A 72089-nucleotide genomic window follows, 5' to 3' on the forward strand; every position below is an offset into this window, starting at 1 on the left:
ATGGAGTCATTAGCACTTATGGTTTGTAAATGGCACCCAGAATTATTTTGCACGAAGCACAATTTCACATCATTCTGGGTTCATTTGTGTGAAAACAAGGTCCAATCAGGCTGAAACGTTACTGGAAGCTAGAATCTATTGAGTTGTAAGTGATCTGAACGTTTCATGATGATAGCGCTTTCCTACGGGGGTCAAACCATGTCCCAAAGGTCACCGGATCTGGTGTCAATTTAAAGAAGTAGTCCATTTACACATTTGTGGGCTTATAACTTGGCTTCTGAATGTCCTAGAGAGATCAGGTTTATTTTAGTGTACTCCAATCAACAGCCCCTACAACCACAAAAAGGAATGGAGTCATTAGCACTTATGGTTCTTAAATGGCACCCAGAATTATGCTGCACTAAGCACAATTTCACATGATTCTGGGTCATTTTGTGTGAAAACAAGGTACAATCCGGCTGAAACGCTACAAGAAGGTAGAATCTATTGAGTTGTAAGTGATCTGAACGTTTCAAGATGATCGCACATTCCTATAGGGGGTCAAACCATGTCCCAAAGGTCACCGGGGCAAGTGTCACTTAAAAGAAGTAGTCCAGTTACATCTTTGTGTGTGGGCTTATAACTTGGCTTCTGAATGTCCTAGCGAGATCAGGTTTGTTTTAGTGTACTCCAATCAACAGCCCCTAGAACCACAAAAAGGAATGGAGACATTAGCACTTATGGTTTTTAAATAGCACCCAGAATTATGTTGCACGAAGCACAATTTCACATCATTCTGGGTTCATTTGTGTGAAAACAAGGTCCAATCAGGCTGAAACGTTACAGGATGGTAGAATCTATTGCGTTGTAAGTGATCTGAACGTTTCATGATGATAGCACTTTCCTAAGGGGGTCAAACCATGTCCCAAAGGTCACCGGATCTGGTGTCAATTTAAAGAAGTAGTCCAGATACACATTTGTGGGCTTATAACTTGGCTTCTGAATGTCCTAGAGCGATCAGGTTTGTTTTAGTGTACTCCAATCAACAGCCCCTACAACCACAAAAAGGAATGGAGTCATTAGCACTTATGGTTTTTAAATGGCACCCAGAATTATGTTGCACGAAGCACAATTTCACATCATTCTGGGTTCATTTGTGTGAAAACAAGGTCCAATCAGGCTGAAACGTTACAGGAAGGTAGAATCTATTGAGTTGCAAGTGATCTGAACGTTTCATGATGATAGCACTTTCCTAAGGGGGTCAAACCATGTCCCAAAAGTCACCGGATCTGGTGTCAATTTAAAGAAGTAGTCCAGTTACACATTTGTGGGCTTATAACTTGGCTTCTGAATGTCCTAGAGAGATCAGGTTTGTTTAGTGTACTGCAATCAACAGCCCCTACAACCACAAAAAGGAATGGAGTCATTAGCACTTATGGTTTGTAAATGGCACCCAGAATTATGTTGCACGAAGCACAATTTCACATCATTCTGGGTCCATTTGTGTGAAAACAAGGTCCAATCAGGCTGAAACGCTACAAGAAGGTAGAATCTATTGAGTTGTAAGTGATCTGAACATTTCAAGATGATCGCACGTTCCTATAGGGGGTAAAACCATGTCCCAAAGGTCACCGGGCCTGGTGTCACTTTAAAGTAGTAGTCCAGTTACACCTTTTGGGCTTATAACTTGGCTTCTGAATGTCCTAGAGAGGTTAGTTTGTTTTAGTGTAGTCCAATCAACAGCCCCTACAACCACAAAAAGGAATGGAGTCATTAGCACTTATGGTTTTTAAATGGCACCCAGAATTATGTTGTACGAAGCACAATTTCACATCATTCTGGGTCCATTTGTGTGAAAACAAGGTCCAATCAGGCTGAAACGTTACAGGAAGGTAGAATCTATTGAGTTGTAAGTGATCTGAATGTTTCATGATGATAGCACTTTCCTAAGGGGGTCAAACCATGTCCCAAAGGTCACTGGATCTGGTGTCAATTTAAAGAAGTAGTCCAGTTACACATTTGTCGGCTTATAACTTGGCTTCTGAATGTCCTAGAGAGATCAGGTTTGTTTTAATGTACTCCAATCAACAGCCCCTACAACCACAAAAAGGAATGGAGTCATTAGCACTTATGGTTTGTAAGTGGCACCCAGAATTATGTTGCACGAAGCACAATTTCACATCATTCTGGGTCAATTTGTGTGAAAACAAGGTCCAATCCGGCTGAAACGCTACAAGAAGGTAGAATCTATTGAGTTGTAAGTGATCTGAACGTTTCAAGATGATCGCACATTCCTATAGGGGGTCAAACCATGTCCCAAAGGTCACCGGGCCAAGTGTCTCTTTAAAGAAGTAGTCCAGTTACACCTTTGTGGGCTTATAACTTGGCTTCTGAATGTCCTAGAGAGGTTAGGTTTGTTTTAGTGTACTCCAATCAACAGCCCCTACAACCACAAAAAGGAATGGAGTCATTAGCACTTATGGTTTGTAAATGGCACCCAGAATTATTTTGCACGAAGCACAATTTCACATCATTCTGGGTTCATTTGTGTGAAAACAAGGTCCAATCAGGCTGAAACGTTACTGGAAGCTAGAATCTATTGAGTTGTAAGTGATCTGAACGTTTCATGATGATAGCGCTTTCCTAAGGGGGTCAAACCATGTCCCAAAGGTCACCGGATCTGGTGTCAATTTAAAGAAGTTGTCCATTTACACATTTGTGGGCTTATAACTTGGCTTCTGAATGTCCTAGAGAGATCAGGTTTATTTTAGTGTACTCCAATCAACAGCCCCTACAACCACAAAAAGGAATGGAGTCATTAGCACTTATGGTTCTTAAATGGCACCCAGAATTATGCTGCACTAAGCATAATTTCACATGATTCTGGGTCAATTTGTGTGAAAACAAGGTCCCATCCGGCTGAAATGCTACAAGAAGGTAGAATCTATTGAGTTGTAAGTGATCTGAACGTTTCAAGATGATCGCACATTCCTATAGGGGGTCAAACCATGTCCCAAAGGTCACCGGGCCAAGTGTCACTTTAAAGAAGTAGTCCAGTTACATCTTTGTGTGTGGGCTTATAACTTGGCTTCTGAATGTCCTAGAGAGATCAGGTTTGTTTTAGTGTACTCCAATCAACAGCCCCTAGAACCACAAAAAGGAATGGAGACATTAGCACTTATGGTTTTTAAAACGCACCCAGAATTATGTTGCACGAAGCACAATTTCACATCATTCTGGGTTCATTTGTGTGAAAACAAGATCCAATCAGGCTGAAACGTTACAGGAAGGTAGAATCTATTGCGTTGTAAGTGATCTGAACGTTTCATGATGATAGCACTTTCCTAAGGGGGTCAAACCATGTCCCAAAGGTCACCGGATCTGGTGTCAATTTAAAGAAGTAGTCCAGTTACACATTTGTGGGCTTATAACTTGGCTTCTGAATGTCCTAGAGCGATCAGGTTTGTTTTAGTGTACTCCAATCAACAGCCCCTACAACCACAAAAAGGAATGGAGTCATTAGCACTTATGGTTTTTAAATGGCACCCAGAATTATGTTGCACGAAGCACAATTTCACATCATTCTGGGTTCATTTGTGTGAAAACAAGGTCCAATCAGGCTGAAACGTTACAGGAAGGTAGAATCTATTGAGTTGCAAGTGATCTGAATGTTTCATGATGATAGCACTTTCCTAAGGGGGTCAAACCATGTCCCAAAAGTCACCGGATCTGGTGTCAATTTAAAGAAGTAGTCCAGTTACACATTTGTGGGCTTATAACTTGGCTTCTGAATGTCCTAGAGAGATCAGGTTTGTTTAGTGTACTCCAATCAACAGCCCCTACAACCACAAAAAGGAATGGAGTCATTAGCACTTATGGTTTGTAAATGGCACCCAGAATTATGTTGCACAAAGCACAATTTCACATCATTCTGGGTCCATTTGTGTGAAAACAAGGTCCAATCAGGCTGAAACGCTACAAGAAGGTAGAATCTATTGAGTTGTAAGTGATCTGAACATTTCAAGATGATCGCACGTTCCTATAGGGGGTAAAACCATGTCCCAAAGGTCACCGGGCCTGGTGTCACTTTAAAGTAGTAGTCCAGTTACACCTTTTGGGCTTATAACTTGGCTTCTGAATGTCCTAGAGAGGTTAGTTTGTTTTAGTGTAGTCCAATCAACAGCCCCTAAAACCACAAAAAGGAATGGAGTCATTAGCACTTATGGTTTTTAAATGGCACCCAGAATTATGTTGCACGAAGCACAATTTCACATCATTCTGGGTTCATTTGTGTGAAAACAAGGTCCAATCAGGCTGAAACGTTACAGGAAGGTAGAATCTATTGAGTTGTAAGTGATCTGAACGTTTCATGATGATAGCACTTTCCTAAGGGGGTCAAACCATGTCCCAAAGGTCACCGGATCTGGTGTCAATTTAAAGAAGTAGTCCAGTTACACATTTGTGGGCTTATAAATTGGCTTCTGAATGTCCTAGAGAGATCAGGTTTGTTTTAGTGTACTCCAATCAACAGCCCCTACAACCACAAAAAGGAATGGAGTCATTAGCACTTATGGTTTTTAAATGGCACCCAGAATTATGTTGCACGAAGCACAATTTCACATCATTCTGGGTCCATTTGTGTGAAAACAAGGTCCAATCAGGCTGAAACGTTACAGGAAGGTAGAATCTATTGAGTTGTAAGTGATCTGAACGTTTCATGATGATAGCACTTTCCTAAGGGGGTCAAACCATGTCCCAAACGTCACTGGATCTGGTGTCAATTTAAAGAAGTAGTCCAGTTACACATTTGTGGGCTTATAACTTGGCTTCTGAATGTCCTAGAGAGATCAGGTTTGTTTTAATGTACTCCAATCAACAGCCCCTACAACCACAAAAAGGAATGGAGTCATCAGCACTTATGGTTTGTAAGTGGCACCCAGAATTATGTTGCACGAAGCACAATTTCACATCATTCTGGGTCAATTTGTGTGAAAACAAGGTCCAATCCGGCTGAAACGCTACAAGAAGGTAGAATCTATTGAGTTGTAAGCTATCTGAACGTTTCATGATGATAGCGCTTTCCTAAGGGGGTCAAACCATGTCCCAAAGGTCACCGGATCTGGTGTCAATTTAAAGAAGTAGTCCATTTACACATTTGTGGGCCTATAACTTGGCTTCTGAATGTCCTAGAGAGATCAGGTTTATTTTAGTGTACTCCAATCAACAGCCCCTACAACCACAAAAAGGAATGGAGTCATTACCACTTATGGTTCTTAAATGGCACACAGAATTATGCTGCACTAAGCACAATTTCACATGATTCTGGGTCAATTTGTGTGAAAACAAGGTCGAATCCGGCTGAAACGCTACAAGAAGGTAGAATCTATTGAGTTGTAAGTGATCTGAACGTTTCAAGATGATCGCACATTCCTATAGGGGCTCAAACCATGTCCCAAAGGTCACCGGGCCAAGTGTCAATTTAAAGAAGTAGTCCAGTTACATCTTGGTGTGTGGGCTTATAACTTGGCTTCTGAATGTCCTAGAGAGATCAGGTTTGTTTTAGTGTACTCCAATCAACAGCCCCTAGAACCACAAAAAGGAATGGAGACATTAGCACTTATGGTTTTTAAATGGCACCCAGAATTATGTTGCACGAAGCACAATTTCACATCATTCTGGGTTCATTTGTGTGAAAACAAGGTCCAATTAGGCTGAAACGTTACAGGAAGGTAGAATCTATTGCGTTGTAAGTGATCTGAACGTTTCATGATGATAGCACTTTCCTAAGGGGGTCAAACCATGTCCCAAAGGTCACCGGATCTGGTGTCAATTTAAAGAAGTAGTCCAGTTACACATTTGTGGGCTTATAACTTGGCTTCTGAATGTCCTAGAGCGAACAGGTTTGTTTTAGTGTACTCCAATCAACAGCCCCTACAACCACAAAAAGGAATGGAGTCATTAGCACTTATGGTTTTTAAATGGCACCCAGAATTTTGTTGCACGAAGCACAATTTCACATCATTCTGGGTTCATTTGTTTGAAAACAAGGTCCAATCAGGCTGAAACGTTAAAGGAAGGTAGAATCTATTGAGTTGTAAGTGATCTGAACGTTTCATGATGATAGCACTTTCCTAAGGGGGTCAAACCATGTCCCAAAGGTCACCGGATCTGGTGTCAATATAAAGAAGTAGTCCAGTTACACATTTGTGGGCTTATAACTTGGCTTCTGAATATCCTAGAGAGATCAGGTTTGTTTTAGTGTACTCCAATCAACAGCCCCTACAACCACAAAAAGGAATGGAGTCATTAGCACTTATGGTTTGTAAATGGCACCCAGAATTATGTTGCACGAAGCACAATTTCACATCATTCTGGGTCCATTTGTGTGAAAACAAGGTCCAATCAGGCTGAAACATTACAGGAAGGTAGAATCTATTAAATTGTAAGTGATCTGAACGTTTCATGATGATAGCACTTCCCTAAGGGGGTCAAACCATGTCCCAAAGGTCACCGGATCTGGTGTCTAAAGAAGTAGTCCAGTTACACATTTGTGGGCTTATAACTTGGCTTCTGAATGTCCTAGAGAGATCAGGTTTGTTTTAGTATACTCCAATCAACAGCCCCTACAACCACAAAAAGGAATGGAGTCATTAGCACTTATGGTTTTTAAATGGCACCCAGAATTATGTTGCACGAAGCACAATTTCACATCATTCTGGGTTCATTTGTGTGAAAACAAGGTCCAATCAGGCTGAAACGTTACAGGAAGGTAGAATCTATTGAGTTGTAAGTGATCTGAACGTTTCATGATGATAGCACTTTCCTAAGGGGGTCAAACCATGTCCCAAATGTCACCGGATCTGGTGTCAATTTAAAGTAGTAGTCCAGTTACACATTTGTGGGCTTATAACTTGGCTTCTGAATGTCCTGGAGAGGTCAGGTTTGTTTTAATGTACTCCAATCAACAGCCCCTACAACCACAAAAAGGAATGGAGTCATTAGCACTTATGGTTTGTAAATGGCACCCAGAATTATGTTGCACGAAGCAAAATTTCACATCATTCTGGGTTCATTTGTGTGAAAACAAGGTCCAATCAGGCAGAAACGTTACAGGAAGGTAGAATCTATTGAGTTGTAAGTGATCTGAACGTTTCATGATGATAGCACTTTCCTATAGGGGGTCAAACCATGTCCCAAAGGTCACCGGGCCTGGTGTCACTTTAAAGAAGTAGTCCAGTTACACCTTTGTGGGCTTATAACTTGGCTTCTGAATGTCCTAGAGAGATCAGGGTTGTTTTAGTGTACTCCAATCAACAGCCCCTACAACCACAAAAAGGAATGGAGTAATTTGCACTTATGGTTCTTAAATGGCACCCAGAATTATGTTGCACGAAGCACAATTTCACATCATTCTGGGTCCATTTGTGTGAAAACAAGGTCCAATCAGGCTGAAACGTTACAGGAAGGTAGAATCTATTGAGTTGTAAGTGATCTGAACGTTTCAAGATGATCGCACATTCCTATAGGGGGTAAAACCATGTCCCAAATGTCACCAGGCCTGGTGTCACTTTAAAGAAGTAGTCCAGTTACATCTTTGTAGGCTTATAACTTGGCTTCTGAATGTCCTAGAGAGATCAGGATTGTTTTAATGTACTCCAATCAACAGCCCCTACAACCACAAAAAGGAATGGAGTCATTAGCACTTATGGTTTGTAAATGGCACCCAGAATTATGTTGCACGAAGCACAATTTCACATCATTCTGGGTTCATTTGTGTGAAAACAAGGTCCAATCAGGCAGAAACGTTACAGGAAGGTAGAATCTATTGAGTTGTAAGTGATCTGAACGTTTCATGATGATAGCACTTTTCTAAGGGGGTCAAACCATGTCGCAAAGGTCACCGGATCTGGTGTCACTTTAAAGAAGTAGTCCAGTTACACATTTGTGGGCTTATAACTTGGCTTCTGAATGTCCTAGAGAGATCAGGTTTGTTTTAGTGTACTCCAATCAACAGCCCCTACAACCACAAAAAGGAATGGAGTCATTAGCACTTATGGTTTGTAAATGGCACCCAGAATTATGTTGCACGAAGCACAATTTCACATCATTCTGGGTCCATTTGTGTGAAAACAAGGTCCAATCAGGCTGAAACGTTACAAGAAGGTAGAATCTATTGAGTTGTAAGTGATCTGAACGTTTCATGATGATAGCACTTTCCTAAGGGGGTCAAACCATGTCCCAAAGGTCACCGGATCTGGTGTCAATTTAAAGTAGTCCAGTTACACATTTGTGGGCTTATAACTTGGCTTCTGAATGTCCTAGAGAGATCAGGTTTGTTTTAGTGTACTCCCATCAACAGCCCCTACAACCACAAAAAGGAATGGAGTCATTAGCACTTATGGTTTGCAAATGGCACCCAGAATTATGTTGCACGAAGCACAATTTCACTTCAATTTGGGTCCATTTGTGTGAAAACAAGGTCCAATCAGGCTGAAACGCTATAAGAAGGTAGAATCTATTGAGTTGTAAGTGATCTGAACGTTTCAAGATGATCACACATTCCTATAGGGGGTAAAACCATGTCCCAAAGGTCACCGGGCCTGGTGTCACTTTAAAGAAGTAGTCCAGTTACATCTTTGTGGGCTTATAACTTGGCTTCTGAATGTCCTAGAGAGGTTAGGTTTGTTTTAGTGTACTCCAATCAACAGCCCCTACAACCACAAAAAGGAATGGAGTCATTAGCACTTATGGTTTGTAAATGGCACCCAGAATTATGTTGCACGAAGCACAATTTCACATCATTCTGGGTTAATTTGTGTGAAAACAAGGTCCAATCAGGCTGAAACGTTACAAGAAGGTAGAATCTATTGAGTTGTAAGTGATCTGAACGTTTCATGATGATCGCACATTCCTATAGGGGGTCAAACCATGTCCCAAAGGTCACCGGGCCTGGTGTCACTTTAAAGAAGTAGTCCAGTTACACATTTGTGGGCTTATAACTTGGCTTCTGAATGTCCTGGAGAGATCAGGTTTGTTTTAGTGTACTCCAATCAACAGCCCCTACAACCACAAAAAGGAATGGAGTCATTAGCACTTATGGTTTGTAAATGGCACCCAGAATTATGTTGCACGAAGCACAATTTCACATCATTCTGGGTCCATTTGTGTGAAAACAAGGTCCAATCAGGCTGAAACGTTACAAGAAGGTAGAATCTATTGAGTTGTAAGTGATCTGAACGTTTCATGATGATAGCACTTTCCTAAGGGGGTCAAACCATGTCCCAAAGGTCACCGGATCTGGTGTCAATTTAAAGAAGTAGTACAGTTACACATTTGTGGGCTTATAACTTGGCTTCTGAATGTCCTAGAGAGATCAGGTTTGTTTTAGTGTACTCCAATCAACAGCCCCTACAACCACAAAAAGGAATGGAGTCATTAGCACTTATGGTTTGTAAATGGCACCCAGAATTATGTTGCACGAAGCACAATTTCACTTCATTCTGGGTTCATTTGTGTGAAAACAAGGTCCAATCAGGCTGAAACGTTACAAGAAGGTAGAATCTATTGAGTTGTAAGTGATCTGAACGTTTCATGATGATCGCACATTCCTATAGGGGGTCAAACCATGTCCCAAAGGTCACCGGGCCTGGTGTCACTTTAAAGAAGTAGTCCAGTTACACATTTATGGGCTTATAACTTGGCTTCTGAATGTCCTAGAGAGATCAGGTTTGTTTTAGTATACTCCAATCAACAGCCCCTACAACCACAAAAAGGAATGGAGTCATTAGCACTTATGGTTTTTAAATGGCACCCAGAATTATGTTGCACGAAGCACAATTTCACATGATTCTGGGTCCATTTGTGTGAAAACAAGGTCCAATCAGGCTGAAACGTTACAGGAAGTTAGAATCTATTGAGTTGTAAGTGATCTGAACGTTTCATGATGATAGCACTTTCCTAAGGGGATCAAACCATGTCCCAAAGGTCACCGGATCTGGTGTCAATTTAAAGTAGTCCAGTTACACATTTGTGGGCTTATAACTTGGCTTCTGAATGTCCTAGAGAGATCAGGTTTGTTTTAATGTACTCCAATCAACAGCCCCTACAACCACAAAAAGGAATGGAGTCATTAGCATTTATGGTTTGTAAATGGCACCCAGAATTATGTTGCACGAAGCACAATTTCACATCATTCTGGGTTCATTTGTGTGAAAACAAGGTCCAATCAGGCTGAAACGTTACAGGAAGGTAGAATCTATTGAGTTGTAAGTGATCTGAACGTTTCATGATGATAGCACTTTCCTAAGGGGGTCAAACCATGTCCCAAAGGTCACTGGATCTGGTGTCAATTTAAAGAAGTAGTCCAGTTACACATTTGTGGGCTTATAACTTGGCTTCTGAATGTCCTAGAGAGATCAGGTTTGTTTTAATGTACTCCAATCAACAGCCCCTACAACCACAAAAAGGAATGGAGTCATCAGCACTTATGGTTTGTAAGTGGCACCCAGAATTATGTTGCACGAAGCACAATTTCACATCATTCTGGGTCAATTTGTGTGAAAACAAGGTCCAATCCGGCTGAAACGCTACAAGAAGGTAGAATCTATTGAGTTGTAAGTGATCTGAACGTTTCATGATGATAGCGCTTTCCTAAGGGGGTCAAACCATGTCCCAAATGTCACCGGATCTGATGTCAATTTAAAGAAGTAGTCCATTTACACATTTGTGGGCCTATAACTTGGCTTCTGAATGTCCTAGAGAGATCAGGTTTATTTTAGTGTACTCCAATCAACAGCCCCTACAACCACAAAAAGGAATGGAGTCATTACCACTTATGGTTCTTAAATGGCACACAGAATTATGCTGCACTAAGCACAATTTCACATGATTCTGGGTCAATTTGTGTGAAAACAAGGTCGAATCCGGCTGAAACGCTACAAGAAGGTAGAATCTATTGAGTTGTAAGTGATCTGAACGTTTCAAGATGATCGCACATTCCTATAGGGGCTCAAACCATGTCCCAAAGGTCACCGGGCCAAGTGTCAATTTAAAGAAGTAGTCCAGTTACATCTTGGTGTGTGGGCTTATAACTTGGCTTCTGAATGTCCTAGAGAGATCAGGTTTGTTTTAGTGTACTCCAATCAACAGCCCCTAGAACCACAAAAAGGAATGGAGACATTAGCACTTATGGTTTTTAAATGGCACCCAGAATTATGTTGCACGAAGCACAATTTCACATCATTCTGGGTTCATTTGTGTGAAAACAAGGTCCAATTAGGCTGAAACGTTACAGGAAGGTAGAATCTATTGCGTTGTAAGTGATCTGAACGTTTCATGATGATAGCACTTTCCTAAGGGGGTCAAACCATGTCCCAAAGGTCACCGGATCTGGTGTCAATTTAAAGAAGTAGTCCAGTTACACATTTGTGGGCTTATAACTTGGCTTCTGAATGTCCTAGAGCGAACAGGTTTGTTTTAGTGTACTCCAATCAACAGCCCCTACAACCACAAAAAGGAATGGAGTCATTAGCACTTATGGTTTTTAAATGGCACCCAGAATTATGTTGCACGAAGCACAATTTCACATCATTCTGGGTTCATTTGTTTGAAAACAAGGTCCAATCAGGCTGAAACGTTAAAGGAAGGTAGAATCTATTGAGTTGTAAGTGATCTGAACGTTTCATGATGATAGCACTTTCCTAAGGGGGTCAAACCATGTCCCAAAGGTCACCGGATCTGGTGTCAATATAAAGAAGTAGTCCAGTTACACATTTGTGGGCTTATAACTTGGCTTCTGAATATCCTAGAGAGATCAGGTTTGTTTTAGTGTACTCCAATCAACAGCCCCTACAACCACAAAAAGGAATGGAGTCATTAGCACTTATGGTTTGTAAATGGCACCCAGAATTATGTTGCACGAAGCACAATTTCACATCATTCTGGGTCCATTTGTGTGAAAACAAGGTCCAATCAGGCTGAAACATTACAGGAAGGTAGAATCTATTAAATTGTAAGTGATCTGAACGTTTCATGATGATAGCACTTCCCTAAGGGGGTCAAACCATGTCCCAAAGGTCACCGGATCTGGTGTCTAAAGAAGTAGTCCAGTTACACATTTGTGGGCTTATAACTTGGCTTCTGAATGTCCTAGAGAGATCAGGTTTGTTTTAGTATACTCCAATCAACAGCCCCTACAACCACAAAAAGGAATGGAGTCATTAGCACTTATGGTTTTTAAATGGCACCCAGAATTATGTTGCACGAAGCACAATTTCACATCATTCTGGGTTCATTTGTGTGAAAACAAGGTGCAATCAGGCTGAAACGTTACAGGAAGGTAGAATCTATTGAGTTGTAAGTGATCTGAACGTTTCATGATGATAGCACTTTCCTAAGGGGGTCAAACCATGTCCCAAATGTCACCGGATCTGGTGTCAATTTAAAGTAGTAGTCCAGTTACACATTTGTGGGCTTATAACTTGGCTTCTGAATGTCCTGGAGAGGTCAGGTTTGTTTTAATGTACTCCAATCAACAGCCCCTACAACCACAAAAAGGAATGGAGTCATTAGCACTTATGGTTTGTAAATGGCACCCAGAATTATGTTGCACGAAGCAAAATTTCACATCATTCTGGGTTCATTTGTGTGAAAACAAGGTCCAATCAGGCAGAAACGTTACAGGAAGGTAGAATCTATTGAGTTGTAAGTGATCTGAACGTTTCATGATGATAGCACTTTCCTATAGGGGTTCAAACCATGTCCCAAAGGTCACCGGGCCTGGTGTCACTTTAAAGAAGTAGTCCAGTTACACCTTTGTGGGCTTATAACTTGGCTTCTGAATGTCCTAGAGAGATCAGGGTTGTTTTAGTGTACTCCAATCAACAGCCCCTACAACCACAAAAAGGAATGGAGTCATTAGCACTTATGGTTCTTAAATGGCACCCAGAATTATGTTGCACGAAGCACAATTTCACATCATTCTGGGTCCATTTGTGTGAAAACAAGGTCCAATCAGGCTGAAACGTTACAGGAAGGTAGAATCTATTGAGTTGTAAGTGATCTGAACGTTTCAAGATGATCGCACATTCCTATAGGGGGTAAAACCATGTCCCAAAGGTCACCAGGCCTGGTGTCACTTTAAAGAAGTAGTCCAGTTACATCTTTGTAGGCTTATAACTTGGCTTCTGAATGTCCTAGAGAGATCAGGATTGTTTTAATGTACTCCAATCAACAGCCCCTACAACCACAAAAAGGAATGGAGTCATTAGCACTTATGGTTTGTAAATGGCACCCAGAATTATGTTGCACGAAGCACAATTTCACATCATTCTGGGTTCATTTGTGTGAAAACAAGGTCCAATCAGGCAGAAACGTTACAGGAAGGTAGAATCTATTGAGTTGTAAGTGATCTGAACGTTTCATGATGATAGCACTTTCCTAAGGGGGTCAAACCATGTCGCAAAGGTCACCGGATCTGGTGTCACTTTAAAGAAGTAGTCCAGTTACACATTTGTGGGCTTATAACTTGGCTTCTGAATGTCCTAGAGAGATCAGGTTTGTTTTAGTGTACTCCAATCAACAGCCCCTACAACCACAAAAAGGAATGGAGTCATTAGCACTTATGGTTTGTAAATGGCACCCAGAATTATGTTGCACGAAGCACAATTTCACATCATTCTGGGTCCATTTGTGTGAAAACAAGGTCCAATCAGGCTGAAACGTTACAAGAAGGTAGAATCTATTGAGTTGTAAGTGATCTGAACGTTTCATGATGATAGCACTTTCCTAAGGGGGTCAAACCATGTCCCAAAGGTCACCGGATCTGGTGTCAATTTAAAGTAGTCCAGTTACACATTTGTGGGCTTATAACTTGGCTTCTGAATGTCCTAGAGAGATCAGGTTTGTTTTAGTGTACTCCAATCAACAGCCCCTACAACCACAAAAAGGAATGGAGTCATTAGCACTTATGGTTTGCAAATGGCACCCAGAATTATGTTGCACGAAGCACAATTTCACTTCATTCTGGGTCCATTTGTGTGAAAACAAGGTCCATTCAGGCTGAAACGCTATAAGAAGGTAGAATCTATTGAGTTGTAAGTGATCTGAACGTTTCAAGATGATCACACATTCCTATAGGGGGTAAAACCATGTCCCAAAGGTCACCGGGCCTGGTGTCACTTTAAAGAAGTAGTCCAGTTACATCTTTGTGGGCTTATAACTTGGCTTCTGAATGTCCTAGAGAGGTTAGGTTTGTTTTAGTGTACTCCAATCAACAGCCCCTACAACCACAAAAAGGAATGGAGTCATTAGCACTTATGGTTTGTAAATGGCACCCAGAATTATGTTGCACGAAGCACATTTTCACATCATTCTGGGTTAATTTGTGTGAAAACAAGGTCCAATCAGGCTGAAACGTTACAAGAAGGTAGAATCTATTGAGTTGTAAGTGATCTGAACGTTTCATGATGATCGCACATTCCTATAGGGGGTCAAACCATGTCCCAAAGGTCACCGGGCCTGGTGTCACTTTAAAGAAGTAGTCCAGTTACACATTTGTGGGCTTATAACTTGGCTTCTGAATGTCCTGGAGAGATCAGGTTTGTTTTAGTGTACTCCAATCAACAGCCCCTACAACCACAAAAAGGAATGGAGTCATTAGCACTTATGGTTTGTAAATGGCACCCAGAATTATGTTGCACGAAGCACAATTTCACATCATTCTGGGTCCATTTGTGTGAAAACAAGGTCCAATCAGGCTGAAACGTTACAAGAAGGTAGAATCTATTGAGTTGTAAGTGATCTGAACGTTTCATGATGATAGCACTTTCCTAAGGGGGTCAAACCATGTCCCAAAGGTCACCGGATCTGGTGTCAATTTAAAGAAGTAGTACAGTTACACATTTGTGGGCTTATAACTTGGCTTCTGAATGTCCTAGAGAGATCAGGTTTATTTTAGTGTACTCCAATCAACAGCCCCTACAACCACAAAAAGGAATGGAGTCATTAGCACTTATGGTTTGTAAATGGCACCCAGAATTATGTTGCACGAAGCACAATTTCACTTCATTCTGGGTTCATTTGTGTGAAAACAAGGTCCAATCAGGCTGAAACGTTACAAGAAGGTAGAATCTATTGAGTTGTAAGTGATCTGAACGTTTCATGATGATCGCACATTCCTATAGGGGGTCAAACCATGTCCCAAAGGTCACCGGGCCTGGTGTCACTTTAAAGAAGTAGTCAAGTTACACATTTATGGGCTTATAACTTGGCTTCTGAATGTCCTAGAGAGATCAGGTTTGTTTTAGTATACTCCAATCAACAGCCCCTACAACCACAAAAAGGAATGGAGTCATTAGCACTTATGGTTTTTAAATGGCACCCAGAATTATGTTGCACGAAGCACAATTTCACATGATTCTGGGTCCATTTGTGTGAAAACAAGGTCCAATCAGGCTGAAACGTTACAGGAAGTTAGAATCTATTGAGTTGTAAGTGATCTGAACGTTTCATGATGATAGCACTTTCCTAAGGGGATCAAACCATGTCCCAAAGGTCACCGGATCTGGTGTCAATTTAAAGAAGTAGTCCAGTTACACATTTGTGGGCTTATAACTTGGCTTCTGAATGTCCTAGAGAGATCAGGTTTGTTTTAATGTACTCCAATCAACAGCCCCTACAACCACAAAAAGGAATGGAGTCATTAGCATTTATGGTTTGTAAATGGCACCCAGAATTATGTTGCACGAAGCACAATTTCACATCATTCTGGGTTCATTTGTGTGAAAACAAGGTCCAATCAGGCTGAAACGTTACAGGAAGGTAGAATCTATTTAGTTGTAAGTGATCTGAACGTTTCATGATGATAGCGCTTTCCTAAGGGGATCAAACCATGTCCCAAAGGTCACCGGATCTGGTGTCAATTTAAAGAAGTAGTCCAGTTACACATTTGTGGGCTTATAACTTGGCTTCTGAATGTCCTAGAGAGATCAGGTTTGTTTTAGTGTACTCCAATCAACAGCCCCTACAACCACAAAAGGAATGGAGTCATTAGCCTTATGGTTTGTAAATGGCACCCAGAATTATGTTGCACGAAGCAAAATTTCACATCATTCTGGGTAAATTTTTGTGAAAACAAGGTCCAATCAGGCTGAAACATTACAAGAAGGTAGAATCTATTGAGTTGTAAGTGATCTGAACGTTTCATGATGATAGCACTTTCCTAAGGGGGTCAAACCATGTCCCAAAGGTCACCGGATCTGGTGTCAATTTAAAGAAGTAGTCCAGTTACACATTTGTGGGCTTAAAACTTGGCTTCTGAATGTCCTAGAGCGATCAGGTTTGCTTTAGTGTACTCCAATCAACAGCCCCTACAACCACAAAAAGGAATGGAGACATTAGCACTTATGATTTTTTAAATGGCACCCAGAATTATGTTGCACGAAGTACAATTTCACATCATTCTGGGTTCATTTGTGTGAAAACAAGGTCCAATCAGGCTGAAACGTTACAGGAAGGTAGAATCTACTGAGTTGTAAGTGATCTGAACGTTTCATGATGATAGCACTTTCCTAAGGGGGTCAAACCATGTCCCAAAGATCACCGGATCTGGTGTCAATTTAAAGAAGTAGTCCAGTTACACATTTGTGGGCTTATAACTTGGCTTCTGAATGTCCTAGAGAGATCAGGTTTGTTTTAGTGTACTCAATTCAACAGCCCCTACAACCACAAAAAGGAATGGAGTCATTAGCACTGATGGTTTGTAAATGGCACCCAGAATTATGTTGCACGAAGCACAATTTCACATCATTCTGGGTCCATTTGTGTGAAAACAAGGTCCAATCAGGCTGAAACGCTACAAGAAGGTAGAATCTATTGAGTTGTAAGTGATCTGAACATTTCAAGATGATCGCACATTCCTATAGGGGGTAAAACCATGTCCCAAAGGTCACCGGGCCTGGTGTCACTTTAAAGAAGTAGTCCAGTTACACCTTTGTGGGCTTATAACTTGGCTTCTGAATGTCCTAGAGAGGTTAGGTGTGTTTTAGTGTACTCCAATCAACAGCCCCTACAACCACAAAAAGGAATGGAGTCATTAGCACTTATGGTTTGTAAATGGCACCCAGAATTATGTTGCACGAAGCACAATTTCACATCATTCTGGGTCCATTTGTGTGAAAACAAGGTCCAATCAGGCTGAAACGTTACAGGAAGGTAGAATCTATTTAGTTGTAAGTGATCTGAACGTTTCATGATGATAGCACTTTCCTAAGGGGATCAAACCATGTCCCAAAGGTCACCGGATCTGGTGTCAATTTAAAGAAGTAGTCCAGTTACACATTTGTGGGCTTATAACTTGGCTTCTGAATGTCCTAGAGAGATCAGGTTTGTTTTAGTGTACTCCAATCAACAGCCCCTACAACCACAAAAGGAATGGAGTCATTAGCACTTATGGTTTGTAAATGGCACCCAGAATTATGTTGCACGAAGCACAATTTCACATCATTCTGGGTCCATTTGTGTGAAAACAAGGTTCAATCAGGCTGAAACGTTACAAGAAGGTAGAATCTATTGAGTTGTAAGTGATCTGAACGTTTCATGATGATCGCACATTCCTATAGGGGGTCAAACCATGTCCCAAAGGTCACCGGGCCTGGTGTCACTTTAAAGAAGTAGTCCAGTTACACCATTGTGGGCTTATAACTTGGCTTCTGAATGTCCTAGAGAGGTCAGGTTTGTTTTAGTGTACTCCAATCAACAGCCCCTACAACCACAAAAAGGAATGGAGTCATTAGCACTTATGGTTTGTAAATGGCACCCAGAATTATGTTGCACGAAGCACAATTTCACATCATTCTGGGTTCATTTGTGTGAAAACAAGGTCCAATCAGGCTGACACCTTACAGGAAGGTAGAATCTATTGAGTTGTAAGTGATCTGAACGTTTCATGATGATAGCACTTTCCTAAGGGGGTCTAACCATGTCCCAAAGGTCACCGGATCTGGTGTCAATTTAAAGAAGTAGTCCAGTTACTCATTTGTGGGCTTATAACTTGGCTTCTGAATGTCCTAGAGAGATCAGGTTGTTTTAGTTTACTCCAATCAACATACCCTACAACCACAAAAAGGAATGGAGTCATTAGCACTTATGGTTTTTAAATGGCACCCAGAATTATGTTGCACGAAGCACAATTTCACATCATTCTGGGTTCATTTGTGTGAAAACAAGGTCCAATCAGGCTGAAACGTTACAGGAAGGTAGAATCTATTGAGTTGTAAGTGATCCGAACGTTTCATGATGATAGCACTTTCCTAAGGGGGTCAATCCATGTCGCAAAGGTCACCGGATCTGGTGTCAATTTAAAGAAGTAGTTCAGTTACACATTTGTGGGCTTATAACTTGGCTTCTGAATGTCCTAGAGATGTCAGGTTTGTTTTAATGTACTCCAATCAACAGCCCCTACAACCACAAAAAGGAATGGAGTCATTAGCACTTATGGTATGTAAATGGCACCCAGAATTATGTTGCACGAAGCACAATTTCACATCATTCTGGGTTCATTTGTGTGAAAACAAGGTCCAATCAGGCTGAAACGTTACAGGAAGGTAGAATCTATTTAGTTGTAAGTGATCTGAACGTTTCATGATGATAGCACTTTCCTAAGGGGATCAAACCATGTCCCAAAGGTCACCGGATCTGGTGTCAATTTAAAGAAGTAGTCCAGTTACACATTTGTGGGCTTATAACTTGGCTTCTGAATGTCCTAGAGAGATCAGGTTTGTTTTAGTGTACTCCAATCAACAGCCCCTACAACCACAAAAGGAATGGAGTCATTAGCCTTATGGTTTGTAAATGGCACCCAGAATTATGTTGCACGAAGCAAAATTTCACATCATTCTGGGTCCATTTTTGTGAAAACAAGGTCCAATCAGGCTGAAACATTACAAGAAGGTAGAATCTATTGAGTTGTAAGTGATCTGAACGTTTCATGATGATAGCACTTTCCTAAGGGGGTCAAACCATGTCCCAAAGGTCACCGGATCTGGTGTCAATTTAAAGAAGTAGTCCAGTTACACATTTGTGGGCTTAAAACTTGGCTTCTGAATGTCCTAGAGCGATCAGGTTTGCTTTAGTGTACTCCAATCAACAGCCCCTACAACCACAAAAAGGAATGGAGACATTAGCACTTATGGTTTTTTAAATGGCACCCAGAATTATGTTGCACGAAGCACAATTTCACATCATTCTGGGTTCATTTGTGTGAAAACAAGGTCCAATCAGGCTGAAACGTTACAGGAAGGTAGAATCTACTGAGTTGTAAGTGATCTGAACGTTTCATGATGATAGCACTTTCCTAAGGGGGTCAAACCATGTCCCAAAGATCACCGGATCTGGTGTCAATTTAAAGAAGTAGTCCAGTTACACATTTGTGGGCTTATAACTTGGCTTCTGAATGTCCTAGAGAGATCAGGTTTGTTTTAGTGTACTCAATTCAACAGCCCCTACAACCACAAAAAGGAATGGAGTCATTAGCACTGATGGTTTGTAAATGGCACCCAGAATTATGTTGCACGAAGCACAATTTCACATCATTCTGGGTCCATTTGTGTGAAAACAAGGTCCAATCAGGCTGAAACGCTACAAGAAGGTAGAATCTATTGAGTTGTAAGTGATCTGAACATTTCAAGATGATCGCACATTCCTATAGGGGGTAAAACCATGTCCCAAAGGTCACCGGGCCTGGTGTCACTTTAAAGAAGTAGTCCAGTTACACCTTTGTGGGCTCATAACTTGGCTTCTGAATGTCCTAGAGAGGTTAGGTGTGTTTTAGTGTACTCCAATCAACAGCCCCTACAACCACAAAAAGGAATGGAGTCATTAGCACTTATGGTTTGTAAATGGCACCCAGAATTATGTTGCACGAAGCACAATTTCACATCATTCTGGGTCCATTTGTGTGAAAACAAGGTCCAATCAGGCTGAAACGTTACAGGAAGGTAGAATCTATTTAGTTGTAAGTGATCTGAACGTTTCATGATGATAGCACTTTCCTAAGGGGATCAAACCATGTCCCAAAGGTCACCGGATCTGGTGTCAATTTAAAGAAGTAGTCCAGTTACACATTTGTGGGCTTATAACTTGGCTTCTGAATGTCCTAGAGAGATCAGGTTTGTTTTAGTGTACTCCAATCAACAGCCCCTACAACCACAAAAGGAATGGAGTCATTAGCACTTATGGTTTGTAAATGGCACCCAGAATTATGTTGCACGAAGCACAATTTCACATCATTCTGGGTCCATTTGTGTGAAAACAAGGTTCAATCAGGCTGAAACGTTACAAGAAGGTAGAATCTATTGAGTTGTAAGTGATCTGAACGTTTCATGATGATCGCACATTCCTATAGGGGGTCAAACCATGTCCCAAAGGTCACCGGGCCTGGTGTCACTTTAAAGAAGTAGTCCAGTTACACCATTGTGGGCTTATAACTTGGCTTCTGAATGTCCTAGAGAGGTCAGGTTTGTTTTAGTGTACTCCAATCAACAGCCCCTACAACCACAAAAAGGAATGGAGTCATTAGCACTTATGGTTTGTAAATGGCACCCAGAATTATGTTGCACGAAGCACAATTTCACATCATTCTGGGTTCATTTGTGTGAAAACAAGGTCCAATCAGGCTGACACCTTACAGGAAGGTAGAATCTATTGAGGTGTAAGTGATCTGAACGTTTCATGATGATAGCACTTTCCTAAGGGGGTCTAACCATGTCCCAAAGGTCACCGGATCTGGTGTCAATTTAAAGAAGTAGTCCAGTTACTCATTTGTGGGCTTATAACTTGGCTTCTGAATGTCCTAGAGAGATCAGGTTGTTTTAGTTTACTCCAATCAACATACCCTACAACCACAAAAAGGAATGGAGTCATTAGCACTTATGGTTTTTAAATGGCACTTAGAATTATGTTGCACGAAGCACAATTTCACATCATTCTGGGTTCATTTGTGTGAAAACAAGGTCCAATCAGGCTGAAACGTTACAGGAAGGTAGAATCTATTGAGTTGTAAGTGATCCGAACGTTTCATGATGATAGCACTTTCCTAAGGGGGTCAATCCATGTCGCAAAGGTCACCGGATCTGGTGTCAATTTAAAGAAGTAGTTCAGTTACACATTTGTGGGCTTATAACTTGGCTTCTGAATGTCCTAGAGATGTCAGGTTTGTTTTAATGTACTCCAATCAACAGCCCCTACAACCACAAAAAGGAATGGAGTCATTAGCACTTATGGTATGTAAATGGCACCCAGAATTATGTTGCACGAAGCACAATTTCACATCATTCTGGGTTCATTTGTGTGAAAACAAGTTCCAATCAGGCTGAAACGTTACAGGAAGGTAGAATCTATTGAGTTGTAAGTGATCTGAAGGTTTCATGATGATAGCACTTTCCTAAGGGGGTCAAACCATGTCCCAAAGGTCACCGGATCTGCTGTCAATTTAAAGAAGTAGTCCAGTTACACATTTGTGGGCTTATAACTTGGCTTCTGAATGTCCTAGAGAGATCAGGTTTGTTTTAATGTACTCCAATCAAGAGACCCTACAAACACAAAAAGGAATGGAGTCATTAGCACTTATGGTTTGTAAATGGCACCCAGAATTATGTTGCACGATGCACAATTTCACATCATTCTGGGTCCATTTGTGTGAAAACAAGGTCCAATCAGGCTGAAACGCTACAAGAAGGTAGAATCTATTGAGTTGTAAGTGATCTGAACGTTTCAAGATGATCGCACATTCCTATAGGGGGTAAAACCATTTCCCAAAGGTCACCGGGCCTGGTGTCACTTTAAAGAAGTAGTCCAGTTACAGCTTTGTGGGCTTATAACATGGCTTCTGAATGTCCTAGAGAGATCAGGTTTGTTTTAATGTACTCCAATCAACAGCCCCTACAACCACAAAAAGGAATGGAGATATTAGCACTTATGGTTTGTAAATGGCACCCAGAATTATGTTGCACGAAGCACAATTTCACATCATTCTGGGTTCATTTGTGTGAAAACAAGGTCCAATCAGGCTGAAACGTTACAGGAAGGTAGAATCTACTGAGTTGTAAGTTATCTGAACGTTTCATGATGATAGCACTTTCCTAATGGGGTCAAACCATGTCCCAAAGGTCACCGGATCTGGTGTTAATTTAAAGAAGCAGTCCAGTTACACATTTGTGGGCTTATAACATGGCTTCTGAATGTCCTAGAGAGATCAGGTTTGTTTTAATGTACTCCAATCAACAGCCCCTACAACCACAAAAAGGAATGGAGATATTAGCACTTATGGTTTGTAAATGGCACCCAGAATTATGTTGCACGAAGCACAATTTCACATCATTCTGGGTTCATTTGTGTGAAAACAAGGTCCAATCAGGCTGAAACGTTACAGGAAGGTAGAATCTACTGAGGTGTAAGTGATCTGAACGTTTCATGATGATAGCACTTTCCTAATGGGGTCAAACCATGTCCCAAAGGTCACCGGAACTGGTGTCAATTTAAAGAAGTAGTCCAGTTACACATTTGTGGGCTTATAACTTGGCTTATGAATGTCCTAGAGAGATCAGGTTTGTTTTAGCATACTCCAATTAACAGCCCCCATTACCCCAAAAAGAAATGGAGTCATTAGCACTTATGGTACGCTCGGATGCGAATGAAAGTATCGACAGATAACACCGACACGAGTTGCGCGACGGCGCTGGCTGCAGTCGCTACAACACTGGATTTATTAATCAACGTAATTGTGATCTTAATGGCGTATCGAGTGTGCACCAGAAACTACAACCAGTACTACAGAAAACTGGCATGAGGGTCACGGTCTAACGTTATGTTGGTGTCTCGCATCGACCGTCGACGGCCGTTTGCCAGCGGCTGAAAATGGCACAGTTGACGAAATGGAAACGCCGACCGTCGATAGTGCACTCTCGCAAGTTCCAACCGCACCATCTCAGGAGACAGACCACAGAGTCATATTAGCGTAGGGTAGATAGAAAATGCGCAAATCGCCGCAACCGCCCATATACATATTATACGAGTTCAACATAGAGTAGAGTAAGAAGTTACTACCGATTGTATTTCCAACGTGCAAGCAGCTGGTGTGTGACACTTTACTTGAGTATCACAGAGGTTGCGATGTCCTGTGTTCCGCGAGCGCATGCAAACAAGTGAACGAACTTCTACGGACCGTACTGTTGGGGTATGAGCGAGCTGTAAAATCAATACAAGCTAGACACGCGGACTTTGCCGCGTTACTGGACACGCATATCGCCACAACAAAATCGGGTCAAGTGTTCGGGGCATCACCGCGCTCGACTATACACGTCTTGGCCTACCACGAGTACATGAGCCCACAGATCCTAAGCGAGGTCGAAGCCGTTGTGTCTACTCAACGCAAATTCAGCACAGCCGTAGCGCTAAGACAAGTCCCTCTAGACTGCTGGAAACTTTGGAAACGTGGAAGGCTGGCGTGTACGCGCTTTCTACACATCTCAACGGTATGATCGCGATACTCTCTGCCGCACAACAACTAATGGTCATGTGTTCGGAAGGTCTGATCAGGTCTGACATGACCGGTTGTCAATCGACGTCGAGCGTGCACTCACACACGGATATCCTGGCGTACATTAAAGCGACGGCGACCTCTACGCTCACGTTGATCGCCGATGTTTCGAAGGGCAATCGAGTGTGTTGGCTGACGAAAGCTATGGTGACCGACGGTCGCGTCGACTACAATGTGCCTCATTGCGACTGGAGAGGCGTATGTGATCCTTTGCAAATCGACAACACCACCGCGGTCGAGTGCGAAGTCACGGTCGGCGGCGTGTTGTCCTTACTTTGCCCCATACAATGTGACGGTCCGTGACATGGACCGGTGTGTTACGACCCGACTAACGAAACGTACCAGGTGATAACATTGCATCCGCCCATTACAGCGGAGCGAGCGTTTCGCCACACTCCCAAACCAAGGTTAATAGTTGTAGCGCACGCCCTTTCGGACCTCGGTGCACGCGAAACTCTGGTGTACGCTCACAACATCACGCTCGAGACAGCTCAAGCGTTACGCGAAACAAAGGACGTGTTCAAATCCATAGAGAATATACGGTCTTTAGCGTATGCGTATATAAAGAAGGTCGATGACATTTACAGACCCGGCGGCATGGGCACCACAGTAGAACAACAAGGTGCTCTCAAGCGCACACAGATACTGGCCGCATTATCACTCGTGATGTCTATCCTGACATGCCCGTTTCTGATTTCTATGTATATTAAATTATGACAAGAGCTACTTTAGCTGGTTACGATTACACTATGACCACGTGCCTTAGTTTCTTGCCAGTGACCTATAAATACATATACCCACTTGCGCTCACTGCCATTAAAGCGGCTGTACCCACACGTACAACACCCAAGAAAAAAAATGATCTCGCTGTATGTACTGGGTGTACTCTCAGTAGTCGCAGTTGCTCAGGCCATGGTGATACGCTCACATAACGCCTCTGAGATACGTCCCATCACACCACCTCCTAGACTACTCGCGAAGGAGTATTCAACACCCCCTTTGTACGAAGACAACCATTATAACGAGCACAGCACAACGCTTGCCGCACGCGAAGACAACATGCAGGAGACAACGCTACCACCTGTCGTGAGAACAACGGATTCGAGTGACAACGATCGCGACTATGACGAGCACATTACAACACCCTCTGTGCACGAAGACCAGGTGCAGGAGACAACGCTACCACCTGTCGTGAGAAACAAGAATTTGGTTAACAATGAACATCGTCGTGTCCCATTGTAAACGGGCGCGCCATCGCACACATCGTACATGTGTGTTAACCCACCTGTATGCGACAGACTTTGTGTGTTGCATGACATCGAGATGTATTGACGTCTGTGTCAATACAGGACTCTCTATAAGCCGGGAGCTGGACGCTAACAACCCATGCATGCGCCACACAAAAGGTATCGTACATGTGTTAACCCACCTGTATACGACAGACTTTGTGTGTTGCATGACATCGAGATGTATTGACGTCTGTGTCAATACAGGACTCTATAAGCTGGGAGCTGGACGCTAACGACCCGTGCATGCGCCACACAAAAGGTAACTCGACTAACTACAAAACGCATATTGTGATGTAGAAAGTTGGCTCGACTGTTTGAATCAGCTGCAGCTGCGGTTTACTCACGAAGTGAATCGCACGCTTGTTAGAAGTACATTCGGAGCACTTAAAAAATACATCGCTCTCATCGAGTTCCGTCTCAGCGTTCACCGGCTGATGGGCAAGAGCGTGACATGGGATCGCCAGGAACTTACTTAAGGACTATCATCTCATTTGGCATTTACTCACGGACCCAAGAAACCAGTTCCGAAAAATGGTCGAGAATTATAACTTGTCTAATAGCAACTGGAAGATATGTTGCATCATAAGCCTCTGATGGTTCACAAGGTGCACGGTCCACTCGAAATCCTAATGCTGTATTTGTAGTACATACACTAAGTCTTCTCTGTTGATGTCAGACAAGAGTTTTATTAGAGTTTTACTTTGCAACAATGGGATTCGAGCAATTGATGTGTATATTTTTAATAGTGCACAATGCTACTATTCCTAGGCTGAATGTATGACATGGCTCTTATGTATCATTATGTATCGTTTCCATTAAGTACTAATTTAAATAAAGTCCCTCTGTCCTCAGTGCTAGGTTGTGGGTTTAATACACATCATTATGATCAACCTGTTGAATATAACAATATTCCTGTAAAAGTCATTTAGTAATGAACAACCTCAGTTCTGTGAAAGAACATCATGTCTCTGATGTGTACACTGCAGGCCTGACCGGGGTTTGCACGCAAGGGCATGTGTGTGTGTGTGTGTGTGTGTGTGTGTGTGTGTGTGTGTGTGTGTGTGTGTGTGTGTGTGTGTGTGTGTGTGTGAAACAAATAAAGATAAATATAGCTAGTGTGGCCACGAGCGGTCGTGCAGGGTAGAGGCTGCACGAAAACGCCTCTAAAACAAGTGCGTGCCCACGCCCGATCCGTGGAAGCACGTAGAACTAGCAAACGTACTACTAATGACTGATAATGACTCCATTCCTTTTTGTGGTTGTAGGGGCTGTTGATTGGAGTACACTAAAATAAACCTGATCTCTCTAGGACATTCAGAAGCCAAGTTATAAGCCCACAAATGTGTAACTGGACTACTTCTTTAAATTGACACCAGATCCGGTGACCTTTGGGACATGGTTTGACCCCCTTAGGAAAGTGCTATCATCATGAAACGTTCAGATCACTTACAACTCAATAGATTCTACCTTCCTGTAACGTTTCAGCCTGATTGGACCTTGTTTTCACACAAATGGACCCAGAATCATGTGAAATTGTGCTTCGTGCAACATAATTCTGGGTGCCATTTAAAAACCATAAGTGCTAATGACTCCATTCCTTTTTGTGGTTGTAGGGGCTGTTGATTGGAGTACACTAAAACAAACCTGATCTCTCTAGGACATTCAGAAGCCACGTTATAAGCCCACAAATGTGTAACTGGACTACTTCTTTAAATTGACACCAGATCCGGTGACCTTTGGGACATGGTTTGACCCCCTTAGGAAAGTGCTATCATCATGAAACGTTCAGATCACTTACAACTCAATAGATTCTAACTTCCTGTAACGTTTCAGCCTGATTGGACCTTGTTTTCACACAAATGAACCCAGAATGATGTGAAAGTGTGCTTCGTGCAACATAATTCTGGGTGCCATTTAAAAACCATAAGTGCTAATGACTCCATTCCTCTTTGGGGTAATGGGGGCTGTTAACTGGAGTACTCTAAAACAAACCTGACCTCTCTAGGATATTCAGAAGCCAAGTTATAAGCCCACAAATGTGTAACTGGACTACTTCTTTAAAGTGACACCAGGTCCGGTGACCTTTGGGACATGGTTTGACCCCCTATAGGAATGTGCGAACATCATGAAACGTTCAGATCACTTACAACTCAATAGATTCTACTTTCTTGTAACGTTTCAGCCTGATTGGACCTTGTTTTCACACAAATGGACCCAGAATGATGTGAAATTGTGCTTCATGCAACATAATTCTGGGTGCCATTTACAAACCATAAGTGCTAAAGACTCCATTCCTTTTTGTGGTTGTAGGGGCTGTTGATTGGAGTACACTAAAACAAACCTGATCTCTCCAGGACATTCAGAAGCCAAGTTATAAGCCCACAAATGTGTAACTGGACTACTTTAAATTGACACCAGATCCGGTGACCTTTGGGACATGGTTTGACCCCCTTAGGAAAGTGCTATCATCATGAAACGTCCAGATCACTTACAACTCAATAAATTCTACCTTCCTGTAACATTTCAGCCTGATTGGACCTTGTTTTCACACAAATGAACCCAGAATGATGTGAAATTGTGCTTCGTGCAACATAATTCTGGGTGCCATTTAAAAACCATAAGTGCTAATGACTCCATTCCTTTTTGTGGTTGTAGGGGCTGTTGATTGGAGTAAACTAAAACAAACCTGATCGCTCTAGGACATTCAGAAGCCAAGTTATAAGCCCACAAATGTGTAACTGGACTACTTCTTTAAATTGACACCAGATCCGGTGACCTTTGGGACATGGTTTGACACAATTAGGAAAGTGCTATCATCATGAAACGTTCAGATCACTTACAACGCAATAGATTCTACCTTCCTGTAATGTTTCAGCCTTATTGGACCTTGTTTTCACACAAATGAACCCAGAATGATGTGAAATTGTGCTTCGTGCAACATAATTCTGGGTGCCATTTAAAAACCATAAGTCTAATGACTCCATTCCTTTTTGTGGTTGTAGGGGCTGTTGATTGGAGTATACTAAAACAAACCTGATCTCTCTAGGACATTCAGAAGCCAAGTTATAAGCCCACAAATTTGTAACTGGACTACTTCTTTAGACACCAGATCCGGTGACCTTTGGGACATGGTTTGACCCCCTTAGGAAAGTGCTATCATCATGAAACGTTCAGATCACTTACAACAATAGATTCTACCTTCCTGTAACGTTTCAGCCTGATTGGACCTTGTTTTCACACAAATGAACCCAGAATGATGTGAAATTGTGCTTCGTGCAACATAATTCTGGGTGCCATTTAAAAACCATAAGTGCTAATGTCTCCATTCCTTTTTGTGGTTCTAGGGGCTGTTGATTGGAGTATACTAAAACAAACCTGATCTCTCTAGGACATTCAGAAGCCAAGTTATAAGCCCACAAAGGTGTAACTGGACTACTTCTTTAAAGTGACACTTGGCCCGGTGACCTTTGGGACATGGTTTGACACCCTATAGGAATGTGCGATCATCTTGAAACGTTCAGATCACTTACAACTCAATAGATTCTACCTTCTTGTAGCGTTTCAGCCGGATTGGACCTTGTTTTCACACAAATTGACCCAGAATCATGTGAAATTGTGCTTAGTGCAGCATAATTCTGGGTGCCATTTAAGAACCATAAGTGCTAATGAATCCATTCCTTTTTGTGGTTGTAGGGGCTGTTGATTGGAGTACACTAAAATAAACCTGATCTCTCTAGGACATTCAGAGGCCAAGTTATAAGGCCACAAATGTGTAACTGGACTACTTCTTTAAATTGACACCAGATCCGGTGACCTTTGGGACATGGTTTGACCCCCTTAGGAAAGCGCTATCATCATGAAACGTTCAGATCACTTACAACTCAATAGATTCTAGCTTCCAGTAACGTTTCAGCCTGATTGGACCTTGTTTTCACATAAATGAACCCAGAATGATGTGAAATTGTGCTTCGTGCAAAATAATTCTGGGTGCCATTTACAAACCATAAGTGCTAATGACTCCATTCCTTTTTGTGGTTGTAGGGGCTGTTGATTGGAGTACACTAAAACAAACCTAACCTCTCTAGGACATTCAGAAGCCAAGTTATAAGCCCACAAATGTGTAACTGGACTACTTCTTTAAATTGACACCAGATCCGGTGACCTTTGGGACATGGTTTGACCCCCTTAGGAAAGACTATCATCATGAAACGTTCAGATCACTTACAACTCAATAGATTCTACCTTCTTGTAACGTTTCAGCCTGATTGGACCTTGTTTTCACACAAATGGACTCAGAATGATGTGAAATTGTGCTTCGTGCAACATAATTCTGTGTGCCATTTACAAACCATAAGTGATAATGACTCCATTCCTTTTTGTAGTTGTAGGGGCTGTTGATTGGAGTACATTAAAACAAACCTGATCTCTCTAGGACATTCAGAAGCCAAGTTATAAGCCTACAAAGATGTAACTGGACTACTTCTTTAAAGTGACACCAGGCCCGGTGACCTTTGGGACATGGTTTTACCCCCTATAGGAATGTGCGATCATCTTGAAACGTTCAGATCACTTACAACTCAATAGATTCTACCTTCCTGTAACGTTTCAGCCTGATTGGACCTTGTTTTCACACAAATGGACCCAGAATGATGTGAAATTGTGCTTCGTGCAACATAATTCTGGGTGCCATTTAAGAACCATAAGTGCTAATGACTCCATTCCTTTTTGTGGTTGTGGGGGCTGTTGATTGGAGTACACTAAAACAACCCTGATCTCTCTAGGACATTCAGAAGCCAAGTTATAAGCCCACAAAGGTGTAACTGGACTACTTCTTTAAAGTGACACCAGGCCCGGTGACCTTTGGGACATGGTTTGACCCCCTATAGGAAAGTGCTATCATCATGAAACGTTCAGATCACTTACAACTCAATAGATTCTACCTTCCTGTAACGTTTCTGCCTGATTGGACCTTGTTTTCACACAAATGAACCCAGAATGATGTGAAATTTTGCTACGTGCAACATAATTCTGGGTGCCATTTACAAACCATAAGTGCTAATGACTCCATTCCTTTTTGTGGTTGTAGGGGCTGTTGATTGGAGTACATTAAAACAAACCTGACCTCTCCAGGACATTCAGAAGCCAAGTTATAAGCCCACAAATGTGTAACTGGACTACTACTTTAAATTGACACCAGATCCGGTGACATTTGGGACATGGTTTGACCCCCTTAGGAAAGTGCTATCATCATGAAACGTTCAGATCACTTACAACTCAATAGATTCTACCTTTCTGTAACGTTTCAGCCTGATTGGACCTTGTTTTCACACAAATGAACCCAGAATGATGTGAAATTGTGCTTCGTGCAACATAATTCTGGGTGCCATTTAAAAACCATAAGTGCTAATGACTCCATTCCTTTTTGTGGTTGTAGGGGCTGTTGATTGGAGTATACTAAAACAAACCTGATCTCTCTAGGACATTCAGAAGCCAAGTTATAAGCCCACAAATGTGTAACTGGACTACTTCTTTAGACACCAGATCCGGTGACCTTTGGGACATGGTTTGACCCCCTTAGGGAAGAGCTATCATCATGAAACCTTCAGATCACTTACATTTTAATAGATTCTACCTTCCTGTAATGTTTCAGCCTGATTGGACCTTGTTTTCACACAAATGGACCCAGAATGATGTGAAATTGTGCTTCGTGCAACATAATTCTGGGTGCCATTTACAAACCATAAGTGCTAATGACTCCATTCCTTTTTGTGGTTGTAGGGGCTGTTGATTGGAGTACACTAAAACAAACCTGATCCCTCTAGGGCATTCAGAAGCCAAGTTATAAGCCCACAAATGTGTAACTGGACTACTTCTTTAAGTTGACACCAGATCCGGTGACCTTTGGGACATGGTTTGACCCCCTTAGGAAAGTGCTATCATCATGAAACGTTCAGATCACTTACAACTCAATAGATTCTACCTTCCTGTAACGTTTCAGCCTGATTGGACCTTGTTTTCACACAAATGAACCCAGAATGATGTGAAATTGTGCTTCGTGCAACATAATTCTGGGTGCCATTTAAAAACCATAAGTGCTAATGACTCCATTCCTTTTTGTGGTCGTAGGGGCTGTTGATTGGAGTACACTAAAACAAACCTGATCGCTCTAAGACATTCAGAAGCCAAGTTATAAGCCCACAAATGTGTAACTGGACTACTTCTTTAAATTGACACCAGATCCGGTGACCTTTGGGACATGGTTTGACCCCCTTAGGAAAGTGCTATCATCATGAAACGTTCAGATCACTTACAACGCAATAGATTCTACCTTCCTGTAACGTTTCAGCCTGATTGGACCTTGTTTTCACACAAATGAACCCAGAATGATGTGAAATTGTGGTTCGTGCAACATAATTCTGGGTGCCATTTAAAAACCATAAGTCAAATGACTCCATTCCTTTTTGTGGTTCTAGGGGCTGTTGATTGGAGTATACTAAAACAAACCTGATCTCTCTAGGACATTCAGAAGCCAAGTTATAAGCCCACAAATTTGTAACTGGACTACTTCTTTAGACACCAGATCCGGTGACCTTTGGGACATGGTTTGACCCCCTTAGGAAAGTGCTATCATTATGAAACGTTCAGATCACTTACAACAATAGATTCTACCTTCCTGTAACGTTTCAGCCTGATTGGACCTTGTTTTCACACAAATGAACCCAGAATGATGTGAAATTGTGCTTCGTGCAACATAATTCTGGGTGCCATTTAAAAACCATAAGTGCTAATGTCTCCATTCCTTTTTGTGGTTCTAGGGGCTGTTGATTGGAGTACACTAAAACAAACCTGATCTCTCTAGGACATTCAGAAGCCAAGTTATAAGCCCACACACAAAGATGTAACTGGACTACTTCTTTAAAGTGACACTTGGCCCGGTGACCTTTGGGACATGGTTTGACCCCCTATAGGAATGTGCGATCATCTTGAAACGTTCAGATCACTTACAACTCAATAGATTCTACCTTCTTGTAGCGTTTCAGCCGGATTGGACCTTGTTTTCACACAAATTGACCCAGAATCATGTGAAATTGTGCTTAGTGCAGCATAATTCTGGGTGCCATTTAAGAACCATAAGTGCTAATGACTCCATTCCTTTTTGTGGTTGTAGGGGCTGTTGATTGGAGTACACTAAAATAAACCTGATCTCTCTAGGACATTCAGAAGCCAAGTTATAAGCCCACAAATGTGTAACTGGACTACTTCTTTAAATTGACACCAGATCCGGTGACCTTTGGGACATGGTTTGACACCCTTAGGAAAGCGCTATCATCATGAAACGTTCAGATCACTTACAACTCAATAGATTCTAGCTTCCAGTAACGTTTCAGCCTGATTGGACCTTGTTTTCACACAAATGAACCCAGAATGATGTGAAATTGTGCTTCGTGCAAAATAATTCTGGGTGCCATTTACAAACCATAAGTCCTAATGACTCCATTCCTTTTTGTGGTTGTAGGGGCTGTTGATTGGAGTACACTAAAACAAACCTAACCTCTCTAGGACATTCAGAAGCCAAGTTATAAGCCCACAAAGGTGTAACTGGACTACTTCTTTAAAGTGACACTTGCCCGGTGACCTTTGGGACATGGTTTGACCCCCTATAGGAATGTGCGATCATCTTGAAATGTTCAGATCACTTACAACTCAATAGATTCTACCTTCTTGTAGCGTTTCAGCCGGATTGGACCTTGTTTTCACACAAATTGACCCAGAATGATGTGAAATTGTGCTTCGTGCAACATAATTCTGGGTGCCACTTACAAACCATAAGTGCTAATGACTCCATTCATTTTTGTGGTTGTAGGGGCTGTTGATTGGAGTACATTAAAACAAACCTGATCTCTCTAGGACATTCAGAAGCCAAGTTATAAGCCCACAAATGTATAACTGGACTACTTCTTTAAATTGACACCAGATCCGGTGACATTTGGGACATGGTTTGACCCCCTTAGGAAAGTGCTATCATCATGAAACGTTCAGATCACTTACAACTCAATAGATTCTACCTTTCTGTAACGTTTCAGCCTGATTGGACCTTGTTTTCACACAAATGAACCCAGAATGATGTGAAATTGTGCTTCGTGCAACATAATTCTGGGTGCCATTTAAAAACAATAAGTGCTAATGACTCCATTCCTTTTTGTGGTTGTAGGGGCTGTTGATTGGAGTATACTAAAACAAACCTGATCTCTCTAGGACATTCAGAAGCCAAGTTATAAGCCCACAAATGTGTAACTGGACTACTTCTTTAGACACCAGATCCGGTGACCTTTGGGACATGGTTTGACCCCCTTAGGGAAGAGCTATCATCATGAAACCTTCAGATCACTTACATTTTAATAGATTCTACCTTCCTGTAATGTTTCAGCCTGATTGGACCTTGTTTTCACTCAAATGGACCCAGAATGATGTGAAATTGTGCTTCGTGCAACATAATTCTGGGTGCCATTTACAAACCATAAGTGCTAATGACTCCATTCCTTTTTGTGGTTGTAGGGGCTGTTGATTGGAGTACACTAAAACAAACCTGATCTCTCTAGGGCATTCAGAAGCCAAGTTATAAGCCCACAAATGTGTAACTGGACTACTTCTTTAAATTGACACCAGATCCGGTGACCTTTGGGGCATGGTTTGAACCCCTTAGGAAAGTGCTATCATCATGAAACGTTCAGATCACTTACAACTCAATAGATTCTACCTTCCTGTAACGTTTCAGCCTGATTGGACCTTGTTTTCACACAAATGAACCCAGAATGATGTGAAATTGTGCTTCGTGCAACATTATTCTGGGTGCCATTTAAAAACCATAAGTGCTAATGACTCCATTCCTTTTTGTGGTTGTAGGGGCTGTTGATTGGAGTACACTAAAACAAACCTGATCGCTCTAGGACATTCAGAAGCCAAGTTATAAGCCCACAAATGTGTAACTGGACTACTTCTTTAAATTGACACCAGATCCGGTGACCTTTGGGACATGGTTTGACCCCCTTAGGAAAGTGCTATCATCATGAAACGTTCAGATCACTTACAACGCAATAGATTCTACCTTCCTGTAACGTTTCAGCCTGATTGGACCTTGTTTTCACACAAATGAACCCAGAATGATGTGAAATTGTGCTTCGTGCAACATAATTCTGGGTGCCATTTAAAAACCATAAGTCAAATGACTCCATTCCTTTTTGTGGTTCTAGGGGCTGTTGATTGGAGTATACTAAAACAAACCTGATCTCTCTAGGACATTCAGAAGCCAAGTTATAAGCCCACAAATTTGTAACTGGACTACTTCTTTAGACACCAGATCCGGTGACCTTTGGGACATGGTTTGACCCCCTTAGGAAAGTGCTATCATCATGAAACGTTCAGATCACTTACAACAATAGATTCTACCTTCCTGTAACGTTTCAGCCTGATTGGACCTTGTTTTCACACAAATGAACCCAGAATGATGTGAAATTGTGCTTCGTGCAACATAATTCTGGGTGCCATTTAAAAACCATAAGTGCTAATGTCTCCATTCCTTTTTGTGGTTCTAGGGGCTGTTGATTGGAGTACACTAAAACAAACCTGATCTCTCTAGGACATTCAGAAGCCAAGTTATAAGCCCACACACAAAGATGTAACTGGACTACTTCTTTAAAGTGACACTTGGCCCGGTGACCTTTGGGACATGGTTTGACCCCCTATAGGAATGTGCGATCATCTTGAAACGTTCAGATCACTTACAACTCAATAGATTCTACCTTCTTGTAGCGTTTCAGCCGGATTGGACCTTGTTTTCACACAAATTGACCCAGAATCATGTGAAATTGTGCTTCGTGCAACATAATTCTGGGTGCCATTTAAGAACAATAAGTGCTAATGACTCCATTCCTTTTTGTGGTTGTGGGGGCTGTTGATTGGAGTACACTAAAACAACCCTGATCTCTCTAGGACATTCAGAAGCCAAGTTATAAGCCCACAAAGGTGTAACTGGACTACTTCTTTAAAGTGACACCAGGCCCGGTGACCTTTGGGACATGGTTTGACCCCCTATAGGAAAGTGCTATCATCATGAAACGTTCAGATCACTTACAACTCAATAGATTCTACCTTCCTGTAACGTTTCTGCCTGATTGGACCTTGTTTTCACACAAATGAACCCAGAATGATGTGAAATTTTGCTACGTGCAACATAATTCTGGGTGCCATTTACAAACCATAAGTGCTAATGACTCCATTCCTTTTTGTGGTTGTAGGGGCTGTTGATTGGAGTACATTAAAACAAACCTGACCTCTCCAGGACATTCAGAAGCCAAGTTATAAGCCCACAAATGTGTAACTGGACTACTACTTTAAATTGACACCAGATCCGGTGACATTTGGGACATGGTTTGACCCCCTTAGGAAAGTGCTATCATCATGAAACGTTCAGATCACTTACAACTCAATAGATTCTACCTTTCTGTAACGTTTCAGCCTGATTGGACCTTGTTTTCACACAAATGAACCCAGAATGATGTGAAATTGTGCTTCGTGCAACATAATTCTGGGTGCCATTTAAAAACCATAAGTGCTAATGACTCCATTCCTTTTTGTGGTTGTAGGGGCTGTTGATTGGAGTATACTAAAACAAACCTGATCTCTCTAGGACATTCAGAAGCCAAGTTATAAGCCCACAAATGTGTAACTGGACTACTTCTTTAGACACCAGATCCGGTGACCTTTGGGACATGGTTTGACCCCCTTAGGGAAGAGCTATCATCATGAAACCTTCAGATCACTTACATTTTAATAGATTCTACCTTCCTGTAATGTTTCAGCCTGATTGGACCTTGTTTTCACACAAATGGACCCAGAATGATGTGAAATTGTGCTTCGTGCAACATAATTCTGGGTGCCATTTACAAACCATAAGTGCTAATGACTCCATTCCTTTTTGTGGTTGTAGGGGCTGTTGATTGGAGTACACTAAAACAAACCTGATCCCTCTAGGGCATTCAGAAGCCAAGTTATAAGCCCACAAATGTGTAACTGGACTACTTCTTTAAGTTGACACCAGATCCGGTGACCTTTGGGACATGGTTTGACCCCCTTAGGAAAGTGCTATCATCATGAAACGTTCAGATCACTTACAACTCAATAGATTCTACCTTCCTGTAACGTTTCAGCCTGATTGGACCTTGTTTTCACACAAATGAACCCAGAATGATGTGAAATTGTGCTTCGTGCAACATAATTCTGGGTGCCATTTAAAAACCATAAGTGCTAATGACTCCATTCCTTTTTGTGGTCGTAGGGGCTGTTGATTGGAGTACACTAAAACAAACCTGATCGCTCTAAGACATTCAGAAGCCAAGTTATAAGCCCACAAATGTGTAACTGGACTACTTCTTTAAATTGACACCAGATCCGGTGACCTTTGGGACATGGTTTGACCCCCTTAGGAAAGTGCTATCATCATGAAACGTTCAGATCACTTACAACGCAATAGATTCTACCTTCCTGTAACGTTTCAGCCTGATTGGACCTTGTTTTCACACAAATGAACCCAGAATGATGTGAAATTGTGGTTCGTGCAACATAATTCTGGGTGCCATTTAAAAACCATAAGTCAAATGACTCCATTCCTTTTTGTGGTTCTAGGGGCTGTTGATTGGAGTATACTAAAACAAACCTGATCTCTCTAGGACATTCAGAAGCCAAGTTATAAGCCCACAAATTTGTAACTGGACTACTTCTTTAGACACCAGATCCGGTGACCTTTGGGACATGGTTTGACCCCCTTAGGAAAGTGCTATCATTATGAAACGTTCAGATCACTTACAACAATAGATTCTACCTTCCTGTAACGTTTCAGCCTGATTGGACCTTGTTTTCACACAAATGAACCCAGAATGATGTGAAATTGTGCTTCGTGCAACATAATTCTGGGTGCCATTTAAAAACCATAAGTGCTAATGTCTCCATTCCTTTTTGTGGTTCTAGGGGCTGTTGATTGGAGTACACTAAAACAAACCTGATCTCTCTAGGACATTCAGAAGCCAAGTTATAAGCCCACACACAAAGATGTAACTGGACTACTTCTTTAAAGTGACACTTGGCCCGGTGACCTTTGGGACATGGTTTGACCCCCTATAGGAATGTGCGATCATCTTGAAACGTTCAGATCACTTACAACTCAATAGATTCTACCGTCTTGTAGCGTTTCAGCCGGATTGGACCTTGTTTTCACACAAATTGACCCAGAATCATGTGAAATTGTGCTTAGTGCAGCATAATTCTGGGTGCCATTTAAGAACCATAAGTGCTAATGACTCCATTCCTTTTTGTGGTTGTAGGGGCTGTTGATTGGAGTACACTAAAATAAACCTGATCTCTCTAGGACATTCAGAAGCCAAGTTATAAGCCCACAAATGTGTAACTGGACTACTTCTTTAAATTGACACCAGATCCGGTGACCTTTGGGACATGGTTTGACACCCTTAGGAAAGCGCTATCATCATGAAACGTTCAGATCACTTACAACTCAATAGATTCTAGCTTCCAGTAACGTTTCAGCCTGATTGGACCTTGTTTTCACACAAATGAACCCAGAATGATGTGAAATTGTGCTTCGTGCAAAATAATTCTGGGTGCCATTTACAAACCATAAGTCCTAATGACTCCATTCCTTTTTGTGGTTGTAGGGGCTGTTGATTGGAGTACACTAAAACAAACCTAACCTCTCTAGGACATTCAGAAGCCAAGTTATAAGCCCACAAAGGTGTAACTGGACTACTTCTTTAAAGTGACACTTGGCCCGGTGACCTTTGGGACATGGTTTGACCCCCTATAGGAATGTGCGATCATCTTGAAATGTTCAGATCACTTACAACTCAATAGATTCTACCTTCTTGTAGCGTTTCAGCCGGATTGGACCTTGTTTTCACACAAATTGACCCAGAATGATGTGAAATTGTGCTTCGTGCAACATAATTCTGGGTGCCACTTACAAACCATAAGTGCTAATGACTCCATTCATTTTTTTGGTTGTAGGGGCTGTTGATTGGAGTACATTAAAACAAACCTGATCTCTCTAGGACATTCAGAAGCCAAGTTATAAGCCCACAAATGTATAACTGGACTACTTCTTTAAATTGACACCAGATCCGGTGACATTTGGGACATGGTTTGACCCCCTTAGGAAAGTGCTATCATCATGAAACGTTCAGATCACTTACAACTCAATAGATTCTACCTTTCTGTAACGTTTCAGCCTGATTGGACCTTGTTTTCACACAAATGAACCCAGAATGATGTGAAATTGTGCTTCGTGCAACATAATTCTGGGTGCCATTTAAAAACAATAACTGCTAATGACTCCATTCCTTTTTGTGGTTGTAGGGGCTGTTGATTGGAGTATACTAAAACAAACCTGATCTCTCTAGGACATTCAGAAGCCAAGTTATAAGCCCACAAATGTGTAACTGGACTACTTCTTTAGACACCAGATCCGGTGACCTTTGGGACATGGTTTGACCCCCTTAGGGAAGAGCTATCATCATGAAACCTTCAGATCACTTACATTTTAATAGATTCTACCTTCCTGTAATGTTTCAGCCTGATTGGACCTTGTTTTCACTCAAATGGACCCAGAATGATGTGAAATTGTGCTTCGTGCAACATAATTCTGGGTGCCATTTACAAACCATAAGTGCTAATGACTCCATTCCTTTTTGTGGTTGTAGGGGCTGTTGATTGGAGTACACTAAAACAAACCTGATCTCTCTAGGGCATTCAGAAGCCAAGTTATAAGCCCACAAATGTGTAACTGGACTACTTCTTTAAATTGACACCAGATCCGGTGACCTTTGGGGCATGGTTTGAACCCCTTAGGAAAGTGCTATCATCATGAAACGTTCAGATCACTTACAACGCAATAGATTCTACCTTCCTGTAACGTTTCAGCCTGATTGGACCTTGTTTTCACACAAATGAACCCAGAATGATGTGAAATTGTGCTTCGTGCAACATAATTCTGGGTGCCATTTAAAAACCATAAGTCAAATGACTCCATTCCTTTTTGTGGTTCTAGGGGCTGTTGATTGGAGTATACTAAAACAAACCTGATCTCTCTAGGACATTCAGAAGCCAAGTTATAAGCCCACAAATTTGTAACTGGACTACTTCTTTAGACACCAGATCCGGTGACCTTTGGGACATGGTTTGACCCCCTTAGGAAAGTGCTATCATCATGAAACGTTCAGATCACTTACAACAATAGATTCTACCTTCCTGTAACGTTTCAGCCTGATTGGACCTTGTTTTCACACAAATGAACCCAGAATGATGTGAAATTGTGCTTCGTGCAACATAATTCTGGGTGCCATTTAAAAACCATAAGTGCTAATGTCTCCATTCCTTTTTGTGGTTCTAGGGGCTGTTGATTGGAGTACACTAAAACAAACCTGATCTCTCTAGGACATTCAGAAGCCAAGTTATAAGCCCACACACAAAGATGTAACTGGACTACTTCTTTAAAGTGACACTTGGCCCGGTGACCTTTGGGACATGGTTTGACCCCCTATAGGAATGTGCGATCATCTTGAAACGTTCAGATCACTTACAACTCAATAGATTCTACCTTCTTGTAGCGTTTCAGCCGGATTGGACCTTGTTTTCACACAAATTGACCCAGAATCATGTGAAATTGTGCTTAGTGCAGCATAATTCTGGGTGCCATATAAGAACCATAAGTGCTAATGACTCCATTCCTTTTTATGGTTGTAGGGGCTGTTGATTGGAGTACACTAAAATAAACCTGATCTCTCTAGGACATTCAGAAGCCAAGTTATAAGCCCACAAATGTGTAACTGGACTACTTCTTTAAATTGACACCAGATCCGGTGACCTTTGGGACATGGTTTGACACCCTTAGGAAAGCGCTATCATCATGAAACGTTCAGATCACTTACAACTCAATAGATTCTAGCTTCCAGTAACGTTTCAGCCTGATTGGACCTTGTTTTCACACAAATGAACCCAGAATGATGTGAAATTGTGCTTCGTGCAAAATAATTCTGGGTGCCATTTACAAACCATAAGTCCTAATGACTCCATTCCTTTTTGTGGTTGTAGGGGCTGTTGATTGGAGTACACTAAAACAAACCTAACCTCTCTAGGACATTCAGAAGCCAAGTTATAAGCCCACAAAGGTGTAACTGGACTACTTCTTTAAAGTGACACTTGGCCCGGTGACCTTTGGGACATGGTTTGACCCCCTATAGGAATGTGCGATCATCTTGAAACGTTCAGATCACTTACAACTCAATAGATTCTACCTTCTTGTAGCGTTTCAGCCGGATTGGACCTTGTTTTCACACAAATTGACCCAGAATGATGTGAAATTGTGCTTCATGCAACATAATTCTGGGTGCCACTTACAAACCATAAGTGCTAATGACTCCATTCATTTTTGTGGTTGTAGGGGCTGTTGATTGGAGTACATTAAAACAAACCTGATCTCTCTAGGACATTCAGAAGCCAAGTTATAAGCCCACAAATGTGTAACTGGACTACTTCTTTAAATTGACACCAGATCCAGTGACCTTTGGGACAAGGTTTGACCCCCTTAGGAAAGTGCTATCATCATGAAACGTTCAGATCACTTACAACTCAATAGATTCTACCTTCCTGTAACGTTTCAGCCTGATTGGACCTTGTTTTCACACAAATGGACCCAGAATGATGTGAAATTGTGCTTTGTGCAACATAATTCTGGGTGCCATTTAAAAACCATAAGTGCTAATGACTCCATTCCTTTTTGTGGTTGTAGGGGCTGTTGATTGGAGTACACTAAAATAAACCTGATCTCTCTAGGACATTCAGAAGCCAAGTTATAAGCCCACAAATGTGTAACTGGACTACTTCTTTAAATTGACACCAGGCCCGGTGACCTTTGGGACATGGTTTTACCCCCTATAAGAATGTGCGATCATCTTGAAACCTTCAGATCACTTACAACTCAATAGATTCTACCTTCTTGTAGCGTTTCAGCCTGATTGGACCTTGTTTTCACACAAATGGACCCAGAATGATGTGAAATTGTGCTTCGTGCAACATAATTCTGGGTGCCATTTACAAACCATAAGTGCTAATGACTCCTTTCCTTTTTGTGGTTGTAGGGGCTGTTGATTGGAGTACATTAAAACAAACCTGATCTCTCTAGGACATTCAGAAGTCAAGTTATAAGCCCACAAATGTGTAACTGGACTACTACTTTAAATTGACACCAGATCCGGTGACCTTTGGGACATGGTTTGACCCCCTATAGGAAAGTGCTATCATCATGAAACGTTCAGATCACTTACAACTCAATAGATTCTACCTTCCTGTAACGTTTCTGCCTGATTGGACCTTGTTTTCACACAAATGAACCCAGAATGATGTGAAATTTTGCTTCGTGCAACATAATTCTGGGTGCCATTTACAAACCATAAGTGCTAATGACTCCATTCCTTTTTGTGGTTGTAGGGGCTGTTGATTGGAGTACAATAAAACAAACCTGACCTCTCCAGGACATTCAGAAGCCAAGTTATAAGCCCACAAATGTGTAACTGGACTACTACTTTAAATTGACACCAGATCCGGTGACATTTGGGACATGGTTTGACCCCCTTAGGAAAGTGCTATCATCATGAAACGTTCAGATCACTTACAACTCAATAGATTCTACCTTTCTGTAACGTTTCAGCCTGATTGGACCTTGTTTTCACACAAATGAACCCAGAATGATGTGAAATTGTGCTTCGTGCAACATAATTCTGGGTGCCATTTAAAAACCATAAGTGCTAATGACTCCATTCCTTTTTGTGGTTTTAGGGGCTGTTGATTGGAGTATACTAAAACAAACCTGATCTCTCTAGGACATTCAGAAGCCAAGTTATAAGCCCACAAATGTGTAACTGGACTACTTCTTTAGACACCAGATCCGGTGACCTTTGGGACATGGTTTGACCCCCTTAGGGAAGTGCTATCATCATGAAACCTTCAGATCACTTACATTTTAATAGATTCTACCTTCCTGTAATGTTTCAGCCTGATTGGACCTTGTTTTCACACAAATGGACCCAGAATGATGTGAAATTGTGCTTCGTGCAACATAATTCTGGGTGCCATTTACAAACCATAAGTGCTAATGACTCCATTCCTTTTTGTGGTTGTAGGGGCTGTTGATTGGAGTACACTAAAACAAACCTGATCTCTCTAGGACATTCAGAAGCCAAGTTATAAGCCCACAAATGTGTAACTGGACTACTTCTTTAAATTGACACCAGATCCGGTGACCTTTGGGACATGGTTTGACCCCCTTAGGAAAGTGCTATCATCATGAAACGTTCAGATCACTTACAACTCAATAGATTCTACCTTCCTGTAACGTTTCAGCCTGATTGGACCTTGTTTTCACACAAATGAACCCAGAATGATGTGAAATTGTGCTTCGTGCAACATAATTCTGGGTGCCATTTAAAAACCATAAGTGCTAATGACTCCATTCCTTTTTGTGGTTGTAGGGGCTGTTGATTGGAGTACACTAAAACAAACCTGATCGCTCTAGGACATTCAGAAGCCAAGTTATAAGCCCACAAATGTGTAACTGGACTACTTCTTTAAATTGACACCAGATCCGGTGACCTTTGGGACATGGTTTGACCCCCTTAGGAAAGTGCTATCATCATGAAACGTTCAGATCACTTACAACAATAGATTCTACCTTCCTGTAACGTTTCAGCCTGATTGGACCTTGTTTTCACACAAATGAACCCAGAATGATGTGAAATTGTGCTTCGTGCAACATAATTCTGGGTGCCATTTAAAAACCATAAGTGCTAATGTCTCCATTCCTTTTTGTGGTTCTAGGGGCTGTTGATTGGAGTACACTAAAACAAACCTGATCTCTCTAGGACATTCAGAAGCCAAGTTATAAGCCCACACACAAAGATGTAACTGGACTACTTCTTTAAAGTGACACTTGGCCCGGTGACCTTTGGGACATGGTTTGACCCCCTATAGGAATGTGCGATCATCTTGAAACGTTCAGATCACTTACAACTCAATAGATTCTACCTTCTTGTAGCGTTTCAGCCGGATTGGACCTTGTTTTCACACAAATTGACCCAGAATCAGTGGAAATTGTGCTTAGTGCAGCATAATTCTGGGTGCCATTTAAGAACCATAAGTGCTAATGACTCCATTTCCTTTTTGTGGTTGTAGGGGCTGTTGATTGGAGTACACTAAAATAAACCTGATCTCTCTAGGACATTCAGAAGCCAAGTTATAAGCCCACAAATGTGTAACTGGACTACTTCTTTAAATTGACACCAGATCCGGTGACCTTTGGGACATGGTTTGACACCCTTAGGAAAGCGCTATCATCATGAAACGTTCAGATCACTTACAACTCAATAGATTCTAGCTTCCAGTAACGTTTCAGCCTGATTGGACCTTGTTTTCACACAAATGAACCCAGAATGATGTGAAATTGTGCTTCGTGCAACATAATTCTGGGTGCCATTTACAAACCATAAGTGCTTATGACTCCATTCCTTTTTGTGGTTGTAGGGGCTGTTGATTGGAGTACACTAAAACAAACCTGATCTCTCTAGGACATTCAGAAGCCAAGTTATAAGCCCACAAAGGTGTAACTGGACAACTTCTTTAAAGTGACACCAGGCCCGGTGACCTTTGGGACATGGTTTTACCCCCTATAAGAATGTGCGATCATCTTGAAACCTTCAGATCACTTACAACTCAATAGATTCTACCTTCTTGTATTGTTTCAGCCTGATTGGACCTTGTTTTCACACAAATGGACCCAGAATGATGTGAAATTGTGCTTCGTGCAACATAATTCTGGGTGCCATTTACAAACCATAAGTGCTAATGACTCCTTTCCTTTTTGTGGTTGTAGGGGCTGTTGATTGGAGTACATTAAAACAAACCTGATCTCTCTAGGACATTCAGAAGTCAAGTTATAAGCGCACAAATGTGTAACTGGACTACTACTTTAAATTGACACCAGATCCGGTGACCTTTGGGACATGGTTTGACCCCCTATAGGAAAGTGCTATCATCATGAAACGTTCAGATCACTTACAACTCAATAGATTCTACCTTCCTGTAACGTTTCTGCCTGATTGGACCTTGTTTTCACACAAATGAACCCAGAATGATGTGAAATTTTGCTTCGTGCAACATAATTCTGGGTGCCATTTACAAACCATAAGTGCTAATGACTCCATTCCTTTTTGTGGTTGTAGGGGCTGTTGATTGGAGTACATTAAAACAAACCTGACCTCTCCAGGACATTCAGAAGCCAAGTTATAAGCCCACAAATGTGTAACTGGACTACTACTTTAAATTGACACCAGATCCGGTGACATTTGGGACATGGTTTGACCCCCTTAGGAAAGTGCTATCATCATGAAACGTTCAGATCACTTACAACTCAATAGATTCTACCTTTCTGTAACGTTTCAGCCTGATTGGACCTTGTTTTCACACAAATGAACCCAGAATGATGTGAAATTGTGCTTCGTGCAACATAATTCTGGGTGCCATTTAAAAACCATAAGTGCTAATGACTCCATTCCTTTTTGTGGTTGTAGGGGCTGTTGATTGGAGTATACTAAAACAAACCTGATCTCTCTAGGACATTCAGAAGCCAAGTTATAAGCCCACAAATGTGTAACTGGACTACTTCTTTAGACACCAGATCCGGTGACCTTTGGGACATGGTTTGACCCCCTTAGGGAAGTGCTATCATCATGAAACCTTCAGATCACTTACATTTTAATAGATTCTACCTTCCTGTAATGTTTCAGCCTGATTGGACCTTGTTTTCACACAAATGAACCCAGAATGATGTGAAATTGTGCTTCGTGCAACATAATTCTGGGTGCCATTTAAAAACCATAAGTGCTAATGACTCCATTCCTTTTTGTGGTTGTAGGGGCTGTTGATTGGAGTACACTAAAACAAACCTGATCGCTCTAGGACATTCAGAAGCCAAGTTATAAGCCCACAAATGTGTAACTGGACTACTTCTTTAAATTGACACCAGATCCGGTGACCTTTGGGACATGGTTTGACCCCCTTAGGAAAGTGCTATCATCATGAAACGTTCAGATCACTTACAACAATAGATTCTACCTTCCTGTAACGTTTCAGCCTGATTGGACCTTGTTTTCACACAAATGAACCCAGAATGATGTGAAATTGTGCTTCGTGCAACATAATTCTGGGTGTCATTTAAAAACCATAAGTGCTAATGTCTCCATTCCTTTTTGTGGTTCTAGGGGCTGTTGATTGGAGTACACTAAAACAAACCTGATCTCTCTAGGACATTCAGAAGCCAAGTTATAAGCCCACACACAAAGATGTAACTGGACTACTTCTTTAAAGTGACACTTGGCCCGGTGACCTTTGGGACATGGTTTGACCCCCTATAGGAATGTGCGATCATCTTGAAACGTTCAGATCACTTACAACTCAATAGATTCTACCTTCTTGTAGCGTTTCAGCCGGATTGGACCTTGTTTTCACACAAATTGACCCAGAATCATGTGAAATTGTGCTTCGTGCAGCATAATTCTGGGTGCCATTTAAGAACCATAAGTGCTAATGACTCCATTTCCTTTTTGTGGTTGTAGGGGCTGTTGATTGGAGTACACTAAAATAAACCTGATCTCTCTAGGACATTCAGAAGCCAAGTTATAAGCCCACAAATGTGTAACTGGACTACTTCTTTAAATTGACACCAGATCCGGTGACCTTTGGGACATGGTTTGACCCCCTTAGGAAAGTGCTATCATCATGAAACGTTCAGATCACTTACAACTCAATAGATTCTACCTTCCTTTAACGTTTCAGCCTGATTGGACCTTGTTTTCACACAAATGAACCCAGAATGATGTGAAATTGTGCTTCGTGCAACATAATTCTGGGTGCCATTTAAAAACCATAAGTGCTAATGACTCCATTCCTTTTTGTGGTTGTAGGGGCTGTTGATTGGAGTACCCTAAAACAAACCTGATCGCTCTAGGACATTCAGAAGCCAAGTTATAAGCCCACAAATGTGTAACTGGACTACTTCTTTAAATTGACACCAGATCCGGTGACCTTTGGGACATGGTTTGACCCCCTTAGGAAAGTGCTATCATCATGAAACGTTCAGATCACTTACAACAATAGATTCTACCTTCCTGTAACGTTTCAGCCTGATTGGACCTTGTTTTCACACAAATGAACCCAGAATGATGTGAAATTGTGCTTCGTGCAACATAATTCTGGGTGCCATTTAAAAACCATAAGTGCTAATGTCTCCATTCCTTTTTGTGGTTCTAGGGGCTGTTGATTGGAGTACACTAAAACAAACCTGATCTCTCTAGGACATTCAGAAGCCAAGTTATAAGCCCACACACAAAGATGTAACTGGACTACTTCTTTAAAGTGACACTTGGCCCGGTGACCTTTGGGACATGGTTTGACCCCCTATAGGAATGTGCGATCATCTTGAAACGTTCAGATCACTTACAACTCAATAGATTCTACCTTCTTGTAGCATTTCAGCCGGATTGGACCTTGTTTTCACACAAATTGACCCAGAATCAGTGGAAATTGTGCTTAGTGCAGCATAATTCTGGGTGCCATTTAAGAACCATAAGTGCTAATGACTCCATTTCCTTTTTGTGGTTGTAGGGGCTGTTGATTGGAGTACACTAAAATAAACCTGATCTCTCTAGGACATTCAGAAGCCAAGTTATAAGCCCACAAATGTGTAACTGGACTACTTCTTTAAATTGACACCAGATCCGGTGACCTTTGGGACATGGTTTGACACCCTTAGGAAAGCGCTATCATCATGAAACGTTCAGATCACTTACAACTCAATAGATTCTAGCTTCCAGTAACGTTTCAGCCTGATTGGACCTTGTTTTCACACAAATGAACCCAGAATGATGTGAAATTGTGCTTCGTGCAACATAATTCTGGGTGCCATTTACAAACCATAAGTGCTAATGACTCCATTCCTTTTTGTGGTTGTAGGGGCTGTTGATTGGAGTACACTAAAACAAACCTGATCTCTCTAGGACATTCAGAAGCCAAGTTATAAGCCCACAAAGGTGTAACTGGACAACTTCTTTAAAGTGACACCAGGCCCGGTGACCTTTGGGACATAATTTTACCCCCTATAAGAATGTGCGATCATCTTGAAACCTTCAGATCACTTACAACTCAATAGATTCTACCTTCTTGTAGCGTTTCAGCCTGATTGGACCTTGTTTTCACACAAATGTACCCAGAATGATGTGAAATTGTGCTTCGTGCAACATAATTCTGGGTGCCATTTACAAACCATAAGTGCTAATGACTCCTTTCCTTTTTGTGGTTGTAGGGGCTGTTGATTGGAGTACATTAAAACAAACCTGATCTCTCTAGGACATTCAGAAGTCAAGTTATAAGCCCACAAATGTGTAACTGGACTACTACTTTAAATTGACACCAGATCCGGTGACCTTTGGGACATGCTTTGACCCCCTATAGGAAAGTGCTATCATCATGAAACGTTCAGATCACTTACAACTCAATAGATTCTACCTTCCTGTAACGTTTCTGCCTGATTGGACCTTGTTTTCACACAAATGAACCCAGAATGATGTGAAATTTTGCTTCGTGCAACATAATTCTGGGTGCCATTTACAAACCATAAGTGCTAATGACTCCATTCCTTTTTGTGGTTGTAGGGGCTGTTGATTGGAGTACATTAAAACAAACCTGACCTCTCCAGGACATTCAGAAGCCAAGTTATAAGCCCACAAATGTGTAACTGGACTACTACTTTAAATTGACACCAGATCCGGTGACATTTGGGACATGGTTTGACCCCCTTAGGAAAGTGCTATCATCATGAAACGTTCAGATCACTTACAACTCAATAGATTCTACCTTTCTGTAACGTTTCAGCCTGATTGGACCTTGTTTTCACACAAATGAACCCAGAATGATGTGAAATTGTGCTTCGTGCAACATAATTCTGGGTGCCATTTACAAACCATAAGTGCTAATGACTCCATTCCTTTTTGTGGTTGTAGGGGCTGTTGATTGGAGTACACTAAAACAAACCTAACCTCTCTAGGACATTCAGAAGCCAAGTTATAAGCCCACAAAGGTGTAACTGGACTACTTCTTTAAAGTGACACTTGGCCCGGTGACCTTTGGGACATGGTTTGACCCCCTATAGGAATGTGCGATCATCTTGAAAAATGTTCAGATCACTTACAACTCAATAGATTCTACCTTCTTGTAGCGTTTCAGCCGGATTGGACCTTGTTTTCACACAAATTGACCCAGAATGATGTGAAATTGTGCTTCGTGCAACATAATTCTGGGTGCCACTTACAAACCATAAGTGCTAATGACTCCATTCATTTTTGTGGTTGTAGGGGCTGTTGATTGGAGTACATTAAATAAAACCTGATCTCTCTAGGACATTCAGAAGCCAAGTTATAAGCCCACAAATGTGTAACTGGACTACTTCTTTAAATTGACACCAGATCCAGTGACCTTTGGGACATGGTTTGACCCCCTTAGGAAAGTGCTATCATCATGAAACGTTCAGATCACTTACAACTCAATAGATTCTACCTTCCTGTAACGTTTCAGCCTGATTGGACCTTGTTTTCACACAAATGGACCCAGATTGATGTGAAATTGTGCTTTGTGCAACATAATTCTGGGTGCCATTTAAAAACCATAAGTGCTAATGACTCCATTCCTTTTTGTGGTTGTAGGGGCTGTTGATTGGAGTACACTAAAATAAACCTGATCTCTCTAGGACATTCAGAAGCCAAGTTATAAGCCCACAAATGTGTAACTGGACTACTTCTTTAAATTGACACCAGATCCGGTGACCTTTGGGACATGGTTTGACCCCCTTAGGAAAGTGCTATCATCATGAAACATTCAGATCACTTACAACTCAATAGATTCTACCTTCCTGTAACGTTTCAGCCTGATTGGACCTTGTTTTCACACAAATGAACCCAGAATGATGTGAAATTGTGCTTCGTGCAACATAATTCTGGGTGCCATTTACAAACCATAAGTGCTAATGACTCCATTCCTTTTTGTGGTTGTAGGGGCTGTTGATTGGAGTACACTAAAACAAACCTGATCTCTCTAGGACATTCAGAAGCCAAGTTATAAGCCCACAAATGTGTAACTGGACAACTTCTTTAAAGTGACACCAGGCCCGGTGACCTTTGGGACATGGTTTTACCCCCTATAAGAATGTGCGATCATCTTGAAACCTTCAGATCACTTACAACTCAATAGATTCTACCTTCTTGTAGCGTTTCAGCCTGATTGGACCTTGTTTTCACACAAATGGACCCAGAATGATGTGAAATTGTGCTTCGTGCAACATAATTCTGGGTGCCATTTACAAACCATAAGTGCTAATGACTCCATTCCTTTTTGTGGTTGTAGGGGCTGTTGATTGGAGTACATTAAAACAAACCTGATCTCTCTAGGACATTCAGAAGTCAAGTTATAAGCCCACAAATGTGTAACTGGACTACTACTTTAAATTGACACCAGATCCGGTGACCTTTGGGACATGGTTTGACCCCCTATAGGAAAGTGCTATCATCATGAAACGGTCAGATCACTTACAACTCAATAGATTCTACCTTCCTGTAACGTTTCAGCCTGATTGGACCTTGTTTTCACACAAATGGACCCAGATTGATGTGAAATTGTGCTTTGTGCAACATAATTCTGGGTGCCATTTAAAAACCATAAGTGCTAATGACTCCATTCCTTTTTGTGGTTGTAGGGGCTGTTGATTGGAGTACACTAAAATAAACCTGATCTCTCTAGGACATTCAGAAGCCAAGTTATAAGCCCACAAATGTGTAACTGGACTACTTCTTTAAATTGACACCAGATCCGGTGACCTTTGTGACATGGTTTGACCCCCTTAGGAAAGTGCTATCATCATGAAACATTCAGATCACTTACAACTCAATAGATTCTACCTTCCTGTAACGTTTCAGCCTGATTGGACCTTGTTTTCACACAAATGAACCCAGAATGATGTTAAATTGTGCTTCGTGCAACATAATTCTGGGTGCCATTTACAAACCATAAGTGCTAATGACTCCATTCCTTTTTGTGGTTGTAGGGGCTGTTGATTGGAGTACACTAAAACAAACCTGATTCCTCTAGGACATTCAGAAGCCAAGTTATAAGCCCACAAAGGTGTAACTGGACAACTTCTTTAAAGTGACACCAGGCCCGGTGACCTTTGGGACATGGTTTTACCCCCTATAAGAATGTGCGATCATCTTGAAACCTTCAGATCACTTACAACTCAATAGATTCTACCTTCTTGTAGCGTTTCAGCCTGATTGGACCTTGTTTTCACACAAATGGACCCAGAATGATGTGAAATTGTGCTTCGTGCAACATAATTCTGGGTGCCATTTACAAACCATAAGTGCTAATGACTCCATTCCTTTTTGTGGTTGTAGGGGCTGTTGATTGGAGTACATTAAAACAAACCTGATCTCTCTAGGACATTCAGAAGTCAAGTTATAAGCCCACAAATGTGTAACTGGACTACTACTTTAAATTGACACCAGATCCGGTGACCTTTGGGACATGGTTTGACCCCCTATAGGAAAGTGCTATCATCATGAAACGTTCAGATCACTTACAACTCAATAGATTCTACCTTCCTGTAACGTTTCTGCCTGATTGGACCTTGTTTTCACACAAATGGACCCAGAATGATGTGAAATTGTGCTTCGTGCAACATAATTCTGGGTGCCATTTACAAACCATAAGTGCTAATGACTCCATTCCTTTTTGTGGTTGTAGGGGCTGTTGATTGGAGTACATTAAAACAAACCTGATCTCTCTAGGACATTCAGAAGTCAAGTTATAAGCCCACAAATGTGTAACTGGACTACTACTTTAAATTGACACCAGATCCGGTGACCTTTGGGACATGGTTTGACCCCCTATAGGAAAGTGCTATCATCATGAAACGTTCAGATCACTTACAACTCAATAGATTCTACCTTTCTGTAACGTTTCAGCCTGATTGGACCTTGTTTTCACACAAATGAACCCAGAATGATGTGAAATTGTGCTTCGTGCAACATAATTCTGGGTGCCATTTACAAACCATAAGTGCTAATGACTCCATTCCTTTTTGTGGTTGTAGGGGCTGTTGATTGGAGTACACTAAAACAAACCTGATCTCTCTAGGACATTCAGAAGCCAAGTTATAAGCCCACAAATGTGTAACTGGACTACTTCTTTAAATTGACACCAGATCCGGTGACCTTTGGGACATGGTTTGACCCCCTTAGGAAAGTGCTATCATCATGAAACGTTCAGATCACTTACAACTCAATAGATTCTACCTTCCTGTAACGTTTCAGCCTGATTGGACCTTGTTTTCACACAAATGAACCCAGAATGATGTGAAATTGTGCTTCGTGCAACATAATTCTGGGTGCCATTTAAAAACCATAAGTGCTAATGACTCCATTCCTTTTTGTGGTTGTAGGGGCTGTTGACTGGAGTACACTAAAACAAACCTGATCGCTCTAGGACATTCAGAAGCCAAGTTATAAGCCCACAAATGTGTAACTGGACTACTTCTTTAAATTGACACCAGATCCGGTGACCTTTGGGACATGGTTTGACCCCCTTAAGAAAGTGCTATCATCATGAAACGTTCAGATCACTTACAACAATAGATTCTACCTTCCTGTAACGTTTCAGCCTGATTGGACCTTGTTTTCACACAAATGAACCCAGAATGATGTGAAATTGTGCTTCGTGCAACATAATTCTGGGTGCCATTTAAAAACCATAAGTGCTAATGTCTCCATTCCTTTTTGTGGTTCTAGGGGCTGTTGATTGGAGTACACTAAAACAAACCTGATCTCTCTAGGACATTCAGAAGCCAAGTTATAAGCCCACACACAAAGATGTAACTGGACTACTTCTTTAAAGTGACACTTGGCCCAGTGACCTTTGGGACATGGTTTGACCCCCTATAGGAATGTGCGATCATCTTGAAACGTTCAGATCACTTACAACTCAATAGATTCTACCTTCTTGTAGCGTTTCAGCCGGATTGGACCTTGTTTTCACACAAATTGACCCAGAATCATGTGAAATTGTGCTTAGTGCAGCATAATTCTGGGTGCCATTTAAGAACCATAAGTGCTAATGACTCCATTCCTTTTTGTGGTTGTAGGGGCTGTTGATTGGAGTACACTAAAATAAACCTGATCTCTCTAGGACATTCAGAAGCCAAGTTATAAGCCCACAAATGTGTAACTGGACTACTTCTTTAAATTGACACCAGATCCGGTGACCTTTGGGACATGGTTTGACACCCTTAAGAAAGCGCTATCATCATGAAACGTTCAGATCACTTACAACTCAATAGATTCTAGCTTCCAGTAACGTTTCAGCCTGATTGGACCTTGTTTTCACACAAATGAACCCAGAATGATGTGAAATTGTGCTTCGTGCAAAATAATTCTGGGTGCCATTTACAAACCATAAGTGCTAATGACTCCATTCCTTTTTGTGGTTGTAGGGGCTGTTGATTGGAGTACACTAAAACAAACCTAACCTCTCTAGGACATTCAGAAGCCAAGTTATAAGCCCACAAAGGTGTAACTGGACTACTTCTTTAAAGTGACACTTGGCCCGGTGACCTTTGGGACATGGTTTGACCCCCTATAGGAATGTGCGATCATCTTGAAACGTTCAGATCACTTACAACTCAATAGAATCTATCTTCTTGTAGCGTTTCAGCCGGATTGGACCTTGTTTTCACACAAATTGACCCAGAATGATGTGAAATTGTGCTTCGTGCAACATAATTCTGGGTGCCACTTACAAACCATAAGTGCTAATGACTCCATTCATTTTTGTGGTTGTAGGGGCTGTTGATTGGAGTACATTAAAACAAACCTGATCTCTCTAGGACATTCAGAAGCCAAGTTATAAGCCCACAAATGTGTAACTGGACTACTTCTTTAAATTGACACCAGATCCAGTGACCTTTGGGACATGGTTTGACCCCCTTAGGAAAGTGCTATCATCATGAAACGTTCAGATCACTTACAACTCAATAGATTCTACCTTCCTGTAACGTTTCAGCCTGATTGGACCTTGTTTTCACACAAATGGACCCAGAATGATGTGAAATTGTGCTTCGTGCAACATAATTCTGGGTGCCATTTACAAACCATAAGTGCTAATGACTCCTTTCCTTTTTGTGGTTGTAGGGGCTGTTGATTGGAGTACATTAAAACAAACCTGATCTCTCTAGGACATTCAGAAGTTAAGTTATAAGCTAACAAATGTGTAACTGGACTACTACTTTAAATTGACACCAGATCCGGTGACATTTGGGACATGGTTTGACCCCCTTAGGAAAGTGCTATCATCATGAAACGTTCAGATCACTTACAACTCAATAGATTCTACCTTTCTGTAACGTTTCAGCCTGATTGGACCTTGTTTTCACACAAATGAACCCAGAATGATGTGAAATTGTGCTTCGTGCAACATAATTCTGGGTGTCCTTTAAAAACCATAAGTGCTAATGACTCCATTCCTTTTTGTGGTTGTAGGGGCTGTTGATTGGAGTATACTAAAACAAACCTGATCTCTCTAGGACATTCAGAAGCCAAGTTATAAGCCCACAAATGTGTAACTGGACTACTTCTTTAGACACCAGATCCGGTGACCTTTGGGACATAGTTTGACCCCCTTAGGGAAGTGCTATCATCATGAAACCTTCAGATCACTTACATTTTAATAGATTCTACCTTCCTGTAATGTTTCAGCCTGATTGGACCTTGTTTTCACACAAATGGACCCAGAATGATGTGAAATTGTGCTTCGTGCAACATAATTCTGGGTGCCATTTACAAACCATAAGTGCTAATGACTCCATTCCTTTTTGTGGTTGTAGGGGCTGTTGATTGGAGTACACTAAAACAAACCTGATCTCTCTAGGACATTCAGAAGCCAAGTTATAAGCCCACAAATGTGTAACTGGACTACTTCTTTAAATTGACACCAGATCCGGTGACCTTTGGGACATGGTTTGACCCCCTTAGGAAAGTGCTATCATCATGAAACGTTCAGATCACTTACAACTCAATAGATTCTACCTTCCTGTAACGTTTCAGCCTGATTGGACCTTGTTTTCACACAAATGAACCCAGAATGATGTGAAATTGTGCTTCGTGCAACATAATTCTGGGTGCCATTTACAAACCATAAGTGCTAATGACTCCTTTCCTTTTTGTGGTTGTAGGGGCTGTTGATTGGAGTACATTAAAACAAACCTGATCTCTCTAGGACATTCAGAAGTTAAGTTATAAGCTAACAAATGTGTAACTGGACTACTACTTTAAATTGACACCAGATCCGGTGACATTTGGGACATGGTTTGACCCCCTTAGGAAAGTGCTATCATCATGAAACGTTCAGATCACTTACAACTCAATAGATTCTACCTTTCTGTAACGTTTCAGCCTGATTGGACCTTGTTTTCACACAAATGAACCCAGAATGATGTGAAATTGTGCTTCGTGCAACATAATTCTGGGTGTCTTTTAAAAACCATAAGTGCTAATGACTCCATTCCTTTTTGTGGTTGTAGGGGCTGTTGATTGGAGTATACTAAAACAAACCTGATCTCTCTAGGACATTCAGAAGCCAAGTTATAAGCCCACAAATGTGTAACTGGACTACTTCTTTAGACACCAGATCCGGTGACCTTTGGGACATAGTTTGACCCCCTTAGGGAAGTGCTATCATCATGAAACCTTCAGATCACTTACATTTTAATAGATTCTACCTTCCTGTAATGTTTCAGCCTGATTGGACCTTGTTTTCACACAAATGGACCCAGAATGATGTGAAATTGTGCTTCGTGCAACATAATTCTGGGTGCCATTTACAAACCATAAGTGCTAATGACTCCATTCCTTTTTGTGGTTGTAGGGGCTGTTGATTGGAGTACACTAAAACAAACCTGATCTCTCTAGGACATTCAGAAGCCAAGTTATAAGCCCACAAATGTGTAACTGGACTACTTCTTTAAATTGACACCAGATCCGGTGACCTTTGGGACATGGTTTGACCCCCTTAGGAAAGTGCTATCATCATGAAACGTTCAGATCACTTACAACTCAATAGATTCTACCTTCCTGTAACGTTTCAGCCTGATTGGACCTTGTTTTCACACAAATGAACCCAGAATGATGTGAAATTGTGCTTCGTGCAACATAATTCTGGGTGCCATTTAAAAACCATAAGTGCTAATGACTCCATTCCTTTTTGTGGTTGTAGGGGCTGTTGATTGGAGTACACTAAAACAAACCTGATCGCTCTAGGACATTCAGAAGCCAAGTTATAAGCCCACAAATGTGTAACTTGACTACTTCTTTAAATTGACACCAGATCCGGTGACCTTTGGGACATGGTTTGACCCCCTTAGGAAAGTGCTATCATCATGAAACGTTCAGATCACTTACAACAATAGATTCTACGTTCCTGTAACGTTTCAGCCTGAATGGACCTTGTTTTCACACAAATGAACCCAGAATGATGTGAAATTGTGCTTCGTGCAACATAATTCTGGGTGCCATTTAAAAACCATAAGTGCTAATGTCTCCATTCCTTTTTGTGGTTCTAGGGGCTGTTGATTGGAGTACACTAAAACAAACCTGATCTCTCTAGGACATTCAGAAGCCAAGTTATAAGCCCACACACAAAGATGTAACTGGACTACTTCTTTAAAGTGACACTTGGCCCGGTGACCTTTGGGACATGGTTTGACCCCCTATAGGAATGTGCGATCATCTTGAAACGTTCAGATCACTTACAACTCAATAGATTCTACCTTCTTGTAGCGTTTCAGCCTGATTGGACCTTGTTTTCACACAAATTGACCCAGAATCATGTGAAATTGTGCTTAGTGCAGCATAATTCTGGGTGCCATTTAAGAACCATAAGTGCTAATGACTCCATTTCCTTTTTGTGGTTGTAGGGGCTGTTGATTGGAGTACACTAAAATAAACCTGATCTCTCTAGGACATTCAGAAGCCAAGTTATAAGCCCACAAATGTGTAACTGGACTACTTCTTTAAATTGACACCAGATCCGGTGACCTTTGGGACATGGTTTGACACCCTTAGGAAAGCGCTATCATCATGAAACGTTCAGATCACTTACAACTCAATAGATTCTAGCTTCCAGTAACGTTTCAGCCTGATTGGACCTTGTTTTCACACAAATGAACCCAGAATGATGTGAAATTGTGCTTCGTGCAAAATAATTCTGGGTGCCATTTACAAACCATAAGTGCTAATGACTCCATTCCTTTTTGTGGTTGTAGGGGCTGTTGATTGGAGTACACTAAAACAAACCTAACCTCTCTAGGACATTCAGAAGCCAAGTTATAAGCCCACAAAGGTGTAACTGGACTACTTCTTTAAAGTGACACTTGGCCAGGTGACCTTTGGGACATGGTTTGACCCCCTATAGGAATGTGCGATCATCTTGAAAAATGTTCAGATCACTTACAACTCAATAGATTCTACCTTCTTGTAGCGTTTCAGCCGGATTGGACCTTGTTTTCACACAAATTGACCCAGAATGATGTGAAATTGTGCTTCGTGCAACATAATTCTGGGTGCCACTTACAAACCATAAGTGCTAATGACTCCATTCATTTTTGTGGTTGTAGGGGCTGTTGATTGGAGTACATTAAATAAAACCTGATCTCTCTAGGACATTCAGAAGCCAAGTTATAAGTCCACAAATGTGTAACTGGACTACTTCTTTAAATTGACACCAGATCCAGTGACCTTTGGGACATGGTTTGACCCCCTTAGGAAAGTGCTATCATCATGAAACGTTCAGATCACTTACAACTCAATAGATTCTACCTTCCTGTAACGTTTCAGCCTGATTGGACCTTGTTTTCACACAAATGGACCCAGATTGATGTGAAATTGTGCTTAGTGCAGCATAATTCTGGGTGCCATTTAAGAACCATAAGTGCTAATGACTCCATTTCCTTTTTGTGGTTGTAGGGGCTGTTGATTGGAGTACACTAAAATAAACCTGATCTCTCTAGGACATTCAGAAGCCAAGTTATAAGCCCACAAATGTGTAACTGGACTACTTCTTTAAATTGACACCAGATCCGGTGACCTTTGGGACATGGTTTGACACCCTTAGGAAAGCGCTATCATCATGAAACGTTCAGATCACTTACAACTCAATAGATTCTAGCTTCCAGTAACGTTTCAGCCTGATTGGACCTTGTTTTCACACAAATGAACCCAGAATGATGTGAAATTGTGCTTCGTGCAAAATAATTCTGGGTGCCATTTACAAACCATAAGTGCTAATGACTCCATTCCTTTTTGTGGTTGTAGGGGCTGTTGATTGGAGTACACTAAAACAAACCTAACCTCTCTAGGACATTCAGAAGCCAAGTTATAAGCCCACAAAGGTGTAACTGGACTACTTCTTTAAAGTGACACTTGGCCAGGTGACCTTTGGGACATGGTTTGACCCCCTATAGGAATGTGCGATCATCTTGAAAAATGTTCAGATCACTTACAACTCAATAGATTCTACCTTCTTGTAGCGTTTCAGCCGGATTGGACCTTGTTTTCACACAAATTGACCCAGAATGATGTGAAATTGTGCTTCGTGCAACATAATTCTGGGTGCCACTTACAAACCATAAGTGCTAATGACTCCATTCATTTTTGTGGTTGTAGGGGCTGTTGATTGGAGTACATTAAATAAAACCTGATCTCTCTAGGACATTCAGAAGCCAAGTTATAAGTCCACAAATGTGTAACTGGACTACTTCTTTAAATTGACACCAGATCCAGTGACCTTTGGGACATGGTTTGACCCCCTTAGGAAAGTGCTATCATCATGAAACGTTCAGATCACTTACAACTCAATAGATTCTACCTTCCTGTAACGTTTCAGCCTGATTGGACCTTGTTTTCACACAAATGGACCCAGATTGATGTGAAATTGTGCTTTGTGCAACATAATTCTGGGTGCCATTTAAAAACCATAAGTGCTAATGACTCCATTCCTTTTTGTGGTTGTAGGGGCTGTTGATTGGAGTACACTAAAATAAACCTGATCTCTCTAGGACATTCAGAAGCCAAGTTATAAGCCCACAAATGTGTAACTGGACTACTTCTTTAAATTGACACCAGATCCGGTGACCTTTGGGACATGGTTTGACCCCCTTAGGAAAGTGCTATCATCATGAAACATTCAGATCACTTACAACTCAATAGATTCTACCTTCCTGTAACGTTTCAGCCTGATTGGACCTTGTTTTCACACAAATGAACCCAGAATGATGTGAAATTGTGCTTCGTGCAACATAATTCTGGGTGCCATTTACAAACCATAAGTGCTAATGACTCCATTCCTTTTTGTGGTTGTAGGGGCTGTTGATTGGAGTACACTAAAACAAACCTGATCTCTCTAGGACATTCAGAAGCCAAGTTATAAGCCCACAAAGGTGTAACTGGACAACTTCTTTAAAGTGACACCAGGCCCGGTGACCTTTGGGACATGGTTTTACCCCCTATAAGAATGTGCGATCATCTTGAAACCTTCAGATCACTTACAACTCAATAGATTCTACCTTCTTGTAGCGTTTCAGCCTTATTGGACCTTGTTTTCACACAAATGGACCCAGAATGATGTGAAATTGTGCTTCGTGCAACATAATTCTGGGTGCCATTTACAAACCATAAGTGCTAATGACTCCATTCCTTTTTGTGGTTGTAGGGGCTGTTGATTGGAGTACATTAAAACAAACCTGATCTCTCTAGGACATTCAGAAGTCAAGTTATAAGCCCACAAATGTGTAACTGGACTACTACTTTAAATTGACACCAGATCCGGTGACCTTTGGGACATGGTTTGACCCCCTATAGGAAAGTGCTATCATCATGAAACGTTCAGATCACTTACAACTCAATAGATTCTACCTTCCTGTAACGTTTCTGCCTGATTGGGCCTTGTTTTCACACAAATGGACCCAGAATGATGTGAAATTGTGCTTCGTGCAACATAATTCTGGGTGCCATTTACAAACCATAAGTGCTAATGACTCCATTCCTTTTTGTGGTTGTAGGGGCTGTTGATTGGAGTACATTAAAACAAACCTGATCTCTCTAGGACATTCAGAAGTCAAGTTAAAAGCCCACAAATGTGTAACTGGACTACTACTTTAAATTGACACCAGATCCGGTGACCTTTGGGACATGGTTTGACCCCCTATAGGAAAGTGCTATCATCATGAAACGTTCAGATCACTTACAACTCAATAGATTCTACCTTTCTGTAACGTTTCAGCCTGATTGGACCTTGTTTTCACACAAATGAACCCAGAATGATGTGAAATTGTGCTTCGTGCAACATAATTCTGGGTGCCATTTAAAAACCATAAGTGCTAATGACTCCATTCCTTTTTGTGGTTGTAGGGGCTGTTGATTGGAGTATACTAAAACAAACCTGATCTCTCTAGGACATTCAGAAGCCAAGTTATAAGCCCACAAATGTGTAACTGGACTACTTCTTTAGACACCAGATCCGGTGACCTTTGGGACATGGTTTGACCCCCTTAGGGAAGTGCTATCATCATGAAACCTTCAGATCACTTACATTTTAATAGATTCTACCTTCCTGTAATGTTTCAGCCTGATTGGACCTTGTTTTCACACAAATGGACCCAGAATGATGTGAAATTGTGCTTCGTGCAACATAATTCTGGGTGCCATTTACAAACCATAAGTGCTAATGACTCCATTCCTTTTTGTGGTTGTAGGGGCTGTTGATTGGAGTACACTAAAACAAACCTGATCTCTCTAGGACATTCAGAAGCCAAGTTATAAGCCCACAAATGTGTAACTGGACTACTTCTTTAAATTGACACCAGATCCGGTGACCTTTGGGACATGGTTTGACCCCCTTAGGAAAGTGCTATCATCATGAAACGTTCAGATCACTTACAACTCAATAGATTCTACCTTCCTGTAATGTTTCTGCCTGATTGGACCTTGTTTTCACACAAATGAACCCAGAATGATGTGAAATTGTGCTTCGTGCAACATAATTCTGGGTGCCATTTAAAAACCATATGTGCTAATGACTCCATTCCTTTTTGTGGTTGTAGGGGCTGTTGATTGGAGTACACTAAAACAAACCTGATCGCTCTAGGACATTCAGAAGCCAAGTTATAAGCCCACAAATGTGTAACTGGACTACTTCTTTAAATTGACACCAGATCCGGTGACCTTTGGGACATGGTTTGACCCCCTTAGGAAAGTGCTATCATCATGAAACGTTCAGATCACTTACAACAATAGATTCTACCTTCCTGTAACATTTCAGCCTGATTGGACCTTGTTTTCACACAAATGAACCCAGAATGATGTGAAATTGTGCTTCGTGCAACATAATTCTGGGTGCCATTTAAAAACCATAAGTGCTAATGTCTCCATTCCTTTTTGTGGTTCTAGGGGCTGTTGATTGGAGTACACTAAAACAAACCTGATCTCTCTAGGACATTCAGAAGCCAAGTTATAAGCCCATACACAAAGATGTAACTGGACTACTTCTTTAAAGTGACACTTGGCCCGGTGACCTTTGGGACATGGTTTGACCCCCTATAGGAATGTGCGATCATCTTGAAACGTTCAGATCACTTACAACTCAATAGATTCTACCTTCTTGTAGCGTTTCAGCCGGATTGGACCTTGTTTTCACACAAATTGACCCAGAATCATGTGAAATTGTGCTTAGTGCAGCATAATTCTGGGTGCCATTTAAGAACCATAAGTGCTAATGACTCCATTCCTTTTTGTGGTTGTAGGGGCTGTTGATTGGAGTACACTAAAATAAACCTGATCTCTCTAGGACATTCAGAAGCCAAGTTATAAGCCCACAAATGTGTAACTGGACTACTTCTTTAAATTGACACCAGATCCGGTGACCTTTGGGACATGGTTTGACACCCTTAGGAAAGCGCTATCATCATGAAACGTTCAGATCACTTACAACTCAATAGATTCTAGCTTCCAGTAACGTTTCAGCCTGATTGGACCTTGTTTTCACACAAATGAACCCAGAATGATGTGAAATTGTGCTTCGTGCAAAATAATTCTGGGTGCCATTTACAAACCATAAGTGCTAATGACTCCATTCCTTTTTGTGGTTGTAGGGGCTGTTGATTGGAGTACACTAAAACAAACCTAACCTCTCTAGGACATTCAGAAGCCAAGTTATAAGCCCACAAAGGTGTAACTGGACTACTTCTTTAAAGTGACACTTGGCCCGGTGACCTTTGGGACATGGTTTGACCCCCTATAGGAATGTGCGATCATCTTGAAACGTTCAGATCACTTACAACTCAATAGATTCTACCTTCTTGTAGCGTTTCAGCCGGATTGGACCTTGTTTTCACACAAATTGACCCAGAATGATGTGAAATTGTGCTTCGTGCAACATAATTCTGGGTGCCACTTACAAACCATAAGTGCTAATGACTCCATTCATTTTTGTGGTTGTAGGGGCTGTTGATTGGAGTACATTAAAACAAACCTGATCTCTCTAGGACATTCAGAAGCCAAGTTATAAGCCCACAAATGTGTAACTGGACAACTTCTTTAAAGTGACACCAGGCCCGGTGACCTTTGGGACATGGTTTTACCCCCTATAAGAATGTGCGATCATCTTGAAACCTTCAGATCACTTACAACTCAATAGATTCTACCTTCTTGTAGCGTTTCAGCCTGATTGGACCTTGTTTTCACACAAATGGACCCAGAATGATGTGAAATTGTGCTTTGTGCAACATAATTCTGGGTGCCATTTACAAACCATAAGTGCTAATGACTCCATTCCTTTTTGTGGTTGTAGGGGCTGTTGATTGGAGTACATTAAAACAAACCTGATCTCTCTAGGACATTCAGAAGTCAAGTTATAAGCCCACAAATGTGTAACTGGACTACTACTTTAAATTGACACCAGATCCGGTGACCTTTGGGACATGGTTTGACCCCCTTAGGAAAGTGCTATCATCATGAAACATTCAGATCACTTACAACTCAATAGATTCTACCTTCCTGTAACGTTTCAGCCTGATTGGACCTTGTTTTCACACAAATGAACCCAGAATGATGTGAAATTGTGCTTCGTGCAACATAATTCTGGGTGCCATTTAAAAACCATAAGTGCTAATGTCTCCATTCCTTTTTGTGGTTCTAGGGGCTGTTGATTGGAGTACACTAAAACAAACCTGATCTCTCTAGGACATTCAGAAGCCAAGTTATAAGCCCACACACAAAGATGTAACTGGACTACTTCTTTAAAGTGACACTTGGCCCGGTGACCTTTGGGACATGGTTTGACCCCCTATAGGAATGTGCGATCATCTTGAAACGTTCAGATCACTTACAACTCAATAGATTCTACCTTCTTGTAGCGTTTCAGCCGGATTGGACCTTGTTTTCACACAAATTGACCCAGAATCATGTGAAATTGTGCTTAGTGCAGCATAATTCTGGGTGCCATTTAAGAACCATAAGTGCTAATGACTCCATTCCTTTTGGTGGTTGTAGGGGCTGTTGATTGGAGTACACTAAAACAAACCTGATCTCTCTAGGACATTCAGAAGCCAAGTTATAAGCCCACAAATGTGTGACTGGACTACTTCTTTAAATTGACACCAGATCCGGTGACCTTTGGGACATGGTTTGACCCCCTTAGGAAAGTGCTATCATCATGAAACGTTCAGATCACTTACAACTCAATAGATTCTACCTTCCTGTAACGTTTCAGCCTGATTGGACCTTGTTTTCACACAAATGAACCCAGAATGATGTGAAATTGTGCTTCGTGCAACATAATTCTGGGTGCCATTTAAAAACCATAAGTGCTAATGACTCCATTCCTTTTTGTGGTTGTAGGGGCTGTTGATTGGAGAACACTAAAACAAACCTAACCTCTCTAGGACATTCAGAAGCCAAGTTATAAGCCCACAAAGGTGTAACTGGACTACTTCTTTAAAGTGACACCAGGCCCGGTTACCTTTGGGACATGGTTTTACCCCCTATAGGAATGAGCGATCATCTTGAAACGTTCAGATCACTTACAACTCAATAGATTCTACCTTCTTGTAGCGTTTCAGCCTGATTGGACCTTGTTTTCACACAAATGGACCCAGAATGATGTGAAATTGTTCTTCCTGCAACATAATTCTGGGTGCCATTTACAAACCTTAAGTGCTAATGACTCCATTCCTTTTTGTGGTTGTAGGGGCTGTTGATTGGAGTACACTAAAACAAACCTGATCTCCCTAGGACATTCAGAAGCCAAATTATAAGCCCACAAATGTGTAACTGGACTACTTCTTTAAATTGACACCAGGCCCGGTGACCTTTGGGACATGGTTTTACCCCCTATAAGAATGTGCGATCATCTTGAAACCTTCAGATCACTTACAACTCAATAGATTCTACCTTCTTGTAGCGTTTCAGCCTGATTGGACCTTGTTTTCACACAAATGGACCCAGAATGATGTGAAATTGTGCTTCGTGCAACATAATTCTGGGTGCCATTTACAAACCATAAGTGCTAATGACTCCATTCCTTTTTGTGGTTGTAGGGGCTGTTGATTGGAGTACATTAAAACAAACCTGATCTCTCTAGGACATTCAGAAGTCAAGTTATAAGCCCACAAATGTGTAACTGGACTACTACTTTAAATTGACACCAGATCCGGTGACCTTTGGGACATGGTTAGACCCCCTTAGGAAAGTGCTATCATCATGAAACATTCAGATCACTTACAACTCAATAGATTCTACCTTCCTGTAACGTTTCAGCCTGATTGGACCTTGTTTTCACACAAATGAACCCAGAATGATGTGAAATTGTGCTTCGTGCAACATAATTCTGGGTGCCATTTCCAAACCATAAGTGCTAATGACTCCATTCCTTTTTGTGGTTGTAGGGGCTGTTGATTGGAGAACACTAAAACAAACCTAACCTCTCTAGGACATTCAGAAGCCAAGTTATAAGCCCACAAAGGTGTAACTGGACTACTTCTTTAAAGTGACACCAGGCCCTGTGACCTTTGGGACATGGTTTTACCCCCTATAGGAATGAGCGATCATCTTGAAACGTTCAGATCACTTACAACTCAATAGATTCTGCCTTCTTGTAGCGTTTCAGCCTGATTGGACCTTGTTTTCACACAAATGGACCCAGAATGATGTGAAATTGTTCTTCCTGCAACATAATTCTGGGTGCCATTTACAAACCTTAAGTGCTAATGACTCCATTCCTTTTTGTGGTTGTAGGGGCTGTTGATTGGAGTACACTAAAACAAACCTGATCTCTCTAGGACATTCAGAAGCCAAGTTATAAGCCCACAAATGTGTAACTGGACTACTTCTTTAAATTGACACCAGATCCGGTGACCTTTGGGACATGGTTTGACCCCCTTAGGAAAGTGCTATCATCATGAAACGTTCAGATCACTTACAACTCAATAGATTCTACCTTCCTGTAACGTTTCAGCCTGATTGGACCTTGTTTCCACACAAATGAACCCAGAATGATGTGAAATTGTGCTTCGTGCAACATAATTCTGGGTGCCATTTACAAACCATAAGTGCTAATGACTCCATTCCTTTTTGTGGTTGTAGGGGCTGTTGATTGGAGTACACTAAAACAAACCTGATCTCTCTAGGACATTCAGAAGCCAAGTTATAAGCCCACAAATGTGTAACTGGACTACTTCTTTAAATTGACACCAGATCCGGTGACTTTTGGGACATGGTTTGACCCCCTTAGGAAAGTGCTATCATCATAAAACGTTCAGATCACTTGCAACTCAATAGATTCTACCTTCCTGTAACGTTTCAGCCTGATTGGACCTTGTTTTCACACAAATGAACCCAGAATGATGGGAAATTGTGCTTCGTGCAACATAATTCTGGGTGCCATTTACAAACCATAAGTGCTAATATCTCCATTCCTTTTTGTGGTTGTAGGGGCTGTTGATTGGAGTACATTAAAACAAACCTGATCTCTCTAGGTCATTCAGAAGCCAAGTTATAAGCCCACAAATGTGTAACTGGACTGCTTCTTTAAATTTACACCAGATCCGGTGACCTTTGGGACATGGTTTGACCCCCTTAGGAAAGTGCTATCATCATGAAACGTTCAGATAACTTACAACTCAATAGATTCTACCTTCCTGTAACGTTTCAGCCTGATTGGACCTTGTTTTCACACAAATGAACCCAGAATGATGTGAAATTGTGCTTCGTGCAACATAATTCTGGGTGCCATTTACAAACCATAAGTGCTAATGACTCCATTCCTTTTTGTGGTTGTAGGGGCTTTGATTGGAGTACACTAAAACAAACCTAACCTCTCTAGGACATTCATAAGCCAAGTTATAAGCCCACAAAGGTGTAACTGGACTACTTCTTTAAAGTGACACCAGGCCCGGTGACCTTTGGGAAATGGTTTTACCCCCAATAGGAATGTGCGATCATCTTGAAACGTTCAGATCACTTACAACTCAATAGATTCTACCTTCTTGTAGCGTTTCAGCCTGATTGGACCTTGTTTTCACACAAATGGACCCAGAATGATGTGAAATTGTGCATCGTGCAACATAATTCTGGGTGCCATTTACAAACCATAAGTGCTAATGACTACATTCCCTTTTGTGTTTGTAGGGGCTCTTGATTGGAGTACATTAAAACAAACCTGATCTCTCTAGGACATTCAGAAGCCAAGTTATAAGCCCACAAATGTGTAACTGGACTACTTCTTTAAATTGACACCAGATCCGGTGGCCTTTGGGACATGGTTTGACCCCCTTAGGAAAGTGCTATCATCATGAAACGTTCAGATCACTTACAACTCAATACATTCTACCTTCCTGTAACATTTCAGCCTGATTGGACCTTGTTTTCACACAAATGGACCCAGAATGATGTGAAATTGTGCTTCGTGCAACATAATTCTGGGTGCCATTTACATACCATAAGTGCTAATGACTCCATTCCTTTTTGTGGTTGTAGGGGCTGTTGATTGGAGTACATTAAAACAAACCTGATATCTCTAGGACATTCAGAAGCCAAGTTATAAGCCCACAAATGTGTAACTGGACTACTTCTTTAAATTGACACCAGATCCGGTGACCTTTGCGACATGGTTTGACCCCCTTAGGAAAGTGCTATCATCATGAAACGTTCAGATCACTTACAACTAAATAGATTCTACCTTCCTGTAACGTTTCAGCCTGATTGGACCTTGTTTTCACACAAATGAACCCAGAATGATGTGAAATTGTGCTTCGTGCAACAAACATCCGGATAATGTGCTCCGGAATTTCTCCGGACGAAGCCCCTAGTAACAGGTCCGGACTTGTTACGGACAGGGTGGCTGCTTTCAGACTCGTGAGATAAATTTCCGGACAAGGGGGAGGGGGGAGGAGGGGACCGGGGGACGCTGTGCGCACCTAGATAACGTATATGTCACGTGACCGGGAAGGTATACCACATGATGTCCCGAGTCCTGAGCACAAACACACAGAGGAAAGAAGGCGAACATCTGAACAGCATCTCCAACATGTCGACCAATTGGACAGATTCAGAGATTCGAGACCTACTCACGGTGAGGGGAGACATGGTCATTATGAAAAGTATTCAAGGTACAGCGCGAGACTCTGTCACCTACGACCGCCTAATATCGAAGTTGCGTGATCTGGGAACGCACCGGAGCAAACAACAGGCCATATCGAAGCTCAAGGCCTTAAAGCGTCGATACCACGAGGTATGTGACCACAATAGGAGAAGTGGTAACGACCGGATGGAGTGGGGCTACTTCAACTTATGTGAAGCTATATGGGGTGCTCAAAAAACCACAAACCCTGTTGTGGTGTGTGGAAGCATGGCGGCGGCTTCCAACCGACCAGAGGACTGCTCTGAGGCCAGCTCCAGCTCCCTTGAGAGGGCCCAAGAAGACGCAACGGACGGCAGCGAGAACCACAGGCCCCAAGTCGCGTCGGACAGTGACTTCTCTTCCATAGCAGGTAAATATTCACGTTAGCAAGCAGATGCTGTTGTAAGACTGGGTGTGCAGATGTACAGCTTATAGCTATAAAAACGTTAATTGCAGACAACTGCGACCTAAACAGCAGGCTTTTAACTTCTGGTATCTAAACTGCTCCAACTGAGCACGTGATGAGAAAAGCGCTGGGTGACGTGTTTGAATTACGTGCACATTGGGGGTTACAGTTATTGGAAAACTCACCAAAAAATGGAGGACATACATTACGTGTCCCATTTTGAACATGTATTTTGTTACTATATCTGAGTTGAGTTTAAATGTTTGTCTTTGTGGTAAACCTGTAGTGCACCATATTCAGATAATCACCCCACTGCACAAAATACATTGAAACACTACAGCATATATGTGACACTAATGTCTGCCTTTTTCAATAGGGCCATCATGCAGCACCCCATCGCAGGCGGCATCCAGCACTCCAAGGCAAAGAAAGAGGAAGAGAGACAAGTCTTCCTACACAGAATGGAGCGAGGCTTTGGAACGCATGGATGAGAGAAGCCATCAGCGTGACAGAGAATTAATGCAGGAGCAGAGGGAGTTTGAACAGCAATATATGCGTGAATACTTAGCGGTCAGGCGACAAGAAGTGGCTACATTCCAGGATATAACATCTTTGATGTGTCAACTTGTTAACAGGTTGACTCAGCCACAGCAGGAATGGATGCCAGGTCCAAACTACCACAATTTGTAGTTCATTGTCCCTCCACCTTCACTGGCTGATGTAACATTCTGACCTGCAGAGCTCCATCAGTGCAGACTGCTGCACCCCACATTCTCCATCTGTAGACAGTTTCATTTCAGTATTAATTTTCAGTTTTTATTTGTTACACTTTATTTAAACTTTTGCCATTTATACAATCTACTAAAATAAGTTGTTTTTTGTGTTTTTTTTTATACAAGCCTTTCATGGCAAACCTTTAGTCTCGATTAAATTGGGGGGGGGGGGTATTGAGTTTAATTTTTTTGGACAAGTTTTGCACATTTTAATTAAATGTCTTTTACTTGAAGTGACAGATTTTGCACAACATAACTTATACCTCTGTTTGCAGTGTCTATTTTACTTTTTTTGCTTGGCAAATAAAAACCTTTTTGGGTGAAACTATGAATACATTCTCATCTATGTGAAGAATGGTTAACACTGTTAAAAGTTTTCTTTTTAATTAGGGGAAGCAGACATAGTTACAGTCCCAAAATGTACAACGCAGTTTTGGACAAGAAGCACAATCAATTTGAAATGCAGTTAAAGTACTGACATGATTGCCCCTCGAATTTGCTGTGCCCCTCCAACTGGAGGAGCATACACAGCTTCTGCATTAGGTTCAGGTAGTTCAGTGGCATCAGTATTCCATTCAGCAAGGTAATTGTCTTTGTTGATCTCGCAGACATTGTGAAGAATGCAACAAGCAATCACAATGTCCGGCATAATGTGAATGTCCACATACCAACGCTTGGCCAGACACTTCCAGCGGCCCTTAAGCCGCCCAAATGCATTTTCAACAACCATCCGAGCAGAGCTTAAACGATAGTTGAAGGTGCTTTGTTCAGGCGTCAGACGATGGTGTTGTGTGAACCCCTTCATCAGCCACTTCTTCAGTGGATATGCCGCATCCCCAATCAGATGAACGGGAACCTCTACACCATTGATGTCTCTGGACATCTAGAAGGACAGAAAACCAAGATTAGAGGTGTAGGGGGGTGTGTGTGTGTGTGTGTGTGTGTGTGTGCGCGCAGATTTAGATGTTCAGGCATACCTCACGGGGGAACAGGTAGCCATCTTGTTGTTCGGCTTTGATGAAGATGGTAGAGTTGCTGAGTACTCTGGCGTCATGCGTTCGACCAGGCCAACCAACATAAACATCTGTGAAACTGAACAAAGCATTTCGTTAGTGCTGCAACATAACAGCCCCAAACAACAAAGGGATGCATAAAATGTAAATTTGCTCTTGACAACAACATAGAAATTCATGCTCTCACAAAACCAGTCTTACTAGAAACGGTGGTCAACAACAGCCTGCAGAACAATGGAATGCCAGCCTTTTCTGTTGTGATATGAAGCTGGATCGTCCTTCGGAGCAATGATTGGAATGTGGCTTCATCTATAGCTCCACCACACATTGGGTAGCCGCGTGCAGCAAATCCATCCATTGTGACCTGTAGCTGGTCCAGCTTTGGTAATGAAATGAAACATTCTAGCAAACGGTCCTTCAGAGCACTTGTCACCTCTCGCAAAAAAACACAGACAGTGGATATACCAACACCAAACAGGCAGCTTATGGTTCTGTATTTGCTCGGTGTGGCATACCACCAGATAACAACGGCTAGCCTGAGGGAAGGTTCGTAAGGCCTGCGCCTGTTTGTAGTTTTCCGTGCCAAAACAGGCCTAACCAAGCTTAACAGGTAGTTGAAGGTCCTGCGAGACATTCGAAAATGTTGATACCGCTCCTCATCTCCAAAGTTTTTCAACGCGTTTGACCAGAAAACTTCGCCACTTGGTCGTGAATGTTTCCATATACGCCGGGTCGCGGTCTCCTGAAGCATGCGGCGAACCATGGCAGCTCGCCTCCTACGGTACCGTCTCCTACACGCGCGACGGAGCGTTTCACACTGCTCCCGTGATTCCTTTATTACCAATTGAGCTTCATCATCCAGGTCTCTAATGCGTTTTCGTGTGCGCAGGATTACGCTTAACATAAGTCCGATCAGTGAGAGGAATTCTAGCTCTTCGCCGGCCATGTTGGACTGAATAGCTTTGTTTGGGGAAATGACGCATGTACGCCCGCCGCACTTTGTTTACGCAATATCCGGGTACAGCCTCCCCACCCCCTCCCCCCAGACATCTGGAACTTTTCCCTGCTGTCTGAACGCAGCCGAAAGGACAAGTTCCGGTACAAAAGTGGTGTGTCTGAAAACACAGTTCCAGTTAAAAACCGGATTGAATTTTCCACAAATGTTCCAGAATGTCTGTCTGAAAAGGGCTCTAGAGAGATCAGGTTTGTTTTAATGTACTCCAATCAACAGCCCCTACAACCACAAAAAGGAATGGAGTCATTAGCACTTATGGTTTGTAAATGGCACCCAGAATTACGTTGCACGAAGCACAATTTCACATCATTCTGGGTTCATTTGTGTGAAAACAAGGTCCAATCAGGCTGAAACAATACAGGAAGGTAGAATCTATTGAGTTGTAAGTGACCTGAACGTTTCAAGATGATCGCACATTCCTATTGGGGGTAAAACCATTTCCCAAAGGTCACCGGGCCTGGTGTCACTTTAAAGAAGTAGTCCAGTTACACCTTTGTGAGCTTATAACTTGGCTTCTGAATGTCCTAGAGAGGTTAGGTTTGTTTTAGTGTACTCCAATCAAAGCCCCTACAACCACAAAAAGGAATGGAGTCATTAGCACTTATGGTTTGTAAATGGCACCCAGAATTATGTTGCACGAAGCACAATTTCACATCATTCTGGGTTCATTTGTGTGAAAACAAGGTCCAATCAGGCTGAAACGTTACAGGAAGGTAGAATCTATTGAGTTGTAAGTTATCTGAACGTTTCATGATGATAGCACTTTCCTAAGGGGGTCAAACCATGTCCCAAAGGTCACCGGATCTGGTGTCAATTTAAAGAAGCAGTCCAGTTACACATTTGTGGGCTTATAACTTGGCTTCTGAATGACCTAGAGAGATCAGGTTTGTTTTAATGTACTCCAATCAACAGCCCCTACAACCACAAAAAGGAATGGAGATATTAGCACTTATGGTTTGTAAATGGCACCCAGAATTATGTTGCACGAAGCACAATTTCACATCATTCTGGGTTCATTTGTGTGAAAACAAGGTCCAATCAGGCTGAAACGTTACAGGAAGGTAGAATCTATTGAGTTGCAAGTGATCTGAACGTTTCATGATGATAGCACTTTCCTAAGGGGGTCAAACCATGTCCCAAAAGTCACCGGATCTGGTGTCAATTTAAAGAAGTAGTCCAGTTACACATTTGTGGGCTTATAACTTGGCTTCTGAATGTCCTAGAGAGATCAGGTTTGTTTTAGTGTACTCCAATCAACAGCCCCTACAACCACAAAAAGGAATGGAGTCATTAGCACTTATGGTTTGTAAATGGCACCCAGAATTATGTTGCACGAAGCCCAATTTCACATCATTCTGGGTCCATTTGTGTGAAAACAAGGTCCAATCAGGCTGAAACGCTACAAGAAGGTAGAATCTATTGAGTTGTAAGTGATCTGAACATTTCAAGATGATCGCACATTCCTATAGGGGGTAAAACAATGTCCCAAAGGTCACCGGGCCTGGTGTCACTTTAAAGTAGTAGTCCAGTTACACCTTTTGGGCTTATAACTTGGCTTCTGAATGTCCTAGAGAGGTTAGTTTGTTTTAGTGTACTCCAATCAACAGCCCCTAAAACCACAAAAAGGAATGGAGTCATTAGCACTTATGGTTTGTAAATGGCACCCAGAATTATGTTGCACAAAGCACAATTTCACATCATTCTGGGTTCATTTGTGTGAAAACAAGGTCCAATCAGGCTGAAACGTTACAGGAAGGTAGAATCTATTGAGTTGTAAGTGATCTGAACGTTTCATGATGATAGCACTTTCCTAAGGGGGTCAAACCATGTCCCAAAGGTCACCGGATATGGTGTCAATTTAAAGAAGTAGTCCAGTTACACCTTTGTGGGCTTATAACTTGGCTTCTGAATGTCCTAGAGAGGTTAGGTTTGTTTTAGTGTTCTCCAATCAACAGCCCCTACAACCACAAAAAGGAATGGAGTCATTAGCACTTATGGTTTGTAAATGGCACCCCGAATTATGTTGCACGAAGCACAATTTCACATCATTCTGGGTTCATTTGTGTGAAAACAAGGTCCAATCA

Source organism: Nothobranchius furzeri, chromosome 13 (genome assembly GCF_043380555.1).
Source record: "Nothobranchius furzeri strain GRZ-AD chromosome 13, NfurGRZ-RIMD1, whole genome shotgun sequence".
Lineage (NCBI taxonomy): Eukaryota > Metazoa > Chordata > Actinopteri > Cyprinodontiformes > Nothobranchiidae > Nothobranchius > Nothobranchius furzeri.